Below are 72,089 nucleotides of genomic sequence, written 5' to 3' on the forward strand. Positions count from 1 at the left end.
TCATCTGGATGTTACAAAGGGTAGTCTCACACACATGCATAAAATATAGTCTCACACACATACAAAAATATGTAGTCTTACACACGTACATAAATATATAGTCTCGCACGCATGCATAAATGAAGTCTTACAAACACACACTTACACAAACACTCCACGTTCAACAACTAGCTAGCCTGCTGTAACAACTTTCCCCTTGACACCTTTTCGTTCCCATGGCATTATGTCTTTGGGGAGGTTCTTTTCGACAACACTGATCTTCTTAGGAAAGTCTGTGAATAGCGGCATCTCATCGTAGTTATTGTAAGCTTCAACATCGTCCACGCCATCAACTCCAATAATGTGTTATTTCCCGGAGGCAACCACGTGCTTTGTCTTCTTCTTCGGGGGGAGGTTACTTTGTGGGTCAGACAAATAGAAAACTTGTGCGACACGTGAAGCGAGCACCCAAGGGTCATCTTGGTAGCCTAGATTCTCGAGGTCCAGGACTCTCAATCTGATCTCGTTCAGTTGGTGTTGTTTGATCCAGCGGCATCGAAACAGGGCCACCGTTATATCCCTTCCATAGTCAAGTTCCTATATCTCTTCAATGATGCCAAAGTATTGGATCTTTCGCCCTAATCCATCGAGAGCCTCTATTCGAACGCCGCTGTTTCGGTTCACATATTTACTATCCTTTGCGTGGGTATAGTACTGTATACCCATTGATGTCATAAGCATTCCAAGATGTCACTTGTCTCGATGGCCCCTTTGCCAACCTACTGATGGTAATAGAGTCTATGGTTTCTCCAGGCGGTATGTTTTGGTCCTTCAACCATTTAGTTAGTCGTTGCTTGTGTTGTTTCATGACCCAATCATCCGAACGGCCATTTCTCTCTGCCATAATGATAGCCAAGTGTTCATCAATATACGGTTGCATCAGTTGTGTACTCTGCAAGACACTGTAATGCGCCCGACTCACCTCTTTGTAATCAAGGTCGATGAACACTTTTCTACCACTGGTGCCCTTCCTAGCCAGCCTACCCTTGTGACGAGAATCGAGTTTACCAATCCCTTTCTGTACTTTTAGGTACTCTTGACAGCACTCGACGACTTCTTCAGTACTGTAACCTTCTATCATGGAGCCCTCTAGGTATGCTCGATTATGCACGTATCGACTTAAAACTAACATCAACCGCTCATAGGACCACATTTCATGCAAGTAGCAAGGGCCAAGCGTCTGTATCTGATGAACCATGTGAATCATGAGATGTGGCATTATATCAAAAAAAGCAGGAGGTAAACACATCTCCAGTTGGTTTTATCTCTCCACCACAAATTCATGTAGGTCACTCAGCTCTTCCTTGCCAATTGTCTTCTATGAGATCTTCGAAAAGAAGTAGCACATGCGGGTGATGGCCATTTTCAAGAACTCTGGCTTTATAGCCCTGATTGCAATAGGTAGAAACACTATCAGCATCACATGGCAATCGTGAGCCTTGCAGTGTATTATTGACAAGTCCTTCATCGACACTAGCTTCTTCACATTTGCTGAAAACCTAGTCGGGACTTTGATCCCCCTCAGGAAAGTGCATATAGCTCTCTTCTCGTCTGGTGTTAGGTTGAAGCACGCCACGGGCAGAGTGTATTTTCCATTTGCCTCAGGTACCGAGTGAAGTTGTGGCATCACGTTTAGTTGCACCATGTCTTTCTGTGCTTTCAGACCATGCTTTGACTTGTCTGTGTCCATCAAGGTAGCCATGAGACTCTCAAAGACATTCTTCTGCACGTGCATAGCATTAATGGCATGGGGGACCTCCAAGTCTGGCCAATAAGGCTGATACTGAAAGAAGATCGATTGTTTCTTGAAAGGTACGCCTTCGACAGGAGGTGTGCTTCTATCTCTAGTTCGTCCCATCCGGATTCTTCTTTCCATAGACGATGCGTATGTTTTTCACCATTCTGTACACATGTTCTCCATTATGACGTCTCTCCAGAGGGGGTTCAATCTTCGGGGCGTTGTCATAAAATCTAAAGAACAATTTGCTGCGGTACTTGTGACTTGTCTTTAAGAAGCGTCGGTTCCTTAGGTAAACTATCTTCTTGGATGCATCTAGGTACACCCATATAGTACCATCCAAGCAAACCAAGCATTCCATCTTCCCTTTGATCTGTCCAGACAAAGCAAATAGCGCGGGGTAATCATTGGTAGTAACAAATATTATTGCTCTACATATGAAGTCCTCCTTTCGGAATGCATCGTACATCTTCTCCCCATGCCCCCATAGCCTCTCCATTTCTTGCATCAAGGGCTCGAGGAACACGTCTATATCAATGCCTGGTTGTTTAGGGAAGGTACTTTCTCTTCTAACACAACCATGTTGGGATGTTGTACATGGTCAAGATCACTGACCATGTGTTGTGGTTGCTCATCCTCTTATTGAAGGGATTCATTCCATCGGTGCTCAAGCCAAACCGTACATTCCTTGGGTCATCGCTGATTCTTTGTGCTTCTCATCAAACCTTTGCCACTAACTACAATCAGCCGGGTGTGCAATCTTATCATCATCCACCTTGCGCTCATCATCCCACCATGTCATGAGTGCGGCTTCTTTAGGGTTTAGGAAGATACGTCTCAAGCGGTCGGTCACTGGCAGGTACCACATTACCAGGGTAGGAATTCTTCTCTGCTTTGCATCGTTGCCTAATGGAGTGTCCTCTGGGGGCTGAGATTCTTGTACCACCTTTTTTGTACCCTTCTTATTCATCTTTTTCCCCGTGGAGGGTTCGTCCCCTATTGTAAAGGTCATTGTTCTTGTACCGGACTGGCCCCACACCGAGGACATTTATCCAGTGACTTGAACGTTTCGCCATGAAAAAGTATACAGTGGTTGGGGCATGCATGTATTTTTTCAACCCCCATTGTCAATGGGCTTATGACCTTCTTCGCTTGGTATGTGTTGGCGGCAACTGAGTTTGGTTGTGGCAGCACCCATGATAGGAGATGCAATAGATCATTGAAACTACAAGTCTGACCAGCCGTACTTAGCCTTCAGGATGAGCAGCTCAAGCACGAAACGTAGCAATGTCCAATGTGTTGGACAGCCCTTTTCAACACCATACACAGTCTCCTTCGATGCTTTTGTCACTCTTTCCAAATTTTCTAGACCTTTCGGGCTATTTAGTAAAATCTCTGGTCTAAGGGTTCGAATCATGTCCTCTAAATCATCTTCATCCTCAACACGTGCTCCACCATCATTATTGGCACCACCTTCGTCGTTACCATCCCCAACCACCAGCATCACCACCTTGTTCATTACCAAACTCAAAATCCATTCGTGCATCAAACTCTGCTGAATATTGGGACAGGGATTCTATGGTTTTGTCGTCGTATTCCTCCTCATCCTCGTCGTTAACAATAACCATTTCACCATGATGAATCCACACTATGTAGTCCTCAACAAATCCTCACATAATCAAATGTCATCTAATGATAGTCACATATGTCCATGCCATATGGTTCTTGCAATCTTTATAGGGGCAAATAATTGTATCCTTATTCTCTTTCAATGTCGTTGCATGCTTCGTTGTGGCTTCAATAAATTTATCCATCTCTTCACGGAAACATGCCTTGAACCTTAACGAACCATACATCCAAGAGTTCCTGTACTCCATCTTTTACAACAACAACAACAAAACAAACATTAAAGGACTACTTCAGATATATATAAAAATGAATCAAAGTAATAATTATTTGAGAATAATTGTATATACTTCAGATATATATGAATATAAATCTAATATAATTACATGAAGCATATAAACACACCATGGTAGAGGAAAATTAATTAATGGCCCATTTATCCATAAATAATTAAAATACATATTTATTGATTACAATAAACAATTTCAAAGACAACAATTAGCAATAATTATACTTTATCCAATATCTTTCATACAAACCCTAGTCCAATTTCATCAAATATAAATTTACAAAAATGAAATTAATAAAAAAACCAAACCCTAGATCTAGATCATCATGCACATGAAACATCCATAAAACTAACTAATTGTTCACTAAAATCAAGAAACATGGACCAAATAAGGGTATGATCTTGTTCCCCTCCTTAATTTACCCTAGTACATTTAAAACTTGGGTCTAATTTGCTTCATAAGCAGCTCAAGCACCATAGAAGAGAGAGAAAAACAAAACTCTAATTACTCACTAACCAACCACTAAAACTTCAAAAAAAGTGTGGAATAGCATTTTCTTACCTTCTACAACCTCTCCACCAAAAGATTTGAGACCAAAACCTTCCCCTTAGTAGAGCAATTTTTGGGAGGTGCCCAAGGCCTCCCCACCTTTCTTTCACGGATTAGAGTGAGTGACCCAAGGAGGAAGAAGGTGCTGCATGTGTTTTATATGGGGGGCATTTGTAGGGGCGGCTGGTGATTGAGCCGCCCCTACAAATCAGAGCTATAAATACGGGGCCATTTGTAGGGGCGACTCAATCACCAGCCGCCCCTATAAATACCATTTCAAGGGGTAGCTGGTGATTGAGCCACCCCTACAAATCAGACCCCATTTGTAGGGGTGGCTCTTATCACCAGCCTGTCCCTGCTGTTCCATTTGTAGGGGCGGCTGGTGTCTGGGCACCCGAGCATGCCACTGTAGGGGTAGGCTCCATCACCAGCCGCCCCTACAAAAAAATTGAACCGTTGCTAAAAATCATTTTTACATAGTGATTACTGTTGCTGCAAGGCTTAATTCCAAGCAACCGTGACCCACCGTGCTCACTTGATTAGGACATCCCCAAATGGCCAAAACTCTTGCATGTGTTTGTTGTTTGCTACGATCCACAAAAAGAGAGAGAGCGTCAACCTGTCGTGTGGTAAAAGGTGCATCGCTCAGCTTGGGAGGGGGGTGACGTCAGCTACATGCATGCTGGGCGGATCAAAGCGCGCGCGAGAGAGAGACCATGAGGCCCGTTCCCGCCCGCACCACATCTCATCGTCATCGTCGTCGTTGTGGCGCAACTGCCTAGCTGCCTACCGCAGAGACGAGAGAGCAGAGAGTAGGTAGGCAGCGCAGCGGTAGCAGGCTCATCTCCTTCCTTGATGCATCTGGTGGCCCCTGGCCCGAGCAATAATTCAGAAACCTTGTCTCACTGGCGACGCAACGCTACAACAGAAGCGGTGGGCGCTAGAGAGAAAAGCTAGAGAGAGAAAGGGAGAGAGCTTACAAAAAAACTCCCCCCATTAATTCCACCATGATTCCATCTCCTTTGTCCTCCTCCTCCTCAGTCACACCACTTCTTTTTAAGCTCCCACCGAGCAGCCGTCTCTTCTCCGTCACACTCGGCAAACGACACTCGGCAACTGGTTTATCGGCAAACGCTATTTTGCCGAGTGTTTTTCGTCGGGCACTCGGCGAAGACTTTGCCGAGTATCCCAAAAACACTCGGCAAATATTTTTTGAAAAAATAAAAAAAGCATCACCCACTGGAGAAAGAAAGGGCGCCGCCGGATCCGGCCATCCCGCTTGCACCGGCGCTGGCCCGCCACCGCCACCACCGGATCCAGCCTCCCCGCGCTGCGCCACCACCGAAGGGAGAGAGAAGAGAGGGTGCCGTTGGAGGAAGAAAGGGCACCACCGGATCTGGCCACCCCGCTCACACCGACGCTGGCCTGCCACCACCGCCACCGGATGCAGCCTCCCCACGCCGCGCCACCACCGGAGCGAGAGAGAAGAGAGGGTGCCGCTGGAGGAAGAAAGGGCGCCGCCAGATCTAGCCTCCCCATGCCGCTCCGCCACCGGATCCAGCCTCCCCGTGACGCGCCACCACCGGATCCAGTCTCCCCATGCCACGCCGCCCCCGGATCAAGAAAGGGCGCCGCTGGATCCGGCCTCCCCACGCCGCTCTGCCACCAGATCCAGCCTCCTCGTGCCACACCGCCATCGGATTTGGCCTCCCTACACCACGCCACCACTGGAGGGAGGAGAGAGGGTGCCGGAGAGGGAGAGGGAGAGGGAGAGGGAGAGGGAGGAGGGCGAGGCCATGCCGGAGAGGGAGGAGGGCGGGGCGCCGGATGAGGAGAAGGGAGAGGGGAGCTAGGAGGGGAAGGGAAGGAGGGGCACACTGGTGATGAGGACATCACTCCTTCGGATGTACCCGCTGATCCTCCTAATCGTCATGCTAAGGTCCAATGACCCTGAGCTCGAATGCGTCAACTCAATTTAGAGGTGGGCTCGTTCTAAAGTGTCTGTTTTGTACTTTTGAGAATAGACTACTACTTAATGATATTATCTTGCTTAGGAACATTGGAGAGGGTCATGAGGTACTTATAGGAAGAGGTGGAGGCGTTGATGACCAGCAAGGACGTTCAACAGAAATCGGAGGCTCGGTCCAATATGATTTCGAGTCTGCCTCGGCCTCCAGGACCAGTCTGCCTTAAACTGGTCACCTAGTACGCATCCAGACTCCATTTTTTACGATCCACATATGGTTGGAAAACTAATTTGATAAGGAAGACAATCCAAGTGGTCTTACATCAAAAGGCCTCCAGAATCAACAGGAATCGTCAAAACAAATTAGCATCTAGAATCTGTCAGGGTGCTACAACACCGTCTTTTGTTCCGATGGACCATGTATCGTGTTTGAGCCCATTAGGGGGCGTGTCCAGGGTAGGCAACGAACCTAAGACCTTTATAATCATACTCCGCCGCTGTCATTAGGTTTTAGGGTTTTGCTTAAATTAATCTGTCAAGAACAGTTTCGCCGTTCATCGGTTTGTGAGACCCCAACTTCATGAGATTAATCAATCATCTGCAATTTGGTTGCTTTCTTTCTTGTTCTTGCTTATGTTCTTCATTGCACAGGCAGGGATTAGCCTTCTTGGTGAGGCCAACTGGATCCGTGTCTTGATTGATAATCGGAGGAGTTGTGGTGCTAAGATTACAAGGTTTGATCTTTCCATCTAAAGCCGGATCGGTGTGTCATTCTCCGCCACAACAATAGTTATCACTACCTGACAGAAGATTGGGATCCCCATTTTCATTAAGTGGTAATCAAAGCTAAGGTATACCGTCAGGTTCATATTTATCCCATAGTTTGGAGTGTTTCGCATCCGTCCCATAGTTCAGTGCCATACTTTTTTTTCCTGTCCTAGAACCTTCTGCGCCATAGCCTTTGCATATTTTAGTTTTAGAGTCCGTCGTGTTGAGTTTGTGTCCTAGTCGAGGTCTTGTTGCTAGTTAGGTCATGTTAGAGTTCAGTTTGTGTATTTTTCCCCCATCGTTTCCATCAAATATTTGCTTCTATGACTAATTTTGCGCACATTGTTCCCATTTTGTCCTTTAATTCGGAGTCAATTCTTAAAACTGGTCTAATTTTCGCATACGAACTCAAATTTCGACATTCCATATATCAAAATCGATCAGAAAATATTTTTGGATCCATCCATCCCCTGCGTTGTCGGGGACGAAGATTTTTAATTTGGTCAAAAACTGGTCACAAGATCCTCTTTTCATGGTCACAAGCTCTTTGTCGATTTTAAGCACGTCTTCTAAAATTTCCACAGGCCACGCCTTTCACTTGTTTAAGCTCATATTTTCTGTGGTTACTTCTTTTGTGCTCTTAAGTGAAGAAAAATATAAAACAAGTCAAAATTTTCTAAAAAAACAACGATAGCCCAAAAAAATAGAAAAAGAGAGGGACAAAAGAGGAACAATATCTAGAGGAGTACATAGAGAAGGCCAAAGTGAGCTGTGTTAGCGTGTGTTGTCTAGTTTTTTATTTGTGTTGCTATTGCCATCCACCATACTTATTTTTCACACCCCTATCACCTTGCTATCCACCATACTTGTTTGTTACACACCTGATACTTGGAACATTTTAGACCAGCAACGAGAACAAGTACTTTGGACTATAATTCAGCATTACTTTATGTTACTGACTTGTGTGCCAGATATACATAATATTCTTTGTGTGCCTTCCAAGCTCCACAAACTCTTTAGATCAGTACAAAAAAGGGCCTTACAATCTTGGTACCACTGCCTCACAAGTATCACGAACCAGTCGTTGGTTGTACTGCCCACTGCTTGTGTTGGTAAGAACTTTGTAAAAGCTTGGTAAGATGCTTCCACTTGCTGTGAAAAGTAACACCATTGCAACTAGAACCACGTAGTCATTTGTTAGGGATAACTTTCACCGTTTGTCCCTATTTTTTGTGTTTACAATGGCAGGAGGTGATCAGACTGGAGATAACAATCCTAAGGGTTTCAATGAGTGTGTCAGCCAAGAGCAACTGCAATCTGGTGTAGAGGATGCCCAAAAAAGGATGAATGAGGCTATTAGGAAGGCCGTCACTGACGCACTCATTGAACTCAACATTGGCAACAACATGGAGAGATTGGACAAACGAATTTCCACGCTAACCGACAAGGTTACTGAGTTGGAAACCTTTGTGGCGGGCAATAACGACATCTTCGGTAGCAACACCGATGGTCTCTTGCCAGAAGACACGGTGCATGATGCTAGTGAGAACATAGATCGATCAACCTTCCGACAAGCAAGATTATGACGATGTCTTCGCCGCAATACAACAGGTATGGGTGGTGTCCACCACCATCAAGGTAATAATCACCGTGTGCCCGATGATCCTTATGCAAAGATTTAGTTCACAATACCATCTTTTTGGGTCATTATGATGCTGAGGGATATCTTGATTGAGAGATGACAGTAGAACAAAAGTTTAGCACCCACCTTGTGCCTGAGCATCATAGAGTTCGACAAGCTACTAGTGAGTTTAAGGATTTTACCATTATTTGGTGGAATGGGCTAGCTGCACAAGATGCTTTACCTAGTTCGTGGGAAGAACTTAAGGTAGTTATGCGTGATCGTTTTGTACCTCCTTCTTATCATAGAGACTTGCGTAAGAAATTGATGCATTTAGAACAAGGAGATAAATCTGTACAGGATTACTATGGTGAGCTCTAAAAGGGATTGATGCGTTGTATTGTTGTCGAGGAGAACGAAGATTCCATTTATTGTTTTTATTTGGGTTTGAGGCATGAGATTCAGAACATTGTTGATTATAAAGAATTTAACACTGTTAACCAATTATTTCAGTTTGCTATGCTTGCAAAAAAGGAATTGCAGGGGCGTGAATAGCAGAGCAAGAGCAAGGTCAGCACCATATACACACCATGCTCGGCACCATCTTTAGGGCTGACCAAGCCAACCACTTTTTGGGCGCCTCCACCAGCGAGCAGCGACCAATAGCCTCTAGAGTTACTGCTACACCTAAGGCACCTCCTGCACGACCTTCAGATTCAGGTAAAAATTCTTTGTAGGTGCCTACCAAGAGTGCCTCATCCATTGCATCGATGGGACGCACTTTGGGCATTCAGTGCCACCGCTACCATGGCATTGGCCATGTGCAAAAGGACCGCCCAAGTCAATGGGCATATATTGCTACGGAAGATGGTTACATCAGCACCTCTAACATTGAGGATGAAGAAGACCAAGATGCAGATGAGGAGGACGGCGAAGTCCTCGGTGACAAGGCCACGATAGCCTATAAGAGCATCATTATACAGCGGGTGCTCAGCTCACAAGTGCAGCAACCTGAGAATCTACAATGCCATAACTTGTTCTAGATTTTCTTCATCATCAGCAACCGTCGAGCACGTGTCGTTATTGATGGAGGTAGCTGCAATAATTTGGTGAGTTCTGATTTGGGCAAGAAGCTTGGCTTGACCACACACCCACACCCACGTCCATACCATATTCAGTGGCTAAATAATTCTGAAAAAGCAAAGGTAACATAAACTTATAGAGTTTTATTTTCTATTGGTTCTTATGTTGATTCTGTTGATTGTGATGTGGTACCTATGCAAGCCTATTCACTCTTATTAAGTCATCCTTGGGAACATGATAATGATGCTACACACCATGGTAGAAATAATAAATACACCTTTGAGCATAAAGGAAAGAAAATTACTTTGGTACCTTTGACCCCTGCTCAAATTGTACAAGCTGATAGAGAACGTGCTGCTAGTTTGAATGATGTTCAATCTAAAAATCAGCAAGTTGCTAATTCTATTCTCCCATCTAAAAAGGATAAGTATACTTCTATTTCTAAGGCTAAGGGGATTAAATTGAAGGGTGGTGTTATGCTTGCAACAAAATATGACTTTGCTGAAATTTCTGATGATGATATTTGCTATGCTTTGGTATGCAAACGAGCTATGTTTTCGCTTGATGATATTGTTAGCTCGGTGCCTCCTGCTGTCACTAACCTTTTGCAGCAGTATGAGGACATTTTTCTAGCTGAGATACCCTTGGGGCTGCCACCTATAAGAGGGATAGAGCATCAAATCGATTTGATTCTGGGATCAACCTTGCCCAACTGTGCTGCCTATCAAACTAATCTCGAGGAGACTAAGGAAATTTAGCGGCAAGTCCAAGACCTTTTGGACCATGGGTATGTATGTGAAAGCCTTAGTCCTTGTGCTATTTCTATACTTTTGGTTCCTAAGAAAGATGGAACTTGGCGTATGTGTGTTGATTGTAGAGCCATCAATAATATTACTATTTGGTATCATCATCGTATTCCTAGGCTAGACGACATGCTTGATGAGTTGTGTGGTTCTATAATTTTCACCAAGATTGACTTGCGAAGTGGCTATCATCAAATTAGAATGAAACTTGGAGATGAATGGAAAACTACGTTTAAAACCAAATTCGGGTTGTATGAGTGGTTGGTAATGCCTTTTGGTTTGACAAATGCACCTAGCACTTTCACGCGCTTAATGAATGAGATTTTAAGAGCTTTTATTAGTCATTTTGTGGTAGTTTACTTTGATGATATATTGATTTACAACAAGTTTTTTGATGAATATATGGATCACTTATGTGCTGTTTTTAATGCTTTACGTGATGCACGTTTATTTGGTAACCTTGAGAAGTGCATCTTTTGCACGGATTGAGTTTCTTTTTTTGGCTATGTTGTAACTCTATAGGGAATTGAGGTGGATGAGATGAAAATTAAAGCCATAAAGAGCTGGCCGGTCCCCCAAACTGTCACATAGGTGAGGAGTTTTCTTGGTCTTGCAGGATTCTACCGCCGGTTCGTCAAAGATTTCAGCACCATTGCTGCCCCGTTGCATGAGTTGTCGAAGAAAGGGGTGGTGTTTCATTGGGGAAAGACACATGAGGAGTCCTTTGACACTTTGAAGGACAAGCTCACACACGCACCATTGCTACAATTTCCAAATTTTGGTAAGACTTTTGAGCTAGAATGTGATGCTAGTGAAGTTGGCGTTGGGGGTGTTTTGATGCAAGATGGTAAACCCATTGCTTACTTTAGTGAAAAATTACATGGTCCTGTTCTTAATTATTCCACGTATGATAAGGAATTGTATGCACTTGTCTGTTCTTTAGAGACGTGGCATTATTATTTGTGGCCTAAAGAATTTGTTATTTATTCTGATCATGAATCACTTAAGTATCTTCGCTCTCAATATAATCTGAATCGTAGGCATGCTAAATGGGTTGAATTTATTGAATCTTTTCCTTATATTATCAAACATAAGAAAGGAAAGGATAATGTGATTGTTGATGCTTTGTCTAGACGATATACATTGATATCCCAACTTGATTGTCGGATTTTTGGGCTTGAATCAGTAAAAGAACAATATGCGCTTGATCCTGATTTTAAGGACGTGTTGCTAAATTGTAGAGAAGGACGTACATGGAATAAGTTTATGATCAATGATGTGTTTTTGTTAAGAGCTAACCGTCTATGCATTCCAGTTGGCTCCGTTTATCTTTTGTTGTTGCAGGAGGCACATAGAGATAGATTGATGGAACATTTTGGAGCCAAGAAGACAGAGAAGGTGCTGTCCACACATTTCTTTTGACCTAGGATGATGCAAGATGTAGAACGGTACGTGGCTCGGTGCACCACATGTCAAAAAGCTAAGTCGCGGTTGAACCCACATGGTTTGTATATGCCTCTTCCTGTTCCTTCTACTCCTTGGGCTGACATATCTATGGATTTTGTGTTGGGTTTGCCAAGGACGAAGAGGAGGAGGGATAGTATTTTTATGGTGGTTGATCGTTTTTTCTAAGATGACACATTTTATTTCTTGTCATAAGAGCGACGATGATGTTCATATTGCTGACCTTTTCTTTTAAGAAATCGTTCACTTGCATGGTATGCCTTCTACTATGGTTTCAGATCGCGATGCAAAATTATTGAGTCATTTTTTGCACACTTTGTGGAATAAATTGGGGACCAAGCTGCTGTTTTCTACAACATATCATCCCTAAACTAATGGACAAACTGAGATAGTGAATCGAACATTGTCCACCATGTTGAGAGCCATTTTGAAGCACAATTTGAAGATATGGAAAGAGTGTTTGCCGCATGCAGAGTTTACATATAACAGGGCGAAACATTTCACCACCAAGAGAATTCCTTTTCAGGTAGTGTACGGTTTTAACCCTCGCGCTTCTATTGATCTTTTGCCTTTACCTACCACTGAGAGAACACATAGTGATGCTAGAGAGCATGTTGAATTCATTCGTAAGTTGCACGAAATAACTAAAGCAAATATTGAAAGAATAAATGAAAAGTATAGAATTGCTGGTAGTAAAGGTAGAAAAGAAATTAAACTTGAACCGGGTGATTTGGTTTGGTTACAGTTGAGAAAAGATAGATTTTCTGAGCTGCGTAAGTCTAAATTAATGTCAAGAGTAGCTGATCCTTATAAGATAATTGAGAAAATAAATGATAATGCCTACAAACTTGAGTTGCCACCCGAGTTCGGGGTTAGTCCCACCTTTAACATTATAGATTTGAAGTCTTATTTGGGAAAAGAAGATGAACTTGAGTCGAGGATGACTCAGTTTCAAGAGGAGGAGGATGATGAGGACATCACTCCTTTAGATGTACCCGCTGATCCTCCAATCGCCATGCAAAGTCCAATGACCCGAGCTCGAATGCGTCAACTCAATTTAGAGGTGAGCTCGTTTTTAAGCGTTCCTTTTCATACTTTTGAGAATAGACTACTACCTAATGATGTTATCTTGCTTAGGAACATTGGAGAGGGTCATGAGGGACTTAGAGGAAGAGGTGGAGGCGCTGATGACCAGCAAGGACCTTCAACAGAAACCGGAGGCCCGGTCCAATATGATTTCGAGTCTATCTTGGCCTTCAGGACCAGTCTGCCTTAAACTAGTCATCTAAGACACATCTGAACTCTGTTTTCGACGATCCACGTATGGTTGAAAAGCTAATTTAATAAGAAAACCAATACAAGTGGTCTCACATCAAAAAGCCTCCAAAATCAACGGGAATCATCGAAACAAATCAGCGTCCAGAATCTATCAGGGTGCTGCGACACCGTCTTTTGTTCCAATGGACCGTGTATCGTGTTTGAGCCCATTAAGAGGCGTGTTCAGGGTAGGCGACGACCCTAAGACCTTTATAATCATACACCGCCGCCATCATTAGGTTTTGGGGTTTTATTTAGATTAATCTGTTAAGAATAGTTTCACCGTTCATCAGTTTGTGAGACCCAAACTTCGTGAGATTAATCAATCATATGCAATTTGGTTGTTTTTTTCTTGTTCTTGCTTGTGTTCTTCGTTGCGCAGGCAGAGATTAGCTTTCTTGGCGAGGTCAACCAGATCCGTGTCTCGGTTGATAACCAGAGGAGTTGTGATGCTAATATTGCAGGGTTCGATCTTTCGATCTGAAGCCGGATCGGTGTGTCATTCTAAGCCACAACGATAGTTATCTCTACCTGATGGAAGATCGGGATCTCCGTTTCCATTACACGGTGTGCGGGTTGACTGAGGGGGGCGGTGTGCGAGGCAGTGAGGCTTTTATTTCCTTGAATTTTTTTGTCGAGTGTTGTAGATCTAGCACTCGGTAAAGGTTTTTTTTATTTTTTTTCTTCTCCTTTTTTTTAAAAAAGATTTTATATTTCTTTGTCGAATGTTGTAGATTTAGCACTCGGTGAAGTTTTTTTATTTTTTTGCTTCTCCTTTTTTTGAGAAAAAAGATTTTATATTTCTTTGCCGAGTGTTGTAGATCTAGCACTCGATAAATATTTTTTTTTATTTTTTTCTTCTCATTCTTTTCCAGAAAAAATATTTTATTTTTTTGCCGAGTGTTTTTTTTGACACTCGTCAAACCCACTCTTTTACTCGGCAAACCTTCTATTTTGCCGAGTGTTTTTTTTTTTGCCGAGTGTTTTTAACGCAGCACTCGGTAAATCACTTATTCACCGAGTGCCTGAGGAAATACACTCAGCAAACGTAAAAACACTCGGTAAATTTAAGAATTCGGGCAGTGCTCCCTCTCGTCTGTCTCTTCCCTCTTCTCTCTTGGATAAACATAAATCCCTTCGCTCTCTGTCGCAAAACAATCAAGAACAAGCTTCTCCATCCGCTCTATCTTCTGTCCTTGGCGTGCGTGCGCGCGTGTGTACGTTCTGTGCCGTGTTGGGCGCAGTGAAGGAGAGGAAGGCGGGCGGCGGCGGCAGGATGAGGGCGGGCGGGATGCTGTGCCGGTCGCAGGCGGCGACGGCGGTGTGCGTGCCGGGGGACGCGCGGTCCATGGTGGTGGCCCGGCGCGCCGACCGCACCATCGTGGCCGCCACCGACGACGACGCCCGCCGCGTCCTGCACGACGTCAGGTACGCGCGCCTCGGCGGCGCCGGCGACGACGGTGGCCGCCAGCGCCACTCCACGTCGTCGCGGCGGTTCGCGGCGCCCAGGGCTGCTGCTGCGCCGCCGGCTGCGACTGCTGCTTCTGCTAGCGCGTCATGCAAGCCGCGCGTGGAGAGGCAGCGTCGCGCCGCCGCGCGTGCGCCCGTGGCCGTGACGCTGCCCATGGTGACCAAGAGCCCCAGCAAGGAGGCGCCGCCCAAGGACCTCGCCGCGGCGGCCAAGCGCGTGCAGGCCGCCGCCGCCGTCGCGGCGGCGCCCGGCGACCAGCTGCTCCAGGTACGTGACGTTAGTAATAACTGACGGACGCGCGCGCCCCTCGTTTCGGATCCTTTGCTTTGCTGCTGCTAGTATAAGACAGCAGTTAGTATATTATTATTCTACTGCTAATTTTGGAGTAGCCAGGTATATCTGATCATTTCAGTTACCGTCTTTCCAAAATTCACAGCTAAGAATAATTACTCCCATCATTGCATTCCATTTCAAACTGTAGTGTAGTTTGTTAGTTGTTTTTTGGTTAGTTTTTATAATTTGAAACAGAAGGAGTAGATTACATAGAAGCACAAGATGCATGCCTATGCTTGCTTACGAGTACCATCCATCTATAGCCAAAAGTTAACCTTCTTTTTTAACAGCCACAACACACACACCCCTAGTAGGAGGCCGCCTTATGTCTCTCTGTTCTTTGACGTAGGAGGCTCATGGTGGGCCGCCGTCAGCGTTGCAATTCCATTAGTAATAGAGAGATAAACATACGGTTCGTGCGTGGCAAGTTATCCCATCCGCATTATCAGCTTGTTCGGGAGGCCGTATCGTATCGTGGATTATTTATTGCTGGCTGATTTGGTGTGAGAGAAAAACACTGTCCCGACTGGAAATTTACGATCGTTTACGAGCAAGCGAACAGGCTGTATATACGTAGGAGGCTCATCAAAAGCTAATTATTGATTGATAGATGGATCTATTGAGCGAGTAGTCAATGAGAATAAATCGAAATTGGTATAATTTATGGTCTGTTTGGTATGGCTCACAACAGCTTGCTGTTTTTCTCCTCCCAAACAGAGATACAAGTTAGGATAAAGCTGAAAAAAGTAGTTTATCCTAGCTTCATCTCCTATATCATTGTTCTATCACGTAAAGCTGTTTTGCCAAACACCTATTCCAAAACAACTCAGCTTCAACAAAAAAAAAGTTGCTCATGAAGCTATTTTACAAAAAAAAAAAACAGCTTATATGGTGAAGCTGAGCTATGCCAAACGGGCCTTGACTGAAATTGTTACTTCTACCAAATAATACCTGGAGATTGGAGTATACAATGTAAATTGATATTTTGGAATTATGAGGGCGTACGTAACGTAACCGTAATTAATTCACTCTCGCGCAGATAGTAGTTAAGGTATGGCTAATCAAAATTTATTTATACCGCCGGGGCCAGGGGAATTAGGGCCTGTTTGGTTCCTTCCCCTCCTCCTAAAATTCCTGTCACATCGAATGTTTGGACACATGCATGGAGTATTAAATATAGACTAATTACGAAACTAATTACACAACTTGCGACTAATTTACGAGACGAATCTTTTAAGCCTAATTAGTTCATGATTTGACAATGTGGTGCTACAGTAAACGTGTGCTAATGATAGATTAATTAGGCTTAAAAAATTCGTCTCGGAAATTAGCCTCCATCTATGTAATTGGTTTTGTAATTAATTTATATTTAATGCTCCTTATTAGCCTCTAAACATTTGATGTGACATAAATTTTAGGAGCAACTAAAGAACCAAACACCCCCTTACACATTTATTAATCTTCTAGTCCAGCCTACTACGACTATGCCTGGCAACTAGCAGTAAATTCGTCTGATGTAAGGAGTATTTATTTAGGCGGGTGGGGGTGGGGACAAATCAAAACAAAAAGGACTTGTGCTGGGCGCACAGTGAAAAGGCCATCCATGCATGATGCATCTCCATGGCCGTCTATTCTCTCTCTCTCACACACACACTGCAGTCGCAGCAGATCGAGGAGAGTGGGGCCTTGTTTAGATAACCCCAAATTCCAAGTTTTTTCACTCTCTCTCCATCACATCAATTTTTAGCCGCTTGTATGGAGCATTAAATGTAGGTAAAAAAAAATAACTAATTGCACAGTTTAGTTGGAAATCACGAGATAAATCTTTTGAGCCTAGTTGGTCCACGATTGGACAATATTTGTCAAATAAGACGAAAGTGGTACTATTCATCGAGTTGCAAAAAGTTGCAATCTAAACATGGCCTGGAGCGGAGGGCTCCAATCCAATCCAGGGCGCGTTTAGTTCGGCCACCGAATCGGCGCTGCCGAATTTGATGCGCTACTGTAGCCACAGTATCGTTTTGTTTTTTTTTTATAATTGTCCAATCGTCAACTGATTAGGGTCAAAACGTTTGTCTCGTAAAGTACAACCAAACTGTACAATTAGTTTTTGATTTCGTCAACATATAGTACTATCGTAAGTTTGATATGATGGGGAATCTTCTTTTTGCATAGTGCCAAATTCTGGAATTTAGGGCAACTAAACATGGCCCCAAACCCAAATCCGTGTCCAGAATTGCAGCTAGAGCTCGATGCAGTTGCAGGAGCACAGGAGGGGGATAAGTGCGTGCCCCCTCGTTGCAGACAGAGAGTAGTGAGAGACTGGAGATGCTAACAGAGAGTCCACTATTTCCAAGTGGACCATGCGTGCAGTTCTTGGTGGTTACAGAATATGGTCACTCCATTGCATTGCTTACCGTGCGTGGTACTGCTACATGTGTGTGTAGGTGGTGGTGATGAAGGTGGCCATCCACTGCCAGGGCTGCGCAGGCAAAGTCAGGAAGCACATCTCCAAGATGGAAGGTACGTGTACGATCCTCGTCGTATGTATGTATATGTTCTCTTGGCACATATACATACTGCACGTACGTATATATTTCCAATAAGCTACTTGTACAAGTTTTCATCGCTCGACTCGACGGGCTGCATCTGCATGCATGCATGAATGTACTACTGCATGTTCAAACTAGCTAGCTAGCTTCAAATAACGTGGGACCACGGTAGAGCTGAGAAAGGAGGTTGGCCGTTTGCGCAAAACGCACGATCGTCGGATTCTCCGTCACGGGCCGGGGGCAGAGCGAGGGAGACGACACGCCTACTCGGCATTTGACGCGGTCCACCGTGTAGACCGGCCGGCGGCCACGACGGCCCACCAGTACGTACATGTGGTCGAGTGCTGACGCCTCCTGCGTGGGTACGGTTGGAGCTAGCTAGTAGTAGCTATAGAGACGTCCTTTCGTCACATGCGTGCATATGCGCCTGTGCACACGCCGTACGTAGCGAGACTGGTGGATCCAAGAAACGCATAAAACCCAGCTGCTGCATGAGGGCATATAGTTGAACACCGCCACTACTAGAGAGGCTTATAAATTAATGGTCAACACATCAGGTAATAGCCGACTACCAGTAGCAGTGATGATGACGTCGACGGCCCCCTGATCATGTAAGTGCAGAAATACAAGTGATGATGATGATCGGGTCGCCTAATGCATGAGGACAGCAGGCTATTAGTAGGTCTTGTTGGTAAGCGCCCCCCCCACCCCCCACCCCCGTAAATTTGGAAGTCGGACATTGTACGTACCCAAGTGCCAGGGAACGGATATATCATCAGTACGTACTGCTGGCAGCTAGCTTCATCAACAAGCTGAATGCCACATGATGAATGGACCACCTTTTCCGTAGCAGATGCAGATCCATCCATCCATCATTTGACAACAGCATAATATTATGCCTTGTTGGGATACGCATATATTCGTCTCAATCCATATATATTAAAGTGGATTGGAGTGAAATTAAACTAAATTCCATTCCAATCCACTCCAACACATGTGGATTGAAGTGGATACACATGCATCCAACACAAGACCTTAAGCAAACACGAGTACTAGAGGCTCAACTGATGTGTGTGTGTCTATATATATATATATACACACACACACACACGGTAAGGCTATTGTGCAGCTAGCCACAGAATAACTTATTCTATGGCCACCTTGATTTACGATAATGTTTTAACCAATTTACAATAATAACAATACACATTTACGATATATGGGTTACTATAATTCAAGATGATACTTACCATAATGCTATAGTAAATCACTTATGAGGGAGTTACCATAATCTCGTAAATTAGTATAGTAATTATCGTAACTCAAAGTGGCCACATAATAGCTTATTCTGTGCAGCCAGCTACAAAACAGTACGTGTGTGTGTGTATATATATATATATATATATATATATATATATATATAGGGAGAGGCTATTCAGTAGCCGGCTACAAAATAAGTTATTCTGTAGCCACCTCCATTTACTATAATTTTATATACTAATTTACCATAATGTCAATACATATTTACGATAGTTGGGTTACTATAACACATGGGGATATTTACCATAACGTTATATTAGACCACTTAGTAAGGAGTTACTATAATCTCGTAAATTAACATAGTAATTATCATAACTCAAAGTGGCTACAGAATAAGTTATTCTGTAGCCAGCTACAGGATAGTAGTTCTATATATATATATATATATATATATATATATATATATATATATATATATATATATATATATATATATATACACACACACATACAACTCTGTGAAAATTGAACGTTAATTTGGACTACCTGCATTGGAGCGGAGCGCAGCACAAACAAAAGAAGCTTTGAAAATTCTTGCGTGTCAGCATTTATTAACCCTTTTACTGACGGCGCATGGATGATGATGATGATAATGTTATAATGATGATGACGGTGGTGACTACTATACGTGCTGCAGGGGTGACGTCGTTCAGCATCGACCTAGATAGCAAGAAGGTGACGGTGATGGGCCATGTGTCGCCGGCGGGCGTCCTCGAGAGCATCTCCAAGGTCAAGAAGGCCGAGCTCCTCGCCTGATCATCGATCCACTACTCCGCCTCGCTCGCCACGTCTCTTGTAATTGGTCGATCTCTGATCCGTCCATCAACCAGATCCGATCCAAACCCCAGTGAAGAATGAAGAACCTGCTGCTATATCTCTGCTTGCATTGCCTGCTAGCTGTATCGTCGTATGGTTAAAGTCTTAAAGAGAGTATGTCATGGCATGGTATAATAATCAATGGATGAAAGCCTTGTTAGCTAGCATGCACTTGCTTGGTCGTGCGGTGATGCAGGCAGGCACAGGCACAGACATGCATGCGCGTGGTGAACCTCCTCTTGCTGCTGCTGGATGTACCTAGGGTCGTCGGTCCGTGTGTGCGTGATGCTTACTCCGTTCGTTTATTCCAGCGCTATTGCTTACATATATATTGCCCACCAGCTTTTTCCTCCACCTCCTCTCTGTTTTCGATCAATCTGATCAGTGGATGCATGGGACATATATGGGTGGGACGACGCGGTTCCGGTGGCGAACGACTGTGGATGCATCCATGGATGATCGCTGAGTGACCCACCACCACCATGCAGCGGCGGATCCACAGGGGGGGGCTGGGGGGCTCCAGCCCCCCTAATTTTTTGATTTCAAGCCTAATCACTGTAGCAAAAGCTTGATTTCACCATTAAATCTTCATGCAAATCAACATCTCCATTGTTTTAGCCACCCCTTATCCCGCATCGTGCATCCACCACTGCCACCATGGATGAACATGAACTGATCTGATCTGATCGAGCTTGGCCGCTTTCGTTTGGAACTGTGCTTTTGGCTGCGCGTCGCTCACGCATCAGCTCGCGTGCATGTTATGATGTGCATGCAAGCCTGGCCTGCCCCAAGGTTCAAACAAAGGAAGCATATAAACATGCCCTGGATCGGAGTAGCTCGCTCGCTAGCTTGAACAGGAGCGAGCGAGAAGTCCTTGCGCTGCGCGCGGTTGTTTTGGCGCATTCCAAACAACGCATGACAGAATCCTTCCCTGAATGTTTTGTTGCGTTGTAGAATACTTCCCTGAATGTTCCAGTTTTCAGATCACACTGTCATGAGCCTCTGATAAAGAAACCCCCTCTAGCTTGGACATTAATTAGCCTGTTCGCTTGCTCGTATATGATCGTGGATTATAAGCTGCAACAGTATTCTTCTCTCACACCAAACCAGGCAGCAGTAAATAATCCACAATCATTTACGACGAAACCCTGAATTCCTCCCACTCCACCATTTCTGCAGGCCCGAAACACCTTCTGTAGCTCAATCTCCACCCCAGATTCCCTGCTGTATACACCGAGATGTCCTAGTCATGAGAAATATTGAATATTCTTGGATAGCTAATCTTTAGAGGACAGTCATCTAACCACACATCCTTCCAAAACCTTGTCTGTTTGCCACTACCTACTAGATGACCTTTCCCTTTTTCATACCACTGTTTCACAGAATGTAGACCACTACTGGATTCAGTTTTTTGCCGAGTGTTTGAGGCACTCGGCAAAAGCCTAATTGCACTCGGCAAAGCCTTTGCTGAGTGTGGCACTCGGCAAAGAACACACGGCAAAAAATTGATCGGCAAAGCCCTCTTTACTGAGTGTCCTTTATCGGGCACTCGGCAAAGAAAAGCGACCATCACGGCGCCAGCCCCGTTGACGGTCGCTTTGCTGAGTGCCAACCCTGCAGGCACTCGGTAAAGATTTTTTATTTTTTTAAAAAAAGTTTCTTTGTCGAGTGCCTTCTATCTGGCCCTTGACAAAGATGTTTTATTTTTTTTTCTAAAAATTGTTTGCCGAGTGTCCCCTAGCCTGCACTCGGCAAAGTTTGAATTTTTTTTAAAAAAAAAAATCTTTACCGAGTGCCCTCTGGCCGACACTCGGCAAAGTTTGAATTTTTTTTAAAAAAAAATATTTGCCAAGTACCATGGTCATGACACTCGGCAAAGCTGGAAAAATAGTTTTTCGAGCGCCCATTTTTTCAGCTTTGCCGAGTGTTGTAACCATGGCACTCGGCAACGGGGTCCTTTGCCGAGTGCAACACTCGACAAAGTGACCCAAAACGGTAATTTTTAATTTTTTTATATTCCATCATGACAAATAAATTCATACAAACATATATCACATATATATCTCATTCATCACATATATATCTCATTCATCACATATATATCTCATCCATCCACACATCCATCCACACATATCACATTCATCACAATATATATCACATATATAATAATAAGTGCTCAAGTCCATCCAAATAAATCCATAAGTTCATCACAAGTCCATCAAAGTCCACAAGTGCATCACAAGTATATCACAAGTCCATCACCAAGTGAACAACAAATGAAAAAAATACAACATGCACTAATCTCGGCCACTACGACTGTTGTGAAGGCCCAGCTCCATCATTCGGAGGTGCATGAGGTGGATTATTCGAACCACCGTCAGATGGAGACTGCACAAAGGAGAAAAGATTGCATGTAAGACAAGATTATTTGGATAGCTAATAAGGAAGGTTGAGACCATACAAGCAAAGCACAAGCGAAAGTAAAAAAACTTTCATACTCACAGGAGTAGCTGCAGTTGCAGGACGCTGAAAGGGTCGAGATGGCGACTAGAGGGGGGGTGAATAGTCTTTTCTAAAACTTAATCGCGTCGACTAACCGATACAAATGCGGAATTAAAACTATCGGTCTAGCCAAGACTATACCCCACTATATATGTTCACTAGCACCTTGCAAAGATAACAATTATGCAACAAAGGTGCCGGGCTAGTTAGAGCTCTCCTAAACAATTCTAGGAGCAAGGTTACATAAACCTATGCCACTAGTATTTTAAGCAACAAGAGAGTTCCTACACATGCTAGTAAGCAAAAGCACAAAGCTAACAAAGCTCACTAGCAATGCTCAATAACAAGGCAACCAATGCCTAATTAGAGAGCGCAAATATTTAGCTACACAAACTAAGCAATGTTACTAACAAGGTTACTAAAATCAAATTAGCCACGCAAGGGAGCTACTTCTATGCTACACAAGCAAGAAGGTAATTAGCAAGTTACACAAGCTATCTAATTACAAGAGCAACTACACAAGCTTAATATGTATAAAAGTAATTGCAAGCTTGTGTAATGGGGATGCAAACCAACGAGAAGAACAAGGTTGACACGATGATTTTTTTCCCGAGGTTCACGTGTTTGCCAACACGCTAGTCCTCTTTGTGTCGACCGCTCACTTGGTGGTTCGGTGGCTAATTAGCATCACCCGCTAAGCCCGCACGTCGGGCGCCGCAAGAACCTACCCCTTGAGTGAGGGTAGCTCAATGACACGCTTTACTAGAGTTGCTCTTCGCGGCTCCCGCGGGGCGAGCACAATGCCCCTCACAAGCACTTCTCCGGAGCGCCGCACAAGCTTCTTGCGCACTTCGATGGAGACCACCACCAAGCCATCTAGGAGGTGGCAACCTCCAAGAGTAACAAGCACCACCGGCTTGCAACTCGATCACCTAGTGTCACTCGATGCAATCTCACGATGCAATCGCACTAGAATCGCTCACTCACACAATCGAATGATCACTATCAAGTATATGTGTGATAGAGGGCTCCCAAGCACTCACAAGCATGGACACTAAGTCCCCTTAGGTGCTCAGCACCAGCCATGGCCGAAGGCCACTTCTATTTATAGCCCCAAGGGCTAAACTAGCCGTTACCCCTTCACTAGGCAAAAATCGGGCCGACTGGACGCTCTGGTCGTGTTGACCGGACGCTGGACCTCAGCGTTCGGTCGCCCGCAGATGGCCACGTGTCCCGATTCCAACGGTCACTTGACCTAACCGGACGCAGCAGCTTCAACTGACCGGACGCTGGACCCCAGCGTCTGGTCATTTCCAGTAAGGTACCCGAGGCGTATTTCTTCGACCGGGCGTGTCCGGTCGTAGCCCAGCGTCTGGTCACACTCCAGCTTCTGCGTCACCATACGTCAGCCTGACCGGACGCACCCTGCCAGCGTCCGGTGCTTTCAGACCCAGCGTTCGGTCAGTTGAACGACGCCAGCATCTTCGCAATCAACTCGTTTTCACTTCTAACTTCTTCACCCTTGCTCCAATGAGCCAACCACAAGAATTTGCATCCGGCGCAATAGAAAATAAGCAATCCATTTTCCCGAAAGCGCCGAATGTAAATGTGCCAACCCATCTCAACCCTACAAACACCACCTCCTATGTAGATGTGCCAACACCACCAAGTGTACACCACCATGTGTATGTGTGTTAGCTTTTCACAATCATTTCCCAAGGGATGTTAGCCACTCAACTTGCCACGCCACTCGATCCTAGCGACGATGCAAAGTTAGATCACTCGAGTGGCACTAGATGACCGATATGCAAACAAGTTTGCTCCTCTTGATATTACGGCCATCTATCCTAAACCCGGTCATATACTTCTCTACACACCTATGACCGGTGAAATGAAATGCCCTAGGTTATACCTTTGCCTTGCGCATTCCATTCCATCTCCTCCAATATCGATGCAACACATGCACCAACACGATCAACAATGATATGATCCACTTCATATCATCACGTGATCATATTGGTTCATTGATCTTGACTTTACTTGCTCTTCACCGTTGCCATCGTCCATCGGCGCCAAGTCTTGCTCAAGCTTCACCGCCACGCGGTCCATCACTCCAAAGCCTTCGACTTGCCCTTCACGCTTGCAACTGGTCCATCAAGCCAAGTCTTGTCTTGATCTTCTCCACCTTGATCACATGACTCAATGTCATGTCTCATGTGCAATAAGCTCCTTCATCATCACATGTGTGAGCTTTGCAACATCTCCAAGCCATTTTCACCTGCATGGCATATGTTGCTCACACACATGTACCTGTGGACTAATCACCTGTGTATCACACATAAACACAATTAGTCCACCTAAGTTGTCACTCAATTACCAAAACCAAATAAGGACCTTTCAGACGCGGAGGCGGAGGTGGAACCAACAGCCCAGCTGGCAGAGAGAAGCCCACACGTTGCCCAAGCCCTTGTAGGAACTCCGTAATGTCCGTCTGCCTCTACGCCTAGGCTTGTCGCTCGGCCCGCTCGGCCTCCAGCTGGGCCGCCATCCTCTGCTGCCCGGCCTCTAGCTCCTGACGTTGCCTCATTTCTTGTTCCAACCGGACCTGCAATATTTCACTCCAATGTTTCAGTAATGCAAAGCTAATTAATGTGTGTAAAGATCAATGTATGACGAGTAAAACAGGAATAACCTCGAGTACGTTGACCCGGTGCTGTGCAGCGGTCGACCGTGTGCGAATGGATGGGCTCTCGCTCATGCTCCGTGCTCGGATCTAGGGGAGAGAGGGAGTAGAGGTCGTGTCGATGATGCCGTCGCCAAGCCAGAACCACCCATGCTTCTTGCCTTGCCCCGCCCTCATGATGGCCTCTCCATCGAAATCCTGGGTGCTTGGATCATGGTCTAGCCTATGGAGCGACCTTGCCACCTCAGTGTACTCACTGATGTGGGAGTGGACGCTCGGGTTCGTGTATGCCTCGGGCGGGTCCTCCAGGTTGAAGGAGACATCGGACGTCGCCTTGCCCTTGTGGGCCATACACCATGCCTAGAAGTCCAAGCAAGCCTGGCTACTATGTGACGCCGACTGTGAGAAAGACAGCACGATAATTAGAAATCAGGTAGAACTAAGTGTCACAATAGATAAATAAATTCGCGTACCCATGCTTGTTTGTATTCGGCAAGGCTGCGGCTACCTTGATGGTTGTGGGGATATGGCCCCCAAGACATGGGCCGCACCATCAGAGGTGGCCTAGCTCATAAGATCAAGGCATGCACGACGCTACTCGGCGTGCACCACAAGATATTGTATAGTACCAAATAGGATACTTGTAAGCCTACCCCTCTAGAGTATATAAGGAGAGGCAGGGGTCCTCTACTCAACATCATGTATTCAATACAATACACCAAAGACATAGGACATATGGTATTATGTCGATCAGACGGCCTGAACCTGTCTAAATCATTGTCTCTGCGCCTTGTGTCACCATCCGGTTTCTGATCACGCGCACCTCCACTGATCAATCTACCATCACAGGATACCCCTCGGTGGACTGCCGAGCATATTCTGTCGATAGTTGGCGCGCTAGGTAGGGTTGTGCGCTTGATGCATGGCGAGCCAGATGGACCTCAAATCAATAGCGCGTTCTCGTCATCAATCTCATGGAGATCCATGCTGGTCCACGACGATGATTCATCACTAGCTACATCAGCCCCCACGACAGCAGATCCGATCTCGGAACCACCTCCGAGGTTGTCTTCACCGACAACTCACCACCCGGTAGGTGCTCACCGTCAACGCTGACCAGATACCGCCATATGTCGCCGACTAGACGCTCCGTCTAAAGCTAAGTCACGTTTTAATATTCTTCTAAATATTCTCCAATCTCCGTATATCGCTATAATGTTTCTCCGAGCTGTTTTCTCCATATTTGTTCTCCAAATGATTTTCTGAACCCTCGAATAGTCACGTTGATGCTCGGACGCCTCTAGAGACGGCCCTGTCTCTGGCTCCTCCTTACACGTGCTATGGGCTCCGCGCTCTGCGTCATGGGTGGTCGGCAGCGGCTCCTTGGTCATGCATGTTCCTCCTACACGTGCACGGGCTCCGCGCTCGATGTTATGGACTATGGGCTAGCTAGGGCTGGAGACTCAGCTACACACTAACTGGTCGGGCAGTTTATATTAAATATAAATACATCTTTGCTCCAACTGATCGCCAAGCTACATACGTTATTTTTTTTTCTCTAGAGTTCATTTATTTTTACATCATGTACTACCCATTCTACATGTTTGTATTGCAGGATCATCGTCCAGGTGATCGAAACACCTGGTGCTCAGACTTCTCCACCGATCAACTGGTCGAACCGCTTGGTTCATGGACTCCGTCGCCAACCAGTTGATTGGACTGTTCGCTGGTCGCTTCTACTCAATGCTCACGTCACCGTCGACTGGTTGACTAGACTATTCATTGCTCGTGCTTCATCGCTAGCTACGCCGGTTACTCCTCAGCGCTCGGTTTCTTCGTGCTCGAGGAGTAAGTGGGCACACTTCACTGCATGAACGTCGATAGCTACGCCGGGGACTCCTCGGCGCTCGAACATCGCCAGCTTCACCGGTGACTCCTCGGTGCTCGGATATCGCCGCCTATGCTAGGGACTCCTCGGCGCTCAGACATCGCTAGCTTCGTCGGGGACTCCTTGGTGCTCGGACATCGCCGCCTACGCCGGGGACTCCTCGATGCTCGGTCATCGCCAGTGATGCTGGGGACTCCTTGCTCCTCCCTTGGTGGTCAGACATCACCAGCGACGCCGAGGACTCCTCGCTCCTTGGTGCTTGGTCATCACCAGCGACGCCGGGGACTCCTCGCTCCTCGGTGCTAGGTCATCGCCAGCGACGCTGGGGACTCCTTGCTCCCCGGTGCTCGGTCATTGCTAGCGATGCTGGGGACTCCTCGCTCCCTGGTGCTCAGTCACCGCCAACGACACTGGGGACTCCTCGCTCCTCGGTGCTCGGTCATCGCCAGCGACGCTAGGGACTCCTCGCTCCTCGGTGCTCGATCATCGCCAGCGACGTCGAGGACTCCTTGTTCCTCGGTGCTTGGTCATCGCCAGCGATGTTAGGGACTCCTCGCTCCTCGGTGCTCGGTCATCGCCAGCGATGCCGGGGATTCCTCACTCCTTGTTGCTCGATCATCGCCAGCGACGCTGGGGACTCCTCGATGCTCGATGCACGGTCATCGCCAGCGATGCCGGGGACTCCTCGTTCCTCGGTGCTCGATCATCACCAGCGACGCCGGGGACTCCTCGCTCCTCGGTGCTCAGTCATCGCCAGCAACGCTGGGGACTCCTTGTTCCTCGGTGCTTGGTCATCGCCAACGACGTCAGGGACTCCTCACTCCTCGGTGCTCGGTCATCACCAGCGACGCTAGGGACTCCTCGCTCCTCCCTTGGTGGTCGAACATCACCAGCGACGCCGAGGACTCCTCGCTCCTCGGTGCTCGGTCATCGCCAGCGATGCCAAGGACTCCTCGCTCCTTGGTGCTCGGTCATTGCCAGCGATGCCAGGGACTCCTCGCTCCCCGGTGCTCAGTCATCGCCAGTGACGCCAGGGACTCCTCGCTCCTCGGTGTTCAGTCATCGCCGGCGACGCCAAGGACTCCTCGCTCCTCGATGCTCGGTCATCACCAGCGACACCGGGGACTCCTCGTTCCTTGGTGCTCGGTCATCGCCAGCGACGCTGGGGACTCCTCGCTCCTCAGTGCTCGATCATCGCTAGCGACGCCAGGGACTTATCATTCCTCAGTGCTCGATCATCGCCAGCGACGCCGGGGACTCCTCGCTCCTCGGTGCTCGAACATCACTAGCGACGTCGAGGACTCCTCGCTCCTCGGTGCTCGGTCATTGCCAGCGACGCGCGGGGATTCCTCGCTCCTCGGTGCTCGAACATCGCCAGCGACGCTGGGGACTCTTTGCTCCTCGGTGCTCGGTCATCGTCAGCTACGCCGAGAACTCCCTGGGTGGTCGGACATCGCCGGCTACGCCGGGGACTCCTCGGTGCTCAGATCTTGCTACGTCTCATCGGTGTGCTATCAAGCTGCTCCATGCTGTTCGGATCTGGGTGCTGATCTTAGGCAGCACGTCAGGGGTCTTGATACGCGCATGTCAGACGACGTCGGCAAGCTTTCAGACTTCTTTGACCCTGCTACAAGATTCATTCTTCATCTTTCAGCAGGCTCGGGGACTAAGTGGGCACACTTCACCTTACGGTGAATGTGCTTGTTCTCATCTCGAGGCTACGCCCGGGGATAGGCTGTATGCTCGGCTGGTCTTCAACTTTCTAACCCTGGCACCACGTGACTACATCACCTACTGTCAGGCTTGGGGACTAGCTGTGGGGATATGGCCCCTAAGACATGGGCCGCACCATCAGAGGTGGCCCAGCCCACAAGATTAGGGTGTGCACGACGCTACTCGGTGTGCACCACAAGATATTGTATAGTACCAAATATTATACTTTACTTGTAACCCTACCCCTCCAGAATATATAAGGAGAGGCAAGGGACCTCTACTCGACATCATGTATTCAATACAATACACCAAAGACACAGGACATAGGGTATTACGTCGATCAGATGGCCCGAACCTATCTAAATCGTTGTCTCTGTGCCTTGTGTCACCATTCGGTTTCTGATCACGCGCACCTCCACTGATCAATCTACCATCGCGGGATACCCCTCAGTGGACTGCCAAGCATATTCTGTTGACAATGGTGTGCTGGACCTTGCATCTGCAAACGATGGTCCTGGGCATCCCTGTGCATCTTGAGGTACTCGTCCATGAACCACCTCTCCACCATCATCGCCCAGCGCTCGGGATACGCTTGGCACCACCAGGGAATCATCTACACATCATCAAGTATTGGACATATAAGAAGATCAAATTAAACCAACTTAATATCAAAACGAATCAATATTGATGTTCTTCATTTACCTTAAGGTACTGCTCCTAGGTCAGCTGCATCTCTCTTACGTCTTTCTTGGTTTTCCTCTCTCCAAGCTTCGACCCATAGTAGGTTATGATGGCCTGGATGCGCACCTCGTGATGCATGTCGGTGACGAGTTTTTTATAGGCTTTGGTAGTCACCTGCTTCGCCCTGGCCTCAAATCCCTCCTTGCATCTGTAATAAGTCTGCATACAAAAGCGATGTATACATTCATTATTTCAAGAAAAGTCTAATGAATGCAACGTATTGAGCAATGTTGTGCGAGGGAGACTGACCCAAAACTCTGCCTTCACCCGCGCCACCTTGTTGGGGTACTCCGCATCGAGGGCGATGGCGTAGTGGTCAAATGAGTAGGCCGACTCCATCTTCGATGCATACGTGACAATGTCGGGGAAGTGTTGCCTGCACAGAAGACCCAGGATGCCGTTGACTAGCCGTGCGCTACCACCCGACACAACCACCTAGTTCCTGCACAAGTGATTAAGACAAATTATTAGTTTTTTATCATCATATCATATGAAGTAGTGGTGATAACATATAAAGTTACTTACTTTTGCCCTTCGGGACAAATCACTGGGTGTTGGTGAGGAAGCGGAACCCATGGGAGGCTCACGGGACCTCGCAAGTAGACACTCGAAGAGGAGTCAAAGGAAGCAGAACCCGTGCCTGCCGCCTCCCACTCGTCGTCCTCGTGCGGCCCCTCCTCGTCCGTTTGCCAAACTAGCTCCTTGTCCGACTCGTCCATGGGCGCCACCTCCTCCTCCAGCTCCTCCTCATGCGGCGTGGGAGGAGACGGCCCCCTCCTATAGCTGGCGGTCCTCCTCCTCCTCCTCTTGTCCGATCCCTCCATCGCCCCCTCCGCCTCCTCCTACAGCTAGCATGGTCTTTGGTAAATCAAGTTCACGGACCTATGACGGTCGCCCGCCATCTTTGTTCAATCACGTACAATAAAAAAGAAAAACAAGACGTAATTAGAAATAGGTGCAAAAATGAACAAAACATAATTACAAAAAATATAGTAATACATGTATTAGAAATATATGCAAAAATGAACAAAACATAATTACAAAAAACATAGTATTACATGTATTAGAAATAATCTTCATGATTGAGATTAGCTGGATCATAGGTCTCGTCATCACTATCAACATTGTCCAACTCATCAACACTATCCGAAGGAGGAATGTTGTCTTCATTGTCATTGCCTAAATGTAATCGCTCAAGCATTTGTATGTCCTTCAGATTTCGCACCTCGTCTCCAGCATCCTCATCATCATCCCTTTCATTGTCTACTTCCATTCCTATCTCTTCGGTTAAGTCTATGTCAAACCTCCCTTGTATCCCCTCTTCTTGATAGAACTCTCCATCATATGTGTTTGGGTTGAAGTTGTAATCTTCATCATTTAGGACAGGTAGTTTACCCTGTGGCGATACCTTGTGCACAATAGACCAACCCTTAAGATGCTCGGTGTCTTTGCACGCGTATGACGTATAATGAACCTGGACGGCCTATTGAGCCACAATGTAGACATCTTTTCCTGGATAGACGGAATCTTGTCGAATCTCGACTAGCCCAAGCTTAGGGGTCTGTCTCGTTACTCCAGGATGAAACCAGTGGCATTTGAATATGACAGGAGTAAGAGGTTTGGAACCATAGAATGATAGTTCATAGATTTCTTCAATTCTTCCATAATAGTCGAGTCTATCAGTGTCGGACATAACAACTCCGCTGTTTGTGTTTTTCGATTGGGCCGACTTTGCTTGTAGCTTGCTGTGTGAAAACGATATTGATTCACGTCATAACCAGTAAATGACTTGACCCTAACGGCACAGCCGTTTGCAACCTATCTCAGCTCATCACTTATAGGCGCATCAGTTTGGGCTTTCTGTTTGAACCAACAAATGAAATTGGGGCTCTCTAGTCCCGCACCCTATGAAAGAAGGGTATCATTTTCTTGCAGGGTAGGTTGCCTTGATCCATGCCAGGATTGACGAAGAAATTCCCTGTACCAACGAGAAACAAGGAGGTTGGACGAAGAAACAAGGACATACGGTGAAATGAAACAAGTTTGTTCAGAACTTACCCAATGAACGGATGCACCTCGACAAGGTTGGTCAACACATATAGCATGATACTGTGCCACTCTTCATTTTTCAATTGCTTAGTGGTCGATGCACTTGCGCTTCTGAGTTGCCCTTGGAAAAGGCTGAGGTTCAATTCATTTTCACCAGCATTGTAACAAGGGGGTGGATTATAAATGCTAGGAAGGTTCTCTGTGAAGTTTGACACCTCCTCTAGAATGTATGCCTCTGCAATGGAAGCCTCAATTTTGGCTTTATTTCTACATTTTTTGCGAAGAGTCTTCAGATATCTCTCGATTGGATAGCACCAACGGTCCTGCATGGGCCCCCCATCCATGCCTCATACGGGAGGTGCACAATCAAATGCTGCATCGGCAAGAAGCAGCCGGGTGGAAAGATCTTCTCCAACTTATAGAGCAACATGGGTGTCACTTTTTCCAAGTCATCAATGATGATCTGAGAGAGCTCCTTGGCACAAAGCTAGCGGAATAAGTAGCTCAACTCTGCCAGCACTTGCCAGACATGCTTCGGGACATAGCCTCGAACCATCGCCGAAAGAAGCTACTCAATCCATATGTGGTAGTCATGACTCTTCATCCCATTGACTCATAGAGTGCCTAAGTTCACTCCCCTCTTTAGATTCGCTGCATACCTATTAGGGAATATTAGCATCTAGATCCATTCAAGTACTTCCCTCCTTTGGTCCCTTTTCAAGATGAAATTGGCCTTAGGCCTTCTCTAGGTCTTACCACGACTAGGAGGCTGCATCTCTTGATTTGGCTATCGCACAACATTGTCAGGTCCACTCTAGCCTTAGGGTTGTCCTTAGACTTTTTAGTGTCCATGAGTGTTGCCCAAAGTGTCTCGGTGACATTCTTTTCAGTATGCATTACATCAATGTTATGTGGTAGAAGAAGGTCATCGAAATAGAGGAGCCTCGTCATGCCCGAGATATGAGTCCACATATGTTGCTCACCATATCCCACAAAACCACCTTCTTCGTTGGGCATGAGATCATCTATCTGAGCATGAACCTCGACACCTGTCATCATCCGCGGTGCAGGGTTTGTCACTTTGACACCTTTTGTAAAGTTCTTGATGTCTTGTCTGAATGGATGGTCAAGAGGTAGGAATTGACGATGTCTGTCGAACGATGAATACTTGCCACCCTTCTGCAACTAAATGAACCTCACACCTTTCTTGCATATTGGGCATGGGAACTTCCCGTGAACACACTAGGCGCAGAATATCCCATACGCCAGGAAGTCATGCAGGGAGTAGTGGTACCAAACGTGCATTTTGAAGGTTGTCTTTGTAGCTCGATCATATGTCCATACCCCTTCGTCCCAAGCATGGACCAATTCATCAAACATGGGCTCCATAAACACACCCATATTACTCCATAGGTGTCTAGGAATTATCAATGACAAGAATATGTTATGTCGTTGAAAGGAGACACCGGGGGGAGATTAAGGGGGGTAATGAAGACGGGCCAACATGTGTATGGGGCAGCCATCATTCCATAAGGATTGAACCCATCTGTTGCCAGCATGACACATACATTACGAGCCTCATCTGCTTTGTCACAATGTTTGTCATTAAAGCGGATACAAGCTTCACCATCGGATGGATGTACCATCTTATCAGGATTGTACCATTTGCCATTTTTGTGCCATGTCATCTATTTCACAGATTCCTCGGTCATGTATAGCTATTGGATCCTTGGTAGGAATGGAAGGTACCGTAGGATTTTCATGGGGATCGTAAGTTGCCTCTTCTGACCATCATCAGAGTCTACCTCCAGGTACCTAGAGGATTTACACTTTGGACAGAACTTTGCATGCTCGTGTTCTTTCCTAAGTAGGACATACCCCTTCGGACAAGCATGTATCTGCTCATATAGCATCTTAAGTGCACGAAGGAGTTTCTGTGACTCGTATATGCTCTTTGGCAGAATGTGGCCCTCCGGAAGCAGGGTGCCAATCATGGCCAACATCTTATCGAAGCCTTCTCGACTCAAGTTTAACTCGGACTTCAACCCCATTAAGCGCCCAATGGCATCCAGTTGAGACACCGTTGACCGATCGTGAAGGGGTTTCTGTGCTGAGTCCATCATGTCATAGAATGCCTGTGTGGCTGCCTCCATCTCCTCCTTCTCACGTCTCTCATCGAACTGTCCTTGGTGAAAGTCATCTAACATGTCTGCTACCCCAGCATCAGCATCAAAAGCCTCCACCAGTGGTCTCACCACCACCTCTCTCATACAATGGGCTTCACCATGGTAGACCCACTGGGTGTAGTCCGGTGTAAAACCATTCTTTACAAGATGTTTACCCATTGCCACCTTGTTTACCCTTCTCCTGTTTCCACATTTGCTACAGGGACACAAAACTAGGCAATGTCCTTTAGCAGCCTTGCCAAATGCACTGTTCAAGAAAGCATCGGTCTTGTTCATCCATTCCATGGTGTAATCACTCTGACTTCTCCAGCCCGTGTACATCCAATGACGGTCATCCATCCTCTAACATATGTATCAGCGAGTAATGTAACCATCAATTGCATCTACATGGTGTTCCTACTATCTAATAGGTGAGGATAGGTTCTAATCCCACCCGCGGATGCATAGATGAGGTTAGTTTCCATGCTCTACTCCTATTCGAGATAGAATTTCGGCAGCACCTCCCCGCTGTTCTCTAGATACACGTCCTGCCAAAGAAGAGTGCATATCTGGAGAACAACAGGGAGGTGATGCCGAAACTCTATCTTGGATCGGAGCAGACCATGGAAACTAACCCATCTACGCATCCGTGAGCTGTCCAAAAAACGTGGACAATCTGAAACAGATACGGTCATAGATATGCAAAGATTTGCATACCTCCAACTATATCTCTTTCGAACAGGAGAAGCCTAACTGGGTTACGCGATCTATGACCATGATACGGAAAGAGGGGTTATACTTAGGGTGGCGGTGGAGTCAGGCTAGTGGGGCCGTGGGGGTCGGTGTAGTGGTGAGGCGAGGCGGTGCAGGCAAACCGGCACAGCGATGGGAACTCCGACTTGGCTCCGACGGGCTCTTCTCTACAAAAATGGAATAAAATACTGTCATTTTAAAAAAATTCGACAAAACCTCCCCTGCACGGTGAGGTTTCCAAAACCTACAAAAAACAATGGCACGATGGCCGACAAACACATGTCTCAAGAGAAGCCATGCAGTTTGGATATCAATCCATGCCGAAGAATATATCCAAGTAGTACCACTACTTCTACTACTACTTCCACTATTGGCTACTACTACCACTATTCTACTACTACTACTACTACTACCACTATTGTTACTACTACTACCACTAGTTCTACTACTACTACTACTACTACTACCACTAGTTCTACTACTACTACCACTACTTCTATTACTACTACTACCACTAGCACTACTACTACAACTAATACTACAACAACTATCACTACCACGACAACAACAAGAGAGAGCGCATACCTGACGGGTGTCGGGGGTAGGGGCGGGCGGGCATCGGGGTCAGGGTCGAGGTCACCGGAGTCAGGAACGGGGTCAGGCATGGGCAGCGTCCGGGCGGGCGGTCCACGGGGCACGGCCGGGGGCAGGGCCGGCTCCTCCTCCTCCTCCCCTCCTCCACCCGCCAGTGTTCGCAGGACGGCGTGGGCGAGCAGGCCATGCTCAGCCACATGCGGGCGCAGGGGCGGGGGCTGGCGAGGGCAGGCGCCGGCGCGCGGCGTGTGGTGCGGGGAAGGGCGGTGGCACGTGGCGCGGGGAAGGGTGGCGGCGCACAGCGTGGGGAAGGGCAGCAGCGCAGGGAAGTGCGGCGGCGCGCGACGTCGGCGGCGGCCCGATGGCTGGCGGGCGCGGCGTAGGGTCGGGCCGGCGTTGGCGAGCGGCGGCGCGGGGCGGCGTTGGCCTGTCTGTCTGTGGCTTGGACTGCCCGGCTGAATTTGGCTAAGTGCCCCCACCCGCCCCTTTACCAAGCGCCGGATCAGGGAGGCACTCGGCAAAGGAGGCAACTTTGCCGAGTGCCCCGATCCGGCCGTCGGCATAGTTTTTTTTTGAAATACCTTTGTCGCGTGCCCCTGTGAAGGCACTCGGTAAAGAGGAAATTTCTAAAAAAAATCAAAAAACCTCTTTGCCGAGCACCTTATTTTGGCACTCGGCAAAAACCCCATTTGCCGAGTGCCATGCCCCGGCGCTCGACAAAGTTTTTTTTTGTTTTTGCCCTCCAAATTTTTTGTGCAGCCCTTTCAAAGTACCAGGAACTCCTCGTTATAATTTGGGGATTTTTTGTGGCTTTTTTATATATTTAGTTACTTTATTTCATATACTTGAATTTTTTCGAATAATATAAATTTGGACTGCACGTGGTACGAATAATGGAATTTAATGATTCAAAAATGATAGTCATGTTACTGAGTGTAGTGTGAGGCCGTATCCAGGAACGGACCCAAAATTTTGGACATCTTGTTCACGAAACATGACCACGAACTTGCGTGCGAAGTGTTTTTAAATTCTATAAAAAGCAAACGAAGTCCAAAAATCATGCAACTTGTTGAGATGTCGTGATATCGTATGTGGAGGCTATTCATGATTTTCGGACTTCGTTTGCTTTTTATAGAATTTAAAAACACTTCGCACGCAAGTTCACGGTCATGTTTCGTGAACAAGATGTCTGAAATTTTGGGTCCGTTCCTGGATACGGCCTCACACTACACTCAGTAACATGACTATTATTTTTTGAATCATTAAATTCCATTTTTTGAATCTAACTTCAGAATGATCCCCTCCTTTTTCTTAACTCTTAGTTCATGTAGGACTTCATGAACAATCAGGACCCCATCAAGAATAAAACGTCCATGTATGAAAGCTGTCTGAAACTCATTTATCACCTTGTTAATCACAGAATTTAATCTGAGTGTCGGCACCTTTGTGATTATTTTGTAAATAACGTTTAGCAGACAAATAGGCCTGAACTGCTTAATCTGGTTCTCCCCTTTGATTTTAGGTAAAAGCACCAGGATCCCAAAATTTAACCTTGCCAAATCCAGCTTCCCATTGTACAGTAGTTGGAGCATTTCGAGAATTTCATTCCTAATGTTTCCCCAGAAGGTTTTGAAGAAAATAGTAGAGAAACCATCAGGGCCAGGGGCAGTGTTAGTCTTCATGTCCTTGACAGCCTCCTCAAGTTCAGTCATTGTGAAGGGTCTGTAAGGGACCGTGATGCCTAAAAGGAGGGGTGAATTAGCCAACTTAAAATTCTAACTCTAAACTAAATTAGCCAACTTAAAATTCTAACTCTAAACTATGGCATCTTTTTCTATCTAGTCAAAACCTATGCAAGAAAGTAATCTAAATGTGCAACTACGGTTTTGCTAGTGTGTTGCTATCTCTACCGTAAAAAGGAGTTATGCAACCTAGGTTCCAAACCTATCAACTAACCTATCACTAAGCTAGGAAAGTAAAGAACAAACCAAGATTGCAATATAAATGTGGAAGCTAAAGAGTAAGTAGAGATATACAAACTCCCGTTCACGACTCCGGTATTTTACCAAGGTATCGAGAAGCGCGCAAGCTTCCCCCTAGTCCTCGTTGGAGCCGCTCGCAAGGAATCCCTCGCAAGGGCCAAGCTTCCGGTCGGGTAACTCCGTGGATAGCCTTGGACCTTCCCTATGCGCAAGTGGGTCTCCGGTGTGCCTTCCGACAAGTCTCTCCCAGACCGCTCCCCGCCGTCTTCACTATCAAGCTTCTGGCCAAACCACCGCGGGCCTTGTTCCCTTCGGTACACGGTGGCGGCCACCGGTTGGTGTGATCTCGTAAGACTATAAGCCCCTCCGATGTACAACAATGGTGCGCACAAGCACCGAGTGATAAGAGGTGTGCAATCCTTACTAAACACTAGGCCTAAACCTGGAGCAAGCGCATAAGCAGTGGTCTAATCAACCTAAGCACTTCGCAAAAGCACCTACGCTAATCACCTAATGAATCACTAAGCACTATGCAAGTGGAGATCACTAAAATGGTGTATCAATACCCTTGGTATGTTTCCTCAGCTCTCCACACTCAAATGGTTGGTTGGGGGTGTATTTATAAGCCCCACCGAGAAAGTAGCCATAGGAGGCGAAACCTAGCTTTTTGCTACTGACCGGACGCTGCTGTCATCCTGACCAGACATGTTCGGTTGTCCCGACTGTTAGAGCATGCGTGTTGATTGGACTCTGGGCCGAGTCTAGTCTCACTCGATCAGACGCGTCCGGTCATGCTAGCACCGCTCTAGAACCTCTCTGGACTCCATCAGACGCTGCAATTTGTGCGTCCGGTCATCCAGTGCCGCTACGTCCGGTCACGCTGAAAACATTGCCGTGACGAAGAACAGTGTCATTGGTGCACCCGGTCACTTGTGTCGCTCAACGTCCGGTCAAAGCTGGTGACGCCTGCTGTTGTCGAGCAACCGATCGGACGCGTCCGGTCCCTATAAAGGCCACGTCCGGTCATCTCTGCTGAGCTCGTTTCTTTGTGATCTTGTGTCGGCTTGGTTCTCATCTTTATGCTTGGACTATGCTTGATATCTTGGGTCTTCTCTTATGCTTCTAGGGTGTTGCTTAAGGTGTTGATCATCATATCATCATGTCGCCTTTGTCCAATCACGTCTTGCACCCTATTGAACTACAAAATAATTACTTACAAATTTATTAGTCCAATTTGGTTGTGTTGGTCATCAAACACCAAAATCCAAAGTAAATGGGCCTAGGTCCATTTTCCTTAGAGGGTCTAGTGAGCCATTGATTTTCTGCCTCCTCCAATCTCCCTCTATATCTCCCAAACTCTGCCCCTAATCTGATTTTTGGATGAGGTTCAGAATCAAACAGAGATTTGTAGAAACTGGTAATGTAGACCTTCAATTCTTATTTGTCTTCAATCGTTCTGTCATCCTCCACTAGGCTCTTAAACATGCACTTTCTCTTCCTCCCATTAGTTATCATGTGAAAGTAGTTGGAATTAGCATCCCCCTTGAGAAGCCAATTTTCACCTCCTCTCCTTTGCCACATCAACTCCTCATTTTCATATATCTTTACCAATTCATCATCTTTCTCATATCGTCTAGCATTCATTGTTTAGCGGACTTCTTGTTTCAGCAGTCCTGTCCCATTTGTCAATTTTGAGTAGCAAATTCTGCTTAAGTTTTCTCTGATCACTCCCCCAATTTCTGCTTCATCCTTTAAGAGATCTCCTCAACTGGTATGAGATAGTGTTCCAATGGTCAAGAATATTATGTTTATGTCTCTAAGGCCACTTATATTCACCCATTCCATGAACCCCTCCTTTGACAGCCAAGCAGCATCAAACCTGAAGATTGTTGATCTAGCATTGTCTGCACAATCTATTTCCATTAGCAGCGGATTATGATCGGAACCCACCCTAGTAAGCGATCTGGTGGTAACTAAAGGAAACTGAATCTCCCATTTGTTGGATACAAACACTCTATCTAAGACTGCCATGATAGGAGACTCTAGTTTGTTTGTCCATGTGAAATTCCCCCTGTTCTATGCATCTCCCTTAAATTAGTATCATTGATTAATTGATTGAACAAATTCACTAGACTCATATTGACCTTGCCAGAAGACTTCTCTAAACTATCCCTCACCAGATTGAAATCTCCCCCACCACAACTAGTAAGTCTATTATCAAAATCATCTCCATGAGCTCCCTTGGAAAGTTAGGCTTAAGCTTCAACTAAACTGGACCATAGACATTTATCACCCCCAAGAGAAATTTGATTCCTTGTCTTTAACTTTGCAATTTGGCAAAATCTTCCACACTTGTACTCTACCACCGACCGAAGGGAGATAGAAGAGAGGGTGCCGTTGGAGGAAGAAAGGGCGCCGCCAGATCTAGCCTCCCCACGCCGCTCCGCCACCGGATCCGCCTCCCCGTGACGCGCCGCCACCGGATCCAGTCTCCCCATGCCACGCGCGCCCCCGGATCGAGAAAGGGTGCCCCGGATTCGGCCTCCCCATGCCGCTCTGCCACCAGATCCAGCCTCCCCATGCCACACCACCACCGGATTTGGCCTCCCTGCACCACGCCACCACCGGAGGGAGGAGAGAGGTGCCGGAGAGGGAGAGGGAGAGGGAGGAGGGCGAGGGCATGCCGGAGAGGGAGGAGGGGGGCGGGGCCGTATGAGGAGAGGAGAGGGGAGCTAGGAGGGAGGGAAGGAGGGCACACGGTGATGAGGACTCACTCCTTCGGATGTACCCCGCTTCCGCTCCTCCATCGTCATGCAAGGTCCAATGACCCGAGCTCGAATGCGTCAACTCAATTTAGAGGTGGGCTCGTTCTAAAGTGTTGTTTTTGTACTTTTGAGAATAGACATACTACCTAATGATATTATCTGCTTAGGAACATTGGAGAGGGTCAATGAGGTAGCTTATAGGAAGAGGTGGAGGCGTTGATGACCAGCAAGGACGTTCATAGAATCGAGGCTCGGTCCATATATGATTTCGAGTCTGCCCGGCCTCCAGGACCAGTCTGCCTAAACTGGTCACCTAGTACGCATCCAGACTCCATTTTTTTTACGATCCACATATGGTTTGGAAAACTAATTTTAAGGAAGACAATCCAAGTGGTCTACATCAAAGCTCTCCAGAATCAACAGGAATCGTCAAAACAAATTAGCATCTAGAATCTGTGCAGTGCTAACACCCGTCTTTTTTCCGATGGACCATGTTCGTGTTTGAGCCCATTAGGGGGCGTGTCCAGGGTAGGCAACGAACCTAAGACCTTTATAATCATACTCCGCCGCTGTCATTAGGTTTTAGGGTTTTGCTTAAATTAATCTGTCAAGAACAGTTTCGCCGTTCATCGTTTTGTGAGACCCCAACTTCATGAGATTAATCAATCATCTGGCAATTTGGTTGCTTTCTTCTTTTCTTGCTATGTTCTTCATTGCAGGCAGGGATTAGCCTTCTTGGTGAGGCCAACTGGATCCGTGTCTTGATTGATAATCGAGGAGTTGTGGTGCTAAGATTACAAGGTTTGATCTTTCCATCTAAAGCCGGATCGGTGTGTCCATTCTCCGCCACAACAATAGTTATCACTACCTGACAGAAGATTGGGATCCCCATTTCATTAGTGGTAATCAAAGCTAAGGTATACCGTCAGGTTCATATTTATCCCATAGTTTGGAGTGTTTCGCATCCCGTCCCATAGTTCAGTGCCATAACTTTTTTTTCCTGTCCTAGAACCTTTCTGCGCCATAGCCTTTGCATATTTAGTTTTTAGAGTCCGTCGTGTTGAGTTTGTGTCCTAGTCGAGGTCTTGTTGCTAGTTAGGGTCATGTTAGAGTTCAGTTCGTGTATTTTTCCCCCATCGTTTCCATCAAATATTTGCTTCTGTGACCAATTTTGCGCACATTGTTCCCGTTTTGTCCTCAAATTCGGAGCCAATTCTTAAATTGGTCTAATTTTCGCATACGAACTCGAATTTCGACGTTCCATATATCAAAATCGATCAGAAAATATTTTTGGATCCATCCATCCCCTGCGTTGTCGGGGACGAAGATTTTTAATTTGGTCAAAAACTGGTCACAAGATCCCCTTTTCATGGTCACAAGCTTTTTGTCGATTTTAAGCACGTCTTCTAAAATTTCCACAGGCCACGCCTTTCACTTGTTTAAGCTCATATTTTCTGTGGTTACTTATTTTGTGCTCTTAAGTGAAGGAAAATATAAAACAAGTCAAAATTTTCTAAAAAAAAACAACGATAGCCCAAAAAAATAGAAAAAGAGAGGGACAAAAGAGGAACAATATCTAGAGGAGCACATAGAGAAGGCCAAAGTGTAGCTGTGTTAGTGTGTGTTGTCTGGTTTTTTATTTGTGTTGCTATTGCCATCCACCATACTTGTTTTTCACACCCCTATCACCTTGCTATCCACCATACTTGTTTGTTACACACCTGATACTTGGAACATTTTAGATCAGCAACGAGAACAAGTACTTTGGACTATAATTCAGCATTACTTTCTGTTACTGACTTGTGTGCCAGATATACATAATATTCTTTGTGATGCCTTCCCAAGCTCCACAAACTCTTCAGATCAGTACAAAAAAAGGGCTTACAATCTCGGTACCACTGCCTCACAAGTATCACGAACCAGTCGTTGGTTGTACTACCCACTGCTTGTGTTGGTAAGAACTTTGTAAAAGCTTGGTAAGATACTTCCACTTGCTGTGAAAAGTAACACCATTGCAACTGGAACCACGTAGTCATTTGTTAGGGATAACTTTCACCGTTTGTCCCTGTTTTTTGTGTTTACAATGACAGGAGGTGATCAGACTGGAGATAACAATCCTAAGGGTTTCAATGAGTGTGTCAGCCAAGAGCAACTGCAATCTGTTGTAGAGGATGCCCAAAAAAGGATGAATGAGGCTATTAGGAAGACCGTCACTGACACACTCATTGAACTCAACATTGGCAACAACATGGAGAGATTGGACAAACGAATTTCCACGCTAACCGACAAGGTTGCTGAGTTGGAAACCTTTGTGGCGGGCAATAACGACATCTCCGGTAGCAACACCGATGGTCTCTTGCCAGAAGACACGGTGCATGATGCCAGTGAGAACATAGATCGATCAGCCTTCCGACAAGCAAGATTATGATGATGTCTTCGCCGCAATACAACAGGTATGGGTGGTGTCCACCACCATCAAGGTAATAATCACCGTGTGCCCGATGATCCTTATGCAAAGATTTAGTTCACAATACCATCTTTTTGGGGTCATTATGATGCTGAGGGATATCTTGATTGAGAGATGACAGTAGAACAAAAGTTTAGCACCCACCTTGTGCCTGAGCATCATAGAGTTCGACAAGCTACTAGTGAGTTTAAGGATTTGCCATTATTTGGTGGAATGGGCTAGCTGCACAAGATGCTTTACCTAGTTCGTGGGAAGAACTTAAGGTAGTATGCGTGATTGTTTTGTACCTCCTTCTTATCATAGAGACTTGTGTAAGAAATTGATGCATTTAGAACAAGGAGATAAATCTGTACAGGATTACTATGGTGAGCTCCAAAAGGGATTGATGCGTTGTAGTGTTGTCGAGGAGAACGAAGATTCCATTTATTGTTTTTATTTGGGTTTGAGGCACAAGATTCAGAACATTATTGATTATAAAGAATTTAACACTGTTAACCAATTATTTTAGTTTGCTATGCTTGCAGAAAAGGAATTGCAGGGGCGTGAATAGCAGAGCAAGAGCAAGGTTAGCACCATATACACGCCATGCTCGGCACCATCTTTAGGGCTGACCAAGCCAACCACTTTTTGGGCACCTCCACCAGCGAGCAGCGACCAACAGCCTCTAGAGTTACTGCTACAACCTAAGGCACCTCCCGCACGACCTTCAGATTCAGGTAAAAATTCTTTGTAGGTGCCTACCAAGAGTGCCTCATCCATTGCATCGATGGGACGCACTTTGGGCATTCAGTGCCACTGCTACCATGGCATTGGCCATGTGCAAAAGGACCGCCCAAGTCAGGGGGCATATATTGCTACGGAAGATGGTTACATCAGCACCTCTGACATTGAGGATGAAGAAGACCAAGATGCAGATGAGGAGGACGGCGAAGTCCTCGGTGACGAGGCCACGATAGCCTATAAGAGCATCATTATACAGCGGGTGCTCAGCTCACAAGTGCAGCAACCTGAGAACCTACAATGCCATAACTTGTTCTAGATTTTCTTCATCATCAGCAACCGTCGAGCACGTGTCGTTATTGATGGAGGTAGCTGCAATAATTTGGTGAGTTCTGATTTGGGCAAGAAGCTTGGCTTGACCACACACCCACACCCACGTCCATACCATATTCAGTGGCTAAATAATTCTGAAAAAGCAAAGGTAACATAAACTTATAGAATTTCATCTTCTATTGGTTCTTATGTTGATTCTGTTGATTGTGATGTGGTACCTATGCAAGCCTGTTCACTCTTATTAAGTCATCCTTAGGAACATAATAATGATGCTACACACCATGGTAGAAATAATAAATACACCTTTGAGCATAAAGGAAAGAAAATTACTTTGGTACCTTTGACCCCTGCTCAAATTGTACAAGCTGATAGAGAACGTGCTGCTAGTTTGAATGATGTTCAATCTAAAAATCAGCAAGTTGCTAATTCTATTCTCCCATCTAAAAAGGATAAGTCTACTTCTATTTCTAAGGCTAAGGGGATTAAATTGAAGGGTGGTGTTATGCTTGCAACAAAATGTGACTTTGCTGAAATTTCTGATGATGATATTTGCTATGCTTTGGTATGCAAACGAGCTATGTTTTCACTTGATGATATTGTTAGCTCGGTGCCTCCTGCTGTCACTAACCTTTTGCAGGAGTATGAGGACATTTTTCTAGCTGAGATACCCTTGGGGCTGCCACCTATAAGAGGGATAGAGCATCAAATCAATTTAATTCTGGGAGCAACCTTGCCCAACTGTGCTGCCTATCGAACTAATCTCGAGGAGACTAAGGAAATTCAGCGGCAATTCCAAGACCTTTTGGACCATGGGTATGTACGTGAAAGCCTTAGTCCTTGTGCTATTTCTATACTTTTGGTTCCTAAGAAAGATGGAACTTGGCGTATGTGTGTTGATTGTAGAGCCATCAATAATATTACTATTTGGTATCATCATCGTATTCCTAGGCTAAACGACATGCTTGATGAGTTGTGTGGTTCTATAATTTTCACCAAGATTGACTTGCGAAGTGGCTATCATCAAATTAGAATGAAACTTGGAGATGAATGGAAAACTACGTTTAAAACCAAATTTGAGTTGTATGAGTGGTTAGTAATGCCTTTTGGTTTGACAAATGCACCTAGCACTTTCACGCGCTTAATGAATGAGGTTTTAAGAGCTTTTATTGATCGTTTTGTGGTAGTTTACTTTGATGATATATTGATTTACAATAAGTTTTTTGATGAATATATGGATCACTTATGTGCTGTTTTTAATGCTTTACGTGATGCACGTTTATTTGGTAACCTTGAGAAGTGCATCTTTTGCACGGATCGAGTTTCGTTTTTTGGCTATGTTGTAACTCTATAGGGAATTGAGGTGGATGAGATGAAAATTAAAGCCATAAAGAGCTGGCCGGTCCCCCAAACTGTCACATAGGTGAGGAGTTTTCTTGGTCTTGCAGGATTCTACCGCCGGTTTGTCAAAGATTTCAGCACCATTGCTGCCCCGTTGCATGAGTTGTCGAAGAAAGGGGTGGTGTTTCATTGGGGAAAGACACATGAGGAGTCCTTTGACACTTTGAAGGGCAAGCTCACACACGCACCATTGCTACAATTTCCAAATTTTGGTAAGACTTTTGAGCTAGAATGTGATGCTAGTGAAGTTGGCGTTGGGGGTGTTTTGATGCAAGATGGTAAACCCATTGCTTACTTTAGTGAAAAATTACATGGTCCTGTTCTTAATTATTCCACGTATGATAAGGAATTGTATGCACTTGTCTGTTCTTTAGAGACGTGGCGTTATTATTTGTGGCCTAAAGAATTTGTTATTTACTCTGATCATGAATCACTTAAGTATCTTCGCTCTTAATATAATCTGAATCGTAGGCATGCTAAATGGGTTGAATTTATTGAATCTTTTCCTTATATTATCAAACATAAGAAAGGAAAGGATAATGTGATTGTTGATGCTTTGTCTAGACGATATACATTGATATCCCAACTTGATTGTCGGATTTTTGGGCTTGAATCAGTAAAAGAACAATATGCGCTTGATCCTGATTTTAAGGACGTGTTGCTAAATTGTAGAGAAGGACGTACATGGAATAAGTTTATGATCAATGATGTATTTTTGTTAAGAGCTAACCGCCTATGCATTCCAGTTGGCTCCGTTCATCTTTTGTTGTTGCAGGAGGCACATAGAGATAGATTGATGGGACATTTTGGAGCTAAGAAGACAGAGAAAGTGCTGTCCACACATTTCTTTTGACCTAGGATGAGGCGAGATGTAGAACGGTACGTGGCTCGGTGCACCACATGTCAAAAAGCTAAGTCGCGGTTGAACCCACATGGTTTGTATATGCCTCTTCCTGTTCCTTCTACTCCTTGGGCTGACATATCTATGGATTTTGTGTTGAGTTTGCCAAGGACGAAGAGGAGGAGGGATAGTATTTTTGTGGTGGTTGATCTTTTTTTCTAAGATGACACATTTTATTTCTTGTCATAAGAGCGACGATGATGTTCATATTGCTGACCTTTTCTTTTAAGAAATCGTTCACTTGCATGGTATGCCTTCTACTATGGTTTCAGATCGCGATACAAAATTCTTGAGTCATTTTTTGCGCACTTTGTGGAATAAATTGGGGACCAAGCTGCTGTTTTCTACAACATATCATCCCCAAACTGATGGACAAACTAAGATAGTGAATCGAACATTGTCCACCATGTTGAGAGCCATTTTGAAGCGCAATTTGAAGATATGAAAAGAGTGTTTGCCGCATGCAGAGTTTACATATAACAGGGCGGAACATTTCACCACCAAGGTAATTCCTTTTCAGGTAGTATATGGTTTTAACTCTCGCGCTTCTATTGATCTTTTGCCTTTACCTACCACTGAGAGAACACATAGTGATGCTAGAGAGCATGTTGAATTCATTCATAAGTTGCACGAAACAACTAAAGCAAATATTGAAAGAATGAATAAAAAGTATAGAATTGCTGGTAGTAAAGGTAGAAAAGAAATTAAACTTGAACCGGGTGATTTGGTTTGGTTACAGTTGAGAAAAGATAGATTTTCTGAGCTGCGTAAGTCTAAATTAATGCCAAGAGTAGCTGATCCTTATAAGATAATTGAGAAAATAAATGATAATGCCTACAAACTAGAGTTGCCACCCGAGTTTGGGGTTAGTCCCACCTTTAACATTACAGATTTAAAGTCTTATTTGGGAGAAGAAGATGAACTTGAGTCGAGGATGACTCAGTTTCAAGAGGAGGAGGAGGATGAGGACATCACTCCTTTAGATGTACCCGCTGATCCTCCAATCGCCATGCAAAGTCCAATGACCTGAGCTCGAATGCGTCAACTCAATTTAGAGGTGAGCTCGTTTTTAAGCGTTCCTTTTCATACTTTTGAGAATAGACTACTAACTAATGATGTTATCTTGCTTAGGAACATTGGAGAGGGTCATGAGGGACTTAGAGGAAGAGGTGGAGGCGTTGATGACCAGCAAGGACCTTCAACAGAAACCAGAGGCCCGGTCCAACATGATTTCGAGTCTGTCTTGGCCTTCAGGACCAGTCTGCCTTAAACTAGTCACCTAAGACACATCTGAACTCTGTTTTCGACGATCCACATATGGTTGAAAAGCTAATTTAATAAGAAAACCAATACAAGTGGTCTCACATCAAAAGGCCTCCAAAATTAATGGGAATCATCGAAACAAATCAACGTCCAGAATCTATCAGGGTGCTGCGACACCGTCTTTTGTTCCAATGGACCGTGAAGCGTGTCCAGGGTAGGCGACGACCCTAAGACCTTTATAATCATACACCGCCGCCATCATTAGGTTTTGTGGTTTTATTTAGATTAATCTGTTAAGAATAGTTTCACCGTTCATCGGTTTGTGAGACCCAAACTTCGTGAGATTAATCAATCATATGCAATTTGGTTGCTTTTTTCTTGTTCTTGCTTGTGTTCTTCGTTGCGCAGGCAGAGATTAGCTTTCTTGGCGAGGTCAACCAGATCTGTGTCTCGGTTGATAACCAGAGGAGTTGTGGTGCTAATATTGCAGGGTTCGATCTTTCGATCTGAAGCCGGATCGGTGTGTCATTCTAAGCCACAACGATAGTTATCTCTACCTGATGGAAGATCGGGATCTCCGTTTCCATTACACGGCGTGCGGGTTGACGGAGGGGGCGGTGTGCGAGGCAGTGAGGCTTTTATTTCCACGAATTTTTTTGTCGAGTGTTGTAGATCTAGCACTCGGCAAAGATTTTTTTTATTTTTTTTCTTCTCCTTTTTTTTTAAAAAAAAAGATTTTATATTTCTTTGTCGAATGTTGTAGATTTAGCACTCGATGAAGTTTTTTTTTTATTTTTTTGCTTCTCCTTTTTTTGAGAAAAAAGATTTTATATTTCTTTGCCGAGTGTTGTAGATCTAGCACTCGATAAATGTTTTTTTTATTTTTTTTCTTCTCATTCTTTTCTAGAAAAAATATTTTATTTTTTTGCCGAGTATTTTTTTTTACACTCGGCAAACCCACTCTTTTACTCGGCAAACCTTCTATTTTGCCGAGTGTTTTTAACGCAGCACTCGGTAAATCACTTATTCATCGAGTGCCTGAGGAAATACACCCGGCAAACGTAAAAACACTCGGTAAATTTGAGAATTCCGGCGGTGCTCCCTCTCGTCTGTCTCTTCCCTCTTCTCTCTTGGATAAACATAAATCCCTTCGCTCTCTGTCGCAAAACAATCAAGAACAAGCTTCTCCATCCGCTCTATCTTCTGTCCTTGGCGTGCGTGCGCGCGTGTGTACGTTCTGTGCCGTGTTGGGCGCAGTGAAGGAGAGGAAGGCGGGCGGCGGCGGCAGGATGAGGGCGGGCGGGATGCTGTGCCGGTCGCAGGCGGCGACGGCGGTGTGCGTGCCGGGGGACGCGCGGTCCATGGTGGTGGCCCGGCGCGCCGACCGCACCATCGTGGCCGCCACCGACGACGACGCCCGCCGCGTCCTGCACGACGTCAGGTACGCGCGCCTCGGCGGCGCCGGCGACGACGGTGGCCGCCAGCGCCACTCCACGTCGTCGCGGCGGTTCGCGGCGCCCAGGGCTGCTGCTGCGCCGCCGGCTGCGACTGCTGCTTCTGCTAGCGCGTCATGCAAGCCGCGCGTGGAGAGGCAGCGTCGCGCCGCCGCGCGTGCGCCCGTGGCCGTGACGCTGCCCATGGTGACCAAGAGCCCCAGCAAGGAGGCGCCGCCCAAGGACCTCGCCGCGGCGGCCAAGCGCGTGCAGGCCGCCGCCGCCGTCGCGGCGGCGCCCGGCGACCAGCTGCTCCAGGTACGTGACGTTAGTAATAACTAACGGACGCGCGCGCCCCTCGTTTCGGATCCTTTGCTTTGCTGCTGCTAGTATAAGACAGCAGTTAGTATATTATTATTCTACTGCTAATTTTGGAGTAGCCAGGTATATCTGATCATTTCAGTTACCGTCTTTCCAAAATTCACAGCTAAGAATAATTACTCCCTCCATTGCATTCCATTTCAAACTGTAGTGTAGTTTGTTAGTTGTTTTTTGGTTAGTTTTTATAATTTGAAACAGAAGGAGTAGATTACATAGAAGCACAAGATGCATGCCTATGCTTGCTTACGAGTACCATCCATCTATAGCCAAAAGTTAACCTTCTTTTTTAACAGCCACAACACACACACCCCTAGTAGGAGGCCGCCTTATGTCTCTCTGTTCTTTGACGTAGGAGGCTCATGGTGGGCCGCCGTCAGCGTTGCAATTCCATTAGTAATAGAGAGATAAACATACGGTTCGTGCGTGGCAAGTTATCCCATCCGCATTATATACGTAGGAGGCTCATCAAAAGCTAATTACTGATTGATAGATGGATCTATTGAGCGAGTAGTCAATGAGAATAAATCGAAATTGGTATAATTTAGGGTCTGTTTGGTATGGCTCACAACAGCTTGCTGTTTTTCTCCTAGCTTCATCTCCTATATCATTGTTCTATCACGTAAAGCTGTTTTGCCAAACACCTGTTCCAAAACAACTCAGCTTCGACAAAAAAAAAGTTGCTCATGAAGCTATTTTACAAAAAAAAAAAAAAAAAAAAAAAAAAACTTATATGGTGAAGCTGAGCTATGCCAAACGGGCCTTGACTGAAATTGTTACTTCTACCAAATAATACCTGGAGATTGGAGTATACAATGTAAATTGATATTTTGGAATTATGAGGGCGTACGTAACGTAACCGTAATTAATTCACTCTCGCGCAGATAGTAGTTAAGGTATGGCTAATCAAAATTTATTTATACCGCCGGGGCCAGGGGAATTACACATTTATTAATCTTCTAGTCCAGCCTACTACGACTATGCCTGGCAACTAGCAGTAAATTCGTCTGATGTAAGGAGTATTTATTTAGGCGGGTGGGGGTGGGGACAAATCAAAACAAAAAGGACTTGTGCTGGGCGCACAGTGAAAAGGCCATCCATGCATGATGCATCTCCATGGCCGTCTATTCTCTCTCTCTCACACACACACTGCAGTCGCAGCAGATCGAGGAGAGTGGAGCGGAGGGCTCCAATCCAATCCAGGGCGCGTTTAGTTCGGCCACCGAATCGGCGCTACAGTATCGTTTTGTTTTTTTTTTAATAATTGTCCAATCGTCAATTGATTAGGCTCAAAATGTTTGTCAGGTAAAGTACAAACAAACAGTACAATTAGTTTTTGATTTCGTCAACATATAATACTACCGTAAGTATGATGGGGAATCTTTTTTTTACATAGTGCCAAATTCTGGAATTTAGGGCAACTAAACATGGCCCCAAACCCAAATCCGTGTCCAGAATTGCAGCTAGAGCTCGATGCAGTTGCAGGAGCACAGGAGGGGGATAAGTGCGTGCCCCCTCGTTGCAGACAGAGAGTAGTGAGAGACTGGAGATGCTAACAGAGAGTCCACTATTTCCAAGTGGACCATGCGTGCAGTTCTTGGTGGTTACAGAATATGGTCACTCCATTGCATTGCTTACCGTGCGTGGTACTGCTACATGTGTGTGTAGGTGGTGGTGATGAAGGTGGCCATCCATTGCCAGGGCTGCGCAGGCAAAGTCAGGAAGCACATCTCCAAGATGGAAGGTACGTGTACGATCCTCGTCGTATGTATGTATGTATATGTTCTCTTGGCACATATACATACTGCACGTACGTATATATTTCCAATAAGCTACTTGTACAAGTTTTCATCGCTCGACTCGACGGGCTGCATCTGCATGCATGCATGAATGTACTACTGCATGTTCAAACTAGCTAGCTAAGCTTCAAATAACGTGGGACCACGGTAGAGCTGAGAAAGGAGGTTGGCCGTTTGCGCAAAACGCACGATCGTCGGATTCTCCGTCACGGGCCGGGGGCAGAGCGAGGGAGACGACACGCCTACTCGGCATTTGACGCGGTCCACCGTGTAGACCGGCCGGCGGCCACGACGGCCCACCAGTACGTACATGTGGTCGAGTGCTGACGCCTCCTGCGTGGGTACGGTTGGAGCTAGCTAGTAGTAGCTATAGAGACGTCCTTTCGTCACATGCGTGCATATGCGCCTGTGCACACGCCGTACGTAGCGAGACTGGTGGATCCAAGAAACGCATAAAACCCAGCTGCTGCATGAGGGCATATAGTTGAACACCGCCACTACTAGAGAGGCCTATAAATTAATGGTCAACACATCAGGTAATAGCCGACTACCAGTAGCAGTGATGATGACGTCGACGGCCCCCTGATCATGTAAGTGCAGAAATACAAGTGATGATGATGATCGGGTCGCCTAATGCATGAGGACAGCAGGCTATTAGTAGGTCTTGTTGGTAAGCGCCCCCCCCCCCCCCCCCCCCCACCCACCCCCGTAAATTTGGAAGTCGGACATTGTACGTACCCAAGTGCCAGGGAACGGATATATCATCAGTACGTACTGCTGGCAGCTAGCTTCATCAACAAGCTGAATGCCACATGATGAATGGACCACCTTTTCCGTAGCAGATGCAGATCCATCCATCCATCATTTGACAACAGCATAATATTAGGCTTGTTTGGATGCCCATATATTCGTCTCAATCCATATATATTGAAATGGATTGGAGTGAAATTAAACTAAATTCCATTCCAATCCACTCCAACACATGTGGATTGAAGTGGATACACATGCATCCAACACAAGACCTTAAACAAACACGAGTACTAGAGGCTCAACTGATGTGTGTGTGTCTATATATATATATACACACACACGGTAAGGCTATTCTGCAGCTAGCCACAGAATAACTTATTCTATGGCCACCTTGATTTACGATAATGTTTTAACCAATTTACAATAATAACAATACACATTTACGATATATGGGTTACTATAATTCAAGATGATACTTACCATAATGCTATAGTAAATCACTTATGAGAGAGTTACCATAATCTCGTAAATTAGTATAGTAATTATCGTAACTCAAAGTGGCCACATAATAGCTTATTCTGTGCAGCCAGCTACAAAATAGTACGTGTGTGTGTATATATATATATATAGGGAGAGGCTATTCAGTAGCCGGCTACAAAATAAGTTATTCTGTAGCCACCTCCATTTACTATAATTTTATATACTAATTTACCATAATGTCAATACATATTTACGATAGTTGGGTTACTATAACACATGGGGATATTTACCATAACGTTATATTAAACCACTTAGTAAGGAGTTACTATAATCTCGTAAATTAACATAGTAATTATCATAACTCAAAGTGGCTACAGAATAAGTTATTCTGTAGCCAGCTACAGGATAGTAGTTCTATATATATATATATATATATATATATATATATATATATATATATATATATATATATATATATATATATATGCTACAGAATAACTTATTCTGTAGCCACTTTGAGTTATGATAATTACTATGTTAATTTACGAGATTATAGTAACTCCTTACTAAGTGGTTTAATATAATGTTATGGTAAATATCCCCATGTGTTATAGTAACCCAACTATCGTAAATATGTATTGACATTATGGTAAATTAGTATATAAAATTATAGTAAATGGAGGTGGCTACAGAATAACTTATTTTGTAGCCGGCTATTGAATAGCCTCTCCCTATATATATATATATATATATATACAACTCTGTGAAAATTGAACGTTAATTTGGACTACCTGCATTGGAGCGGAGCGCAGCACAAACAAAAGAAGCTTTGAAAATTCTTGCGTGTCAGCATTTATTAACCCTTTTACTGACGGCGCATGGATGATGATGATGATAATGTTATAATGATGATGACGGTGGTGACTACTATACGTGCTGCAGGGGTGACGTCGTTCAGCATCGACCTAGATAGCAAGAAGGTGACGGTGATGGGCCATGTGTCGCCGGCGGGCGTCCTCGAGAGCATCTCCAAGGTCAAGAAGGCCGAGCTCCTCGCCTGATCATCGATCCACTACTCCGCCTCGCTCGCCACGTCTCTTGTAATTGGTCGATCTCTGATCCGTCCATCAACCAGATCCGATCCAGACCCCAGTGAAGAATGAAGAACCTGCTGCTATATCTCTGCTTGCATTGCCTGCTAGCTGTATCGTCGTATGGTTAAAGTCTTAAAGAGAGTATGTCATGGCATGGTATAATAATCAATGGATGAAAGCCTTGTTAGCTAGCATGCACTTGCTTGGTCGTGCGGTGATGCAGGCAGGCACAGGCACAGACATGCATGCGCGTGGTGAACCTCCTCTTGCTGCTGCTGGATGTACCTAGGGTCGTCGGTCCGTGTGTGCGTGATGCTTACTCCGTTCGTTTATTCCAGCGCTATTGCTTACATATATATTGCCCACCAGCTTTTTCCTCCACCTCCTCTCTGTTTTCGATCAATCTGATCAGTGGATGCATGGGACATATATGGGTGGGACGACGCGGTTCCGGTGGCGAACGACTGTGGATGCATCCATGGATGATCGCTGAGTGACCCACCACCACCATGCAGCGGCGGATCCACAGGGGGGGCTGGGGGGGGGGGGCTCCAGCCCCCCCTAATTTCTTGATTTCAAGCTTAATCACTGTAGCAAAAGCTTGATTTCATCATTAAATCTTCATGCAAATCAACATCTCCATTGTTTTAGCCACCCCTTATCCCGCATCGTGCATCCACCACTGCCACCATGGATGAACATGAACTGATCTGATCTGATCTGATCTGATCTGATCGAGCTTGGCCGCTTTCGTTTGGAACTGTGCTTTTGGCTGCGCGTCGCTCACGCATCAGCTCGCGTGCATGTTATGTTGTGCATGCAAGCCTGACCTGCCCCAAGGTTCAAACAAAGGAAGCATATAAACATGCCCTGGATCGGAGTAGCTCGCTCGCTAGCTTGAACAGGAGCGAGCGAGAAGTCCTTGCGCTGCGCGCGGTTGTTTTGGCGCATGCGGATGGATCACTCACTAGTCACTAGTTTAAATCAAAGGCTTATAGCCCAGCTTTATATTGAAAGCTTTAAAGGATAGGTCATGCTGGGAAAACCAGCTTACAAAAACGCACGCAAGGAAAAAGACTACTCCACCAGCAAACGTAAACGTTCCAGACATCAACGAAACGCCATTACAGGCTTACAGAGATATAAAGCACCGCCTGAAACTCCAGACCTACCACAACCACTGAGCAGTCAAATAGCAAAACTACGCCGCCTGGCTGGCAAAAGAAAAACAGGTAACCAGACTAAGCACAGATCACCAGCGCGTCTTCCCCTCCGTTAGCTTCTCCACCCATGCTTCCTTCTTGGCGCCATCCTTCCTTGCTAGCTTTATCCACTGCTTCATTAAACCGAGAGATTTATAAGCCACTTGCTTTGGGGATTTAATCACAACATTAGAGAAAACTAAGTCGTTTCTAGATTTCCAAAGCGCCCAGCCCACAGCTGCCATCACCCACCACACAAGACTTTTATCACCCCCATCCCCATGTAAAAGAAAGAGATCCTTAAAGTTAGTAATGGAAATTGGGGCACTCGGCCATCCTAGACTGTCCCTGATCCAGCACCAAGTTGCCCTTGCAATTGGACACTGGAAAAGGAGGTGGTTCACCGTCTCCTCTACATCACAGAATTTGCATACATCATCCTTATCCCAATTCCTCGTTTTCAATTGTTGCGTTGTTTGGATTCTGTCATGCCAGGCCATCCATAAGAAAATTTGGACCTTCAAAGGAACATTCGTGCTCCAGATCTCCATCATTCTGATATCATATACACCAGCAAAGGTAATGAATCTGTATAGACTCCTTGTAGAATACTTCCCTGAATGTTCCAGTTTTCAGATCACACTGTCATCAGCCTCTGATAAAGAAACCCCCTCTAGCTTGGACATTAATTAGCCTGTTCGCTTGCTCGTATATGATCGTGGATTATAAGCTGCAATAGTATTCTTCTCTCACACCAAACCAGCCAGCAGTAAATAATCCACAATCATTTACGACGAAACCCTGAATTCCTCCCACTCCATCATTTCTGCAGGCCCGAAACACCTTCTGTAGCTCAATCTCCACCCCAGATTCCCTGCTGTATACACCGAGATGTCCTAGTCATGAGAAATATTGAATATTCTTGGATAGCTAATCTTTAGAGGACAGTCATCTAACCACACATCCTTCCAAAACCTTGTCTGTTTGCCACTACCTACTAGATGACCTTTCCCTTTCTCATACCACTGTTTCACAGAATGTAGACCACTACTGGATTCAGTTTTTTGCCGAGTGTTTGAGGCACTCGGCAAAAGCCAAATTGCACTCGGCAAAGTCTTTGCTGAGTGTGGCACTCGGTAAAGAACACACGGCAAAAAATTGATCGGCAAAGCCCTCTTTACTGAGTGTCCTTTATCGGGCACTCGGCAAAGAAAAGCGACCGTCACGGCGCCAGCCCCGTTGACGGTCGCTTTGCTGAGTGCCAACCCTGCAGGCACTCGGTAAAGATTTTTTATTTTTTTTAAAAAAGTTTCTTTGTCAAGTGCCTTCTATCTGGCCCTTGGCAAAGATGTTTTATTTTGTTTTTCTAAAAATTGTTTGCCGAGTGTCCCCTAGCCTGCACTCGGCAAAGTTTGAATTTTTTTTAAAAAAAAAAATCTTTACCGAGTGCCCTCTGGCCGACACTCGGCAAAGTTTGAATTTTTTTTTTAAAAAAATATTTGCCAAGTACCATGGTCATGGCACTCGGCAAAGCTGGAAAAATGGTTTTTCGAGCGCCCATTTTTTCAGCTTTGCCGAGTGCTGTAACCATGGCACTCGGCAACGGGGTCCTTTGCCGAGTGCAACACTCGACAAAGTGACCCAAAACGGTAATTTTTAATTTTTTTATATTCCATCATGACAAATAAATTCATACAAACATATATCACATATATATCTCATTCATCACATATATATCTCATTCATCACATATATATCTCATCCATCCACACATCCATCCACACATATCACATCCATCACAATATATATCACATATATAATAATAAGTGCTCAAGTCCATCCAAATAAATCCATAAGTTCATCACAAGTCCATCAAAGTCCACAAGTGCATCACAAGTATATCACAAGTCCATCACCAAGTGAACAACAAATGAAAAAAATACAACATGCACTAATCTCGGCCACTACGACTGTTGTGAAGGCCCAGCTCCATCATTCGGAGGTGCATGAGGTGGATTATTCGAACCACCGTCAGATGGAGACTGCACAAAGGAGAAAAGATTGCATGTAAGACAAGATTATTTGGATAGCTAATCAAGGAAGGTTGAGACCATACAAGCAAAGCACAAGCGAAAGTAAAAAAAACTTTCATACTCACAGGAGTAGCTGCAGTTGCAGGATGCTGAAAGGGTCGAGATGGCGACTAGATGGGGGTGAATAGTCTTTTCTAAAACTTAATCGCGTCGGCTAACCGATACAAATGCGGAATTAAAACTATCGGTCTAGCCAAGACTATACCCCACTATATATGTTCACTAGCACCTTGCAAAGATAACAATTATGCAACAAAGGTGCCGGGCTAGTTAGAGCTCTCCTAAACAATTCTAGGAGCAAGGTTACATAAACCTATGCCACTAGTATTTTAAGCAACAAGAGAGCTCCTACACATGCTAGTAAGCAAAAGCACAAAGCTAACAAAGCTCACTAGCAATGCTCAATAACAAGGCAACCAATGCCTAATCAGAGAGCGCAAATACTTAGCTACATAAACTAAGCAATGTTACTAACAAGGTTACTAAAACCAAATTAGCCACGCAAGGGAGCTACTTCTATGCTACACAAGCAAGAAGGTAATTAGCAAGCTACACAAGCTATCTAATTACAAGAGCAACTACACAAGCTTAATATGTATAAAAGTAATTGCAAGCTTGTGTAATGGGGATGCAAACCAACGAGAAGAACAAGGTTGACACGATGATTTTTTTCCCGAGGTTCACGTGTTTGCCAACATGCTAGTCCTCTTTGTGTCGACCGCTCACTTGGTGGTTCGGCGGCTAATTAGCATCACCCGCTAAGCCCGCACGTCGGGCGCCGCAAGAACCTACCCCTTGAGTGAGGGTAGCTCAATGACACGCTTTACTAGAGTTGCTCTTCGCGGCTCCCGCGGGGCGAGCACAATGCCCCTCACAAGCACTTCTCCGGAGCGCCGCACAAGCTTCTTGCGCACTTCGATGGAGACCACCACCAAGCCATCTAGGAGGTGGCAACCTCCAAGAGTAACAAGCACCACCGGCTTGCAACTCGATCACCTAGTGCCACTCGATGCAATCTCACGATGCAATCGCACTAGAATCGCTCACTCACACAATCGAATGATCACTATCAAGTATATGTGTGATAGAGGGCTCCTAAGCACTCACAAGCATGGACACTAAGTCCCCTTAGGTGCTCAGCACCAGCCATGGCCAAAGGCCACTTCTATTTATAGCCCCAAGGGCTAAACTAGCCGTTACCCCTTCACTAGGCAAAAATCAGGCCGACCGGACGCTCCGGTCGTGTTGACCGGACGCTGGACCTCAGCGTCCGGTCACCCGCAGACGGCCACGTGTCCCGATTCCAACGGTCACTTGACCTAACCGGACGCAGCAGCTTCAACTGACCGGACGCTGGACCCCAGCATCCGGTCATTTCCAATAAGGTACCCGAGGCGTATTTCTTCGACCGGGCGTGTCCGGTCGTAGCCCAGCGTCCGGTCACACTCCAGCTTCTGCGTCACCGTACGTCAGCCTGACCGGACGCACCCTGCCAGCGTCCGGTGCTTTCAGACCCAACGTTCGGTCAGTTGAACGACGCCAGCATCTTCGCGATCAACTCATTTTCACTTCTAACTTCTTCACCCTTGCTCCAATGAGCCAACCACAAGAATTTGCATCCGGCGCAATAGAAAATAAGCAATCCATTTTCCCGAAAGCGCCGAATGTAGATGTGCCAACCCATCTCAACCCTACAAACACCACCTCCTATGTAGACGTGCCAACACCACCAAGTGTACACCACCATGTGTATGTGTGTTAGCTTTTCACAATCATTTCCCAAGGGATGTTAGCCACTCAACTTGCCATGCCACTCGATCCTAGCGACGATGCAAAGTTAGATCACTCGAGTGGCACTAGATGACCGATATGCAAACAAGTTTGCTCCTCTTGATATTATGGCCATCTATCCTAAACCCAGTCATATACTTCTCTACACACCTATGACCGGTGAAATGAAATGCCCTAGGTTATACCTTTGCCTTGCGCATTCCATTCCATCTCCTCCAATATCGATGCAACACATGCACCAACACGATCAACAATGATATGATCCACTTCATATCATCACGTGATCATATTGGTTCATCGATCTTGACTTTACTTGCTCTTCACCGTTGCCATCGTCCATCAGCGCCAAGTCTTGCTCAAGCTTCACCGCCATGTGGTCCATCACTCCAAAGCCTTCGACTTGCCCTTCACGCTTGCAACCGGTCCATCAAGCCAAGTCTTGTCTTGATCTTCTCCACCTTGATCACATGACTCAATGTCATGTCTCATGTGCAATAAGCTCCTTCATCATCACATGTGTGAGCTTTGCAACATCTCCAAGCCATTTTCACCTCTATGGCATATGTTGCTCACACACATGTACCTGTGGACTAATCACCTGTGTATCTCACATAAACACAATTAGTCCACCTAAGTTGTCACTCAATTACCAAAACCAAATAAGGACCTTTCAGACGCGGAGGCGGAGGTGGAACCAACAGCCCAGCTGGCAGAGAGAAGCCCACACGTTGCCCAAGCCCTTGTAGGAACTCCGTAATGTCCGTCTGCCTCTACGCCTAGGCCTGTCGCTCGGCCCGCTCGGCCTCTAGCTGGGCCGCCATCCTCTGCTGCCCGGCCTCCAGCTCCTGATGTTGCCTCATTTCTTGTTCCAACCGGGCCTGCAATATTTCACTCCAATGTTTTAGTAATGCAAAGCTAATTAATGTGTGTAAAGATCAATGTATGATGAGTAAAACAGGAATAACCTCGAGTGCGTCGACCCGGTGCTGTGCAGCGGTCGACCGTGTGTGAATGGATGGGCTCTCGCTCATGCTCCGTGCTCGGATCTAGGGGAGAGAGGGAGTAGAGGTCGTGTCGATGATGCCGTCACCAAGCCAGAACCACCCATGCTTCTTGCCTTGCCCCGCCCTCATGATGGCCTCTCCATCGAAATCCTGGGTGCTTGGATCATGGTCTAGCCTATGGAGCGACCTTGCCACCTCAGTGTACTCACTGATGTGGGAGTGGACGCTCAGGTTCGTGTATGCCTCGGGCGGGTCCTCCAGGTTGAAGGAGACGTCGGACGTCGCCTTGCCCTTGTGGGCCATACACCATGCTTGGAAGTCTAAGCAAGCCTGGCTACTATGTGACGCCGACTGCGAGAAAGACAGCACGATAATTAGAAATCAGGTAGAACTAAGCGTCACAATAGATAAATAAATTCGCGTACCCATGCTTGTTTGTATTCGGCGAGGCTGCGGCTACCTTGATGGTTGTGGGGATATGACCCCCAAGACATGGGCCGCACCATCAGAGGTGGCCTAGCTCATAAGATCAAGGCGTGCACGACGCTACTCGGCGTGCACCACAAGATATTGTATAGTACCAAATAGGATACTTTACTTGTAAGCCTACCCCTCCAGAGTATATAAGGAGAGGCAGGGGTCCTCTACTCGACATCATGTATTCAATACAATACACCAAAGACATAGGACATATGGTATTATGTCGATCAGACGGCCCGAACCTGTCTAAATCGTTGTCTCTGCGCCTTGTGTCACCATCCGGTTTCTGATCACGCGCACCTCCACCGATCAATCTACCATCGCGGGATACCCCTCGGTGGACTGCCGAGCATATTCTGTCGATAGTTGGCGCGCCAGGTAGGGTTGTGCGCTTGATGCATGGCGAGCCAGATGGACCTCAAATCAATAGCGCGTTCTCGTCATCAATCTCATGGAGATCCATGCCGGTCCATGACGACGATTCATCACTGGCTACATCAGCCCCCGCGACAGCAGATCCGATCTCGGAACCACCTCCGAGGTCATCTTCACCGACAACTCACCACCCGGTAGGTGCTCGCCGTCCACACTGACCAGATACCGCCATATGTCGCCGACTAGACGCTCCGTCTAAAGCTAAGTCACGTTTTAATATTCTTCTAAATATTCTCCAATCTCCGTATATCGCTATAATGTTTCTCCGAGCTGTTTTCTCCATATTTGTTCTCCAAATGATTTTCTGAACCCTCGAATAGTCACGTTGATGCTCGGACGCCTCTAGAAACGGCCCTGTCTCTGGCTCCTCCCTACACGTGCTATGGGCTCCGCGCTCTGCGTCATGGGTGGTCGGCAGCGGCTCCTTGGTCATGCATGTTCCTCCTACATGTGCATGGGCTCCGCGCTCGATGTTATGGACTATGGGCTAGCTAGGGCTGGAGACTCAGCTACACACTAACTGGTCGGGCAGTTTATATTAAATATAAATACATCTTTGCTCCAACTGATCGCCAAGCTACATATGTTATTTTTTTTCTCTAGGGTTCATTTATTTTTACATCATGTACTACCCGTTCTACATGTTTGTATTGCAGGATCATCGTCCAGGTGATCGGAACACCTGGTGCTCGGACTTCTCCACCGATCAACTGGTCGGACCGCTTGGTTCATGGACTCCGTCGCCAACCAGTTGATTGGACTGTTCGCTGGTCGCTTCTACTCAATGCTCATGTCACCGCCGACCAGTTGACTAGACTGTTCATTGCTCGTGCTTCATCGCTAGCTACGCCGGTTACTCCTCAGCGCTCGGTTTCTTCGTGCTCGAGGAGTAAGTGGGCACACTTCACCGCACGAACGTCGCCAGCTACGCCGGGGACTCCTCGGCGCTCGAACATTGCCAGCTTCACCGGTGACTCCTCGGTGCTCAGATATCGCCGCCTACGCTAGGGACTCCTCGGCGCTCAGACATCGCTAGCTTCGTCGGGGACTCCTTGGTGCTCGGACATCGCCGCCTACGCCGGGGACTCCTCGGTGCTCGGTCATCGCCAGCGACGCTGGGGACTCCTTGCTCCTCCCTTGGTGGTCAGACATCACCAGCGATGCCGAGGACTCCTCGCTCCTTGGTGCTCGGTCATCACCAGCGACGCCGGGGACTCCTCGCTCCTCGATGCTCGGTCATCGCCAGCGATGCTAGGGACTCCTTGCTCCCCGGTGCTCGGTCATTGCTAGCGATGCTGGGGACTCCTCGCTCCCTGGTGCTCAGTCATCGCCAGCGACACTGGGGACTCCTCGCTCCTCGGTGCTCGGTCATCACCAGCGACGCTAGGGACTCCTCGCTCCTCGGTGCTCGGTCATCGCCAGCGACGTCGAGGACTCCTTGTTCCTCGGTGCTTGGTCATCGCCAGCGATGTTTGGGACTCCTCGCTCCTCGGTGCTCGGTCATCGCCAGCGATGCCGGGGATTCCTCACTCCTTGTTGCTCGATCATCGCCAGCGACGCTGGGGACTCCTCGATGCTCGATGCACGGTCATCGCCAGCGACGCCGGGGACTCCTCGCTCCTCGGTGCTCGATCATCACCAGTGACGCCGGGGACTCCTTGCTCCTCGGTGCTCAGTCATCGCCAGCAACGCTGGGGACTCCTTGTTCCTCGGTGCTTGGTCATCGCCAACGACGTCAGGGACTCCTCACTCCTCGGTGCTCAGTCATCACCAGCGATGCTAGGGACTCCTCACTCCTCCCTTGGTGGTCGGACATCACCAGCGATGCCGAGGACTCCTCGCTCCTTGGTGCTCGGTCATCGCCAGTGATGCCAAGGACTCCTCGCTCCTTGGTGCTCGATCATTGCCAGCGATGCCAGGGACTCCTCGCTCCCCGGTGCTTGATCATCGCCAGCGACGCCAGGGACTCCTCGCTCCTCGGTGTTCGGTCATCGCGGGCAACGCCAAGGACTCCTCGCTCCTCGATGCTCGGTCATCGCCAGCGACGCCGGGGACTCCTCGTTCCTTGTTGCTCGGTCATCACCAGCGACGCCGGGGACTCCTCGCTCCTCAGTGCTCGGTCATCGCCAGCGACACCGGGGACTTATCATTCCTCAGTGCTCGATCATCGCCAGTGACGCCAGGGACTCCTCACTCCTCGATGCTCGAACATCACCAGCGACGTCGAGGACTCCTCGCTCCTCGGTGCTCGGTCATCGCCAGCGACGCGCGGGGATTCCTCGCTCCTCGGTGCTCGAACATCGCTAGCGACGCTGGGGACTCTTTGCTCCTCGGTGCTCGGTCATCGTCAGCTACACCGAGAACTCCCTAGGTGGTCGGACATCGCCGGCTACGTCGGGGACTCCTCGGTGCTCAGATCTTGCTACGTCTCATCGGTGTGCTATCAAGCTGCTCCATGCTGTTCGGATCAGGGTGCTGATCTTAGGCAGCACGTCAGGGGTCTTGATACGCGCATGTCAGACGACGTCGGCAAGCTTTCAGACTTCTTTGACCCTGCTACAAGATTCATTCTTCATCTTCCAGCAGGCTTGGGGACTAAGTGGGCACACTTCACCTTACGGTGAATGTGCTTGTTCTCATCTTGAGGCTGCGCCCGGGGATAGGCTGTATGCTCGGCTGGTCTTCAACTTTCTAACCCTGGCACCACGTGACTACATCACCTACTGTCAGGCTCGGGGACTAGCTGTGGGGATATGGCCCCTAAGACATGGGCCGCACCATCAGAGGTGGCCCAGCCCACAAGATTAGGGTGTGCACGACGCTACTCGGCGTGCACCGCAAGATATTGTATAGTACCAAATATTATACTTTACTTGTAACCCTACCCCTCCAGAGTATATAAGGAGAGGCAAGGGTCCTCTACTCGACATCATGTATTCAATATAATACACCAAAGACACAGGACATAGGGTATTACGTCGATCAGATGGCCCGAACCTATCTAAATCGTTGTCTCTGCGCCTTGTGTCACCATTCGGTTTCTGATCACGCCCACCTCCACTGATCAATCTACCATCGCGGGATACCCCTCAGTGGACTGCCAAGCATATTCTGTTGACAATGGTGTGCTGGACCTTGCATCTACAAATGATGGTCCTGGGCATCCCTGTGCATCTTGAGGTACTCGTCCGTGAACCACCTCTCCACCATCATCGCCCAACGCTCGGGATACGCTTGGCACCAGCAGGGAATCATCTACACATCATCAAGTATTGGACATACAAGAAGATCAAATTAAACCAACTTAATCTCAAAACGAATCAATATTGATGTTCTTCATTTACCTTAAGGTACTGCTCCTAGGTCAGTTGCATCTCTCTTACGTCTTTCTTGGTTTTCCTCTCTCCAAGCTTCGACCCATAGTAGGTTACGATGGCCTGGATGCGCACCTCGTGATGCATGTCGGTGACAAGTTTTTTACAGGCTTTGGTAGTCACCTGCTTCGCCCTGGCCTCAAATCCCTCCTTGCATCTGTAATAAGTCTGCATACAAAAGCGATGTATACATTCATTATTTCAAGAAAAGTCTAATGAATGCGACGTATTGAGCAATGTTGTGCGAGGGAGACTGACCCAAAACTCTGCCTTCACTCGCGCCACCTTGTTGGGGTACTCCGCATCGAGGGCGATGGCGTAGTGGTCAAATGAGTAGGCCGACTCCGTCTTTGATGCATACGTGACAATGTCAGGGAAGTGTTGCCTGCACAGAAGACCCAGGATGCCGTTGACTAGCCGTGCGCTACCACCTGACACAACCACCCAGTTCCTGCACAAGTGATTAAGACAAATTATTAGTTTTTTATCATCATATCATATGAAGTAGTGGTGATAACATATAAAGTTACTTACTTTTGCCCTTCGGGACAAATCACTGGGTGTTGGTGAGGAAGCGGAACCTATGGGAGGCTCACGGGACCTCGCAAGTAGACACTCAAAGAGGAGTTAGAGGAAGCAGAACCCGTGCCTGCCGCCTCCCACTCGTCGTCCTCGTGCGGCCCCTCCTCGTCCGTTTGCCAAACTAGCTCCTTGTCCGACTCATCCATGGGCGCCACCTCCTCCTCCAGCTCCTCCTCATGCGGCGTGGGAGGAGACGGCCCCCTCCTGTAGCTGGCGGTCCTCCTCCTCCTCCTCTTGTCCGATCCCTCCATTGCCCCCTCCGCCTCCTCCTACAGCCGGCATGGTCTTTGGTAAATCAAGTTCACGGACCTATGACGGTCGCCCGCCATCTTTGTTCAATCACCTACAATAAAAAAGAAAAACAAGACGTAATTAGAAATAGGTGCAAAAATGAACAAAACATAATTACAAAAAATATAGTAATACATGTATTAGAAATATATGCAAAAATGAACAAAACATAATTACAAAAAACATAGTATTACATGTATTAGAAATAATCTTCATGATTGAGATTAGCTGGATCATAGGTCTCGTCATCACTATCAACATTGTCCAACTCATCAACACTATCCGAAGGAGGAATGTTGTCTTCATTGTCATTGCCTAAATGTAATCGCTCAAGCATTTGTATGTCCTTCAGATTTCGCACCTCGTCTCCAGCATCCTCATCATCATCCCTTTCATTGTCTACTTCCATTCCTATCTCTTTGGTTAAGTCTATGTCAAACCTCCCTTGTATCCCCTCTTCTTGATAGAACTCTCCATCATATGTGTTTGGGTTGAAGTTGTAATCTTCATCATTTAGGACAGGTAGTTTACCTTGTGGCGATACCTTGTGCACAATAGACCAACCCTTAAGATGCTCGGTGTCTTTGCACGCGTATGACGTACAATAAACCTAGACGGCCTATTGAGCCACAATGTAGACATCTTTTCCTGGATAGACGAAATCTTGTCGAATCTCGACTAGCCTAAGCTTAGGGGTCCGTCTCGTTACTCCAGGATGAAACCAGTGGCATTTGAATATGACAGGAGTAAGAGGTTTGGAACCATAGAATGATAGTTCATAGATTTCTTCAATTCTTCCATAATAGTCGAGTCTATCAGTGTCAGACATAACAACTCCGCTGTTTGTGTTTTTCGATTGGGCCGACTTTGCTTGTAGCTTGCTGTGTGAAAACGATATCGATTCACGTCATAACCAGTAAATGACTTGACCCTAACGGCACAGCCGTTTGCAACCTATCTCAGCTCATCACTTATAGGCGCATCAGTTTGGGCTTTCTGTTTGAACCAACAAATGAAATTGGGGCTCTCTAGTCCCGCACCCTATGAAAGAAGGGTATCATTTTCTTGCAGGGTAGGTTGCCTTGATCCATGCTAGGATTGACGAAGAAATTCCCTGTACCAACGAGAAACAAGGAGGTTGGACGAAGAAACAAGGACATACGGTGAAATGAAACAAGTTTGTTCAGAACTTACCCAATGAATGGATGCACCTCGACAAGGTTGGTCAACACATATAGCATGATACTGCGCCACTCTTTATTTTTCAATTGCTTAGTGGTCGATGCACTTGCGCTTCCGAGTTGCCCTTGGAAAAGGCTGAGGTTCAATTCATTTTCACCAGCATTGTAACAAGGGGGTGGATTATAAATGCTAGGAAGGTTCTCTATGAAGTTCGACACCTCCTCTAGAATGTATGCCTCTGCAATGGAAGCCTCAATTTTGGCTTTATTTCTACATTTTTTGCGAAGAATCTTCAGACATCTCTCGATTGGATAGCACCAACGGTCCTGCATGGGCCCCCCATCCATGCCTCATACGGGAGGTGCACAATCAAATGCTGCATCGGCAAGAAGCAGCCGGGTGGAAAGATCTTCTCCAACTTATAGAGCAACATGGGTGTCGCTTTTTCCAAGTCATCAATGATGATCTGAGAGAGCTCCTTGGCACAAAGCTGGCGGAATAAGTAGCTCAACTCTGCCAGCACTTGCCAGACATGCTCCGGGACATAGCCTCGAACCATCACCGAAAGAAGCTGCTCAATCCATATGTGGTAGTCATGACTCTTCATCCCGTTGACTCATAGAGTGCCTAAGTTCACTCCCCTCTTTAGATTCGCTGCATACCCATCAGGGAATATTAGCATCTAGATCCATTCAAGTACTTCCCTCCTTTGGTCCCTTTTCAAGACGAAATTGGCCTTAGGCCTTCTCTAGGTCTTACCACAACTAGGAGGCTGCATCTCTTGATTTGGCTATCGCACAACATTGTCAGGTCCACTCTAGCCTTAGGGTTGTCCTTAGACTTTTTAGTGTCCATGAGTATTGCCCAAAGTGTCTCGATGACATTCTTTTCAGTATGCATTACATCAATGTTATGTGGCAGAAGAAGGTCATCGAAATAGGGGAGCCTCGTCATGCCCGAGATATGAGTCCACATATGTTGCTCACCATATCCCACAAAACCACCTTCTTCGTTGGGCATGAGATCATCTATCTGAGCATGAACCTCGACACCCGTCATCATCCGCGGTGCAGGGTTTGTCACTTTGACACCTTTTGTAAAGTTCTTGATGTCTTGTCTGAATGGATGGTCAAGAGGTAGGAATTGACGATGTCTGTCGAACGATGAATACTTGCCACCCTTCTGCAACCAAATGAACCTCACACCTTTCTTGCATATTGGGCATGGGAACTTCCCATGAACACACTAGGCGCAGAATATCCCATACACCAGGAAGTCATGCAGGGAGTAGTGGTACCAAACGTGCATTTTGAAGGTTGTCTTTGTAGCTCGATCATATGTCCATACCCCTTCGTCCCAAGCATGGACCAATTCATCAAACACAGGCTCCATGAACACATCCATATTACTCCCTAGGTGTCTAGGAATTATCAATGACAAGAATATGTTATGTCGTTGAAAGGAGACACCGGGGGGAGATTAAGGGGGGTAACGAAGACGGGCCAACATGTGTATGGGGCAGCCATCATTCCATAAGAATTGAACCCATCTGTTGCCAGCATGACACATACATTACGAGCCTCATCTGCTTTGTCATGATGTTTGTCATTAAAGCGGATACAAGCTTCACCATCGGATGGATGTACCATCTTGTCAGGATTGTACCATTTGCCATTTTTGTGCCATGTCATCTATTTCACGGATTCCTCGGTCATGTATAGCTGTTGGATCCTTGGTAGGAACGGAAGGTACCGTAGGATTTTCATGGGGATCGTAAGTTGCCTCTTCTGACCATCATCAGAGTCTACCTCCAGGTACCTGGAGGATTTACACTTTGGACAGAACTTTGCATGCTCGTGTTCTTTCCTAAGTAGGACGTACCCCTTCGGACAAGCATGTATCTGCTCATACAGCATCTTAAGTGCATGAAGGAGTTTCTGTGACTCGTATATGCTCTTTGGCAGAATGTGGCCCTCCGGAAGCAGGGTGCCAATCATGGCCAACATCTTATCGAAGCCTTCTCGACTCAAGTTTAACTCGGACTTCAACCCCATTAAGCGTCCAATGGCATCCAGTTGAGACACCGTTGACCGATCATGAAGGGGTTTCTGTGCCGAGTCCATCATGTCATAGAATGCCTGTGCGGCTGCCTCCATCTCCTCCTTCTCACGTCCCTCATCGAACTATCCTTGGTGAAAGTCATCTAACATGTCTGCTACCCCAGCATCAGCATCAAAAGCCTCCACCAGTGGTCTCACCACCACCTCTCTCATACGATGGGCTTCACCATGGTAGACCCACTAGGTGTAGTCCGGTGTAAAACCATTCTTCACAAGATGTTTACCCATTTCCACCTTATTTACCCTTCTCCTGTTTCCACATTTGCTGCAGGGACACAAAACTAGGCAATGTCCTTTAGCAGCCTTGCCAAATGCACTGTTCAAGAAAGCATCAGTCTTGTTCATCCATTCCATGGTGTAATCACTCTGACTTCTCCAGCCCGTGTACATCCAATGACGGTCATCCATCCTCTAACATATGTATCAGCGAGTAATGTAACCATCAATTGCATCTACATGGTGTTCCTACTGTCTAATAGGTGAGGATAGGTTCTAATCCCACCCGCGGATGCATAGATGAGGTTAGTTTCCATGCTCTACTCCTATCTGAGATAGAATTTCGGCAGCACCTCCCCGCTGTTCTCTAGATACACGTCCTACCAAAGAAGAGTGCATATCCGGAGAACAACAGGGAGGTGATGCCGAAACTCTATCTTGGATCGGAGCAGACCATGGAAACTAACCCATCTACGCATCCGTGAGCTGTCCAAAAAACGTGGACAATCTGAAATAGATACGGTCATAGATATGCAAAGATTTGCATACCTCCAACTGTATCTCTTTCGAACAGGAGAAGCCTAACTGGGTTACGTGATCTATGACCATGATACGGAAAGAGGGGTTATACTTAGGGTGGCGGTGGAGTCAGGCTAGTGGGGCCATGGGGGTCAGTGTAGTAGCGAGGCGAGGCGGTGCAGGCAAACCGGCACAGCGATGGGAACTCCGACTTGGCTCCGACGGGCTCTTCTCTACAAAAATGGAATAAAATACTGTCATTTAAAAAAAATTTGACAAAACCTCCCCTGCACGGTGAGGTTTCCAAAACCTACAAAAAACAATGGCACGATGGCCGACAAACACATGTCTTAAGGGAAGCCATGCAGTTTGGATATCAATCCATGCCGAAGAATATATCCAAGTAGTACCACTACTTCTACTACTACTTCCACTATTGCTACTACTACCACTAGTTCTACTACTACTACTACTACCACTATTGTTACTACTACTACCACTAGTTCTACTACTACTACTACTACTACCACTAGTTCTACTACTACTACCACTACTTCTATTACTACTACTACCACTAGCACTACTACTACAACTAATACTACAACAACTATCACTACCACGACAACAACAAGAGAGAGCGCATACCTGACGGGTGCCGGGGGTAGGGGCGGGCGGCATCGGGGTCAGGGTCGGGGTCATCGGAGTCAGGAATGGGGTCAGGCACGGGCGGCGTCCGGGCGGGCGGTCCACGGGGCACGGCCAGGGGCAGGGCCAGCTCCTCCTCCTCCTCCTCCCCTCCTCCACCCGCCAGTGTTCGCGGGACGGCGTGGGCGAGCAGGCCATGCTCAGCCACATGCGGGCGCAGGGGCGGGGGCTGGCGAGGGCAGGCTCCGGCGCGCGGCGTGCGGTGCGGGGAAGGGCGGTGGCACGTGGCGCGGGGAAGGGTGGCGGCGCATGGCATGGGGAAGGGCAGCAGCGCGGGGAAGTGCGGCGGCGCGCGACGTTGGCGGTGCCCCGATGGCTGGCGGGCGCGGCGTAGGGTCGAGCCGGCGTTGGCGGGCGGCGGCGCGGGGCGGCGTTGGCCTGTCTGTCTGTGGCTTGGACTGCCCGGCTGAATTTGGCTAAGTGCCCCCACCCGCCCCTTTACCAAACGCCGGATCAGGGAGGCACTCGGCAAAGGAGGCAACTTTGCCAAGTGCCCCGATCCGGCCGTCGGCATAGTTTTTTTTTGAAATACCTTTGCCGCGTGCCCCTGTGAAGGCACTCGGTAAAGAGGAAATTTCTAAAAAAAATTCAAAAAACCTCTTTGCCGAGCGCCTTATTTTTGGCACTCGGCAAAAACCCCATTTGCCGAGTGCCATGCCCCGGCGCTCGACAAAGTATTTTTTTTGTTTTTGCCCTCCAAATTTTTTGTGCAGCCCTTTTAAAGTACCAGGAACTCCTCGTTACAATTTGGGGATTTTTTGTGGCTTTTTTATATATTTAGTTACTTTATTTCATATACTTGAATTTTTTCGAATAATATAAATTTGAACTGCACGTGGTACGAATAATGGAATTTAATGATTCAAAAAATGATAGTCATGTTACTGAGTGTAGTGTGAGGCCGTATCCAGGAACGGACCCAAAATTTTGGACATCTTGTTCACGAAACATGACCACGAACTTGCGTGCGAAGTGTTTTTAAATTCTATAAAAAGCAAACGAAGTCCAAAAATCATGCAACTTGTTGAGATGTCGTGATATCGTATGTGGAGGCTATTCATGATTTTCGGACTTCATTTGCTTTTTATAGAATTTAAAAACACTTCGCACGCAAGTTCACGGTCATGTTTCGTGAACAAGATGTCCGAAATTTTGGGTCCGTTCCTGGATATGGCCTCACACTACACTCAATAACATGACTATTATTTTTTGAATCATTAAATTCCATTTTTTGAATCTAACTTCAGAATGATCCCCTCCTTTTTCTTAACTCTTAGTTCATGTAGGACTTCATGAACAATCAGGACCCCATCAAGAATAAAACGTCCATGTATGAAAGCTGTCTGAAACTCATTTATCACCTTGTTAATCACATAATTTAATCTGAGTGTCGGCACCTTTGTGATTATTTTGTAAATAACGTTTAGCAGACAAATAGGCCTGAACTGCTTAATCTGGTTCTCCCCTTTGATTTTAGGTAAAAGCACCAGGATCCCAAAAATTTAACCTTGCCAAATCCAGCTTCCCATTGTACAGTAGTTGGAGCATTTCGAGAATTTCATTCCTAATGTTTCCCCAGAAGGTTTTGAAGAAAATAGTAGAGAAACCATCAGGGCCAGGGGCAGTGTTAGTCTTCATGTCCTTGACAGCCTCCTCAAGTTCAGTCATTGTGAAGGGTCTGTAAGGGACCGTGATGCCTAAAAGGAGGGGTGAATTAGCCAACTTAAAATTCTAACTCTAAACTAAATTAGCCAACTTAAAATTCTAACTCTAAACTATGGCATCTTTTTCTATCTAGTCAAAACCTATGCAAGAAAGTAATCTAAATGTGCAACTACGGTTTTGCTAGTGTGTTGCTATCTCTACCGTAAAAAGGAGTTATGCAACCTAGGTTCCAAACCTATCAACTAACCTATCACTAAGCTAGGAAAGTAAAGAACAAACCAAGATTGCAATATAAATGCGGAAGCTAAAGAGTAAGTAGAGATATACAAACTCCCGTTCACGACTCCGGTATTTTTACCAAGGTATCGAGAAGCGCGCAAGCTTCCCCCTAGTCCTCGTTGGAGCCGCTCGCAAGGAATCCCTCGCAAGGGCCAAGCTTCCGGTCGGGTAACTCCATGGATAGCCTTGGACCTTCCCTATGCGCAAGTGGGTCTCCGGTGTGCCTTCCGACAAGTATCTCCCAGACCGCTCCCCGCCGTCTTCACTATCAAGCTTCTGGCCAAACCACCGCGGGCCTTGTTCCCTTCGGTACATGGTGGCGGCCACCGGTTGGTGTGATCTCGTAAGACTATAAGCCCCTCCGATGTACAACAATGGTGCGCACAAGCACCGAGTGATAAGAGGTGTGCAATCCTTACTAAACACTAGGCCTAAACCTAGAGCAAGCGCATAAGCAGTGGTCTAATCAACCTAAGCACTTCGCAAAAGCACATACGCTAATCACCTAATGAATCACTAAGCACTATGTAAGTGGAGATCACTAAAATAGTGTATCAATACCCTTGGTATGTTTCCTCAGCTCTCCACACTCAAATGGTTGGTTGGGGGTGTATTTATAAGCCCCACCGAGAAAGTAGCCGTAGGAGGCGAAACCTAGCTTTCTGCTACTGACCGGACGCTGCTGTCATCCTGACCAGACATGTCCGGTTGTCCCGACTGTTAGAGCACGCGTGTTGATTGGACTCTGGGCCGAGTCCAGTCTCACTCGATCAGACGTGTCCGGTCACGCTAGCACCGCTCTAGAACCTCTCTGGACTCCATCAGACGCTGCAATTTGTGCGTCCGGTCATCCAGTGCCGCTGCGTCCGGTCACGCTGAAAACATTGCCGTGACGAAGAACAGTGTCATCGGTGCACCCGGTCACTGCGTCGCTCAACGTCCGGTCAAAGCTGGTGACGCCTGCTGTTGCCGAGCAACCGATTGGACGCGTCCGGTCCCTATAAAGGCCACGTCCGGTCATCTCTGCTGAGCTCGTTTCTTCGTGATCTTGTGTCCGGCTTGGTTCTCATCTTCATGCTTGGACTATGCTTGATATCTTGGGTCTTCTCTTATGCTTCTAGGGTGTTGCTTAAGGTGTTGATCATCATATCATCATGTCGCCTTCGTCCAAATCACGTCTTGCACCCTATTGAACTACAAAATAATTACTTACAAATTTATTAGCCCAATTTGGTTGTGTTGGTCATCAAACACCAAAATCCAAAGTAAATGGGCCTAGGGTCCATTTTCCTTAGAGGGTCTAGTGAGCCATTGATTTTCTGCCTCCTCCAATCTCCCTCTATATCTCCCAAACTCTGCCCCTAATCTGATTTTTGGATGAGGTTCAGAATCAAACAGAGATTTGTAGAAACTGGTAATGTAGACCTTCAATTCTTATTTGTCTTCAATCGTTCTGTCATCCTCCACTAGGCTCTTAAACATGCACTTTCTCTTCCTCCCATTAGTTATCATGTGAAAGTAGTTGGAATTAGCATCCCCCTTGA

At 46.4% G+C, this 72,089-nt stretch overlaps 3 protein-coding genes across 3 annotated transcripts; 2 read left to right on the plus strand and 1 right to left on the minus strand.

Annotated features, from left to right (window-relative positions):
- The first annotated feature begins 14,432 nt into the window (after positions 1-14,432).
- On the plus strand, positions 14,433-20,043 carry LOC136502222 (protein SODIUM POTASSIUM ROOT DEFECTIVE 2-like). The gene is made up of 3 exons (XM_066497684.1): positions 14,433-15,002; positions 17,516-17,591; positions 19,578-20,043. Exons 1-3 carry the CDS (start codon positions 14,541-14,543, stop codon positions 19,694-19,696), a joined length of 657 nt encoding a protein of 218 aa, XP_066353781.1. The 5' UTR covers positions 14,433-14,540; the 3' UTR covers positions 19,697-20,043.
- Positions 20,044-34,296: 14,253 nt separating this feature from the next.
- On the minus strand, positions 34,297-35,407 carry LOC136499842 (proline-rich receptor-like protein kinase PERK2). The gene is made up of 2 exons (XM_066495351.1): positions 34,836-35,407; positions 34,297-34,417 (listed from the first exon to the last, which is right to left on the minus strand). The coding sequence occupies exons 1-2, from the start codon at positions 35,405-35,407 to the stop codon at positions 34,297-34,299; spliced, it is 693 nt and encodes a 230-aa protein (XP_066351448.1).
- A 12,447-nt stretch (positions 35,408-47,854) lies between these two features.
- Positions 47,855-52,927, plus strand: LOC136502228 (protein SODIUM POTASSIUM ROOT DEFECTIVE 2-like). Its single transcript, XM_066497688.1, has 3 exons — positions 47,855-48,424; positions 50,153-50,228; positions 52,456-52,927. Exons 1-3 carry the CDS (start codon positions 47,963-47,965, stop codon positions 52,572-52,574), a joined length of 657 nt encoding a protein of 218 aa, XP_066353785.1. The 5' UTR covers positions 47,855-47,962; the 3' UTR covers positions 52,575-52,927.
- Positions 52,928-72,089: the final 19,162 nt, after the last annotated feature.

Source organism: Miscanthus floridulus, chromosome 13 (genome assembly GCF_019320115.1).
Source record: "Miscanthus floridulus cultivar M001 chromosome 13, ASM1932011v1, whole genome shotgun sequence".
NCBI lineage: Eukaryota > Viridiplantae > Streptophyta > Magnoliopsida > Poales > Poaceae > Miscanthus > Miscanthus floridulus.

Bases quoted from the DNA above. Each gene is read 5' to 3' on its own strand.
- LOC136502222 (XM_066497684.1), top strand. From the start codon at position 14,541: ATGAGGGCGGGCGGGATGCTGTGCCGGTCGCAGGCGGCGACGGCGGTG. The intron at 15,003-17,515 runs GTACGTGACGTT...ATGTGTGTGTAG, and splicing joins CCGGCGACCAGCTGCTCCAG to GTGGTGGTGATGAAGGTGGC. The intron at 17,592-19,577 runs GTACGTGTACGA...TACGTGCTGCAG, and splicing joins GCACATCTCCAAGATGGAAG to GGGTGACGTCGTTCAGCATC.
- LOC136499842 (XM_066495351.1), bottom strand. From the start codon at position 35,407: ATGCCGACGGCCGGATCGGGGCACTCGGCAAAGTTGCCTCCTTTGCCG. The intron at 34,418-34,835 runs GTATGCGCTCTC...CCATTTTTGTAG, and splicing joins CTACCCCCGACACCCGTCAG to AGAAGAGCCCGTCGGAGCCA.
- LOC136502228 (XM_066497688.1), top strand. From the start codon at position 47,963: ATGAGGGCGGGCGGGATGCTGTGCCGGTCGCAGGCGGCGACGGCGGTG. The intron at 48,425-50,152 runs GTACGTGACGTT...ATGTGTGTGTAG, and splicing joins CCGGCGACCAGCTGCTCCAG to GTGGTGGTGATGAAGGTGGC. The intron at 50,229-52,455 runs GTACGTGTACGA...TACGTGCTGCAG, and splicing joins GCACATCTCCAAGATGGAAG to GGGTGACGTCGTTCAGCATC.